Below are 72,089 nucleotides of genomic sequence, written 5' to 3' on the forward strand. Positions count from 1 at the left end.
AAATGAAATAATGAAAACCGAAACAGCCCTATCTGGTGCAAACACAAAGACAGGAACAATGCAACGACGAAACACAATATGGCTGCCTAAATATGGTTCCCAATCAGAGACAACGATAATCACCTGACTCTGATTGAGAACCGCCTCAGGCAGCCATAGACTACGTAGACACCCCACAAACCCCTAAGACAAAAACACACCACAATAACCCATGTCACACCCTGGCCTGACCAAACAAATAAAGAAAACACAAAATACTAAGACCAAGGCGTGACAGTTATGTCTTCCATTACTCTGAAACGGGAATAGTGTCTGGCCACTGCCTACTTATCTGGTGATCTGTCATCATTATTTTTTCCCTAGAAAATACACAATAATGTTGTTGTTTGTTGGCATTTTGGCGGAGTTAGCTGAAGCCCTCAAATGCTAGCTAGCTAGTTGCTTGATTATTTAGCAGGGATCTTACAGTAGCTAGCCAGAGTTGAAACATTATTGAAAGCCAGTTGGCAACATGCATCAAACGTGATTGATCATTAGCTAGCTAGCTAACAATAGCTTGCATGGATCAAACTTGTCTTCGGGTTCAACATTAGTTATGAAAATCTTCCTCTCACATTACACGTTAGGGAGACGCAATGAACTGTATTTAGCGAGTTACATCACAGTATAATAGCCCAGTATCCTAGCGACATAGCCTATCAAATCATGCCATGTAGCTAGCTTGTTAACGTTGCGAGCTAGGAATTAACAAATATTAGCTGCTTACCAACAAGACAAGACACAAGTCTCAGGTTTGACATTTGACAGCCCAAATAGATGATAGTCAGATATAATCCATATCCTGGTCATCTGCGCAAGATTGTTGAACAACTTTATGGAAGCCCATTATCACTAGAGTAGCTACTTCCCGAGCAAGGGCAAGTACTAACCACACTTGCCTTGTCTGGGGAAGAGGTGCCAGTGAGCAAGTTCATTTTTGGGTGACCTGGTTCCCCTTGGGTGGGCAGGGTTTGCCCATTTTTGACCAGTCCATTGGTCCTCCTAAGGAGAGGTGTCCCCCGCACGGGGCATCGGGCCATGCAAAGTGAACTTGCCCAGTCTTTGAAAGGAAAGCACGTTGCCATCACATGTTCATAGGCAAAAGGAGGCATGAATTGTTGACATAATTGTAATCCAAACCCAACTTTTATTTGCCCGCTGTGACGCACTTAGGTTCCAAACTCCATTTTGTATTAGACTGACTTTATAACCAAAATTATCCTATTTAGACTTTGTAGTCAATTTTAACATTAGTCGATTTTGACTCATATTGGTGCCACATGGGCCGTTTTCAAAGGGATTAGCTGGATTTTAGGATCAGTCGCCCTTTAATATCTGAATCCGTCTAATGATCTTTTGTCCAAGGTGGCGTGCTGTAAATGAAGCAAGAGACATCTTGTTTGGTTGTATGGTACATTTGGACCATCCACTCACCTAGCTTTAGTACTGGTATATTGCTGCAAGTTAGTTGTGATCTATCCATCAAATGGAGTTGCAGCTCGCCATATCAACCCAGCAGCTTGAGAAGGATCCTGGTTCGTATGACCAGAGGGCTTGAGACTTGAGAGCCCCCAGATGGACAACACATCTGCTGTGTCAAAGCATCGCCATAAGCTATGGTGGCTGAAGTAGAACAGCAGCTGCCATTATGCATCTGCCTGTGTGCCTGAGAGATAGACAATGAGCAGATGCCCCTTTCTCCCACTCTGAACCATGAAGAATCAGTATGCCTGGATATGTTCAACTTGCCCAGTCATGGCCTCTCCGACCACAAGAGGGCGTAGTAGCAGATGGAGCTTGACCACCAAGACCTGATGAGTTCTAGGATGTTTTTTTACAAGGTGCATTTAGTCTATGTGTGCATGTGAATGTCTCTCCCGCAGATAACACATCTGCTATGTGTCAGACTCTGGTGCCACACGCCTGAGTGCCTGCTATTTAGCTGTGCAGTTTTCATCAACACAGGGCTGCTACCCCAGCTTCCCAGCTGTTGGCTTCAGCTTTGACCGTGTGACAGCAGGGTCTCATTGCCTCTCTGGGCTCAGACACTTACAGCTACATACAGTACAGCAGGGCTTTTATGTTATTGTGGGCCCTTAAGGGCCAAAGGACCACTGTGTTTGTTTTATACCTGGTAATTGATCAGATGCTGTAATGTTATTGATTGGCCAGAGAGTCCCAGGTCTGAATCAGTTCCTGGTTATAAATAAATAATAACACAAGCAGCAATTACCGCCCTACAGGGTGGTAATTGAATAGCCCTGGGGTATACAGCAGCTGATGTAGAGGTTTGGAAAATTAGATTTTACCTTAACTCCCCCTGTGCATTGTGTTGTCTCCATATTGGCTTGGTGTGAGAACAGGATCCAGCTGGCTGCTGAGCAACAAGCTGTGTGTGTACATTGCCACCTGCTGGTCAAACTGTAAGTTATATTGCAACACCACAGCTACTTGCTGGTTTGCTTATACCCTCCTGCTGTGGTCCTGTCGAATTGGAAGAATTTACAAGTTTTCTCTCTGAAAAATGTAGTTAATTTACTCTGATTGTCATAAGGTTCCATGACTTTGTCCACACGGGGCATCTGAATACACAAAATACATTTAGATGATTTTCATAAAATGTTGTAAAGTGTTTTATTTAACTTTTGTACAGCTGTGGTGCTCCCAGTGAAAAAGGAGGAACTTTAGAAATGAATGGGTGAGACTACAATTAGTGTAGAAAATTGAGTTCAGACATATGCCCATTCATCAGATGGACACACTTCCTCTACCAGACCCCCACATGCATGTGTGTTTGAGCACACACACACACCTCACTCTCCTTCTTGGCTTCCATGGCAACCCCCACGGGAACATTTCCCCAATAGAATCTTTCCCCCACGGGAACCACACCTGTTGGCATTCTCACAAACAATCGCAACATTGTTTCAATAATATATAGAACTTTTCTCGCAGTTCTGGTATATGAAACCGTTTTGAGGCCTTGCTCACAATTCATTCTGCGGCAGCACAATGACCAAACGATATACTGTATGTGAGGATCTTGATCATATCTTTGGTCATGACATTGGAATGAATTAACATGAAACGAACACAACGGGAGGGTTCATAAATCAGGGTAAGACTGTGATATCTATTCTTGGTATACAGTCTGACACAACTTGGAAATGTTCTTTACAAGTGAGCATGTTGAATGAAATAACATTTCAACTAACTGTACCAGTTGTCTGCGCGGTTGGCCCTTAAGTGGGTCGAAATGTGTGACAAAATATCCACAGGAAAGTATTATTTATTTATTTTGAGAGCGCTGGTAGCCTACTGCCGTTTAAATTTCTATCACCTTACACATACGCAAAACCATGTAAGCACCTGCAGGACCGTTAGTATACATGCATCTTGTGCAAGTGCCTTAGATCACAAGAAATCAAATTGATTGCCACACACCTGTGGATATTTTGTCAAGAATGTTCACCCACTGAAGGACCAACCACATTGACAAATGGCAGAATAAGTTCAAATATCATTTTATTCAACATTGGCGACAGACAAGGGGAGACATGTAGGTTATATTTTATGTAAATGTGAGTGGCTATGCCTACACAATGGAAGGTATCGCCACAATCGGGACTACTGGCTGGTATGGCAGTGTCCCTTGACCGCCTTAGGTTCATCTATTTGAATTCAATCACTTTTTGACAGCATCTTTTGATTGAAACAAACTTTTTGTCCATGTTTTCTCATGGAAGAAGTGGGCAGAAAGTTTCATTTTGGACCTGAATGCCAAAACATTCAGGAGATAGAGGTGCTCAAAGTTGACCCATTTTGCATAACCCACCATAACATGAGGCATCCATGTCTTCATCATAGGAAAATATCAAATGTTGTGTTTCATAATGCAATTCTTTAAGAAAATATATATAAAAACGATTACATTTTTTAACCTTTAATGTATAACCTTTAATGTAAACTCATTTTTTCATATATATATATATATATATATATATATATATATATATATATATATATATATATATATATATATATATATATATATACACACTACCGTTCAAAAGTTTGCGGTCATTTAGAAATATCCTTGTTTTTGAAAGAAAAGCACATAATTTGTTCATTAAAATAACATAACATTTATCAGAAATACAGTTTAGACATTGTTAATGTTGCAAATGACTATTGTAGCTGGAAATGGCGGACTTTTATGGAATATCTACATAGCCGTACAGAGGCCCATTATCAGTAACCATCACTCCTGTGTTCAAATGGCACGTTGTGTTAGCTAATAAAAGTTTAGGGCTAAATGATCATTAGAAAATCATTTTGCAATTATGTTAGCACAGCTGAAAACTGTTGTTCTGATTAAAGAAGCAATAAAACTGGCCTTCTTTGGACTAGTTGAGTATCTGGAGGATAAGCATTTGTAGGTTCTATTACAGGCTCAAAATGGCCAGAAACAAATAACTTTATGACAATGAAAGAGCTTTTGCACAAAAGCTCTTACAGGTTATCTCATTCATCCTAAATGTTATACGAGAAGGGAGAGACTCTTCATCAAAGAACAGTAAGCATGGATGAAGTTCATTTCTTTTCTCCATCCACCATACAGGTCAATCGACATGCACCAACCACTCCATTGATGTCTTCAATTAATGTCCTCTGCCTTTATTTATTGCGCCACCCCAGAAATGACCCCCTTGATAGGCGCCCTGCTACAAAAATCCATGCATGAAACATTCCACTCCAATATCTTTTTTTGAGTCTTAAAACACACTTCTGCTCCGCATGCACAAAAAAAAATCTATTCTTATGACTCTAACTGACTCCACACTTTCCTCCAACACATTCTAGATTTTCCTGGATGGATTTCCCAAGTAGCATTGATCCAAAACCGAGTCTGGTGTTTTTCCTATTTTCAAACAGCTTTACTTCTGTTCTGTTCTTCCCTTTTTCTTCGCCACTCTGACCAATTCATTCTCACCTTCTGTACCATTAGCTGCACTTGACTCACTAGCAGTTTCCAAAAAGACCCCAGCCAACAACACCATGACATCGCCTACAAGTGTGATCACCTACCTTTGGTTCAATTATTTCAGTAACATTTCATTTGGGCTTTTTCTGTGAGCTCAGAGAGGCTTGGTGATTATCGAAGCCGGGAGAGTGTTGTAAAGATTTTTCAAATACTGTGAGGAACTATTATCATTCGCAATGGATGTAAAAAAAAAACTAGCTGAAATTTGCTGACTTGAGGTGTGAGGTGAATAAAGAAATGACTGAGAAACTCATCTTGTAAGTGTTGGAGGTGGTGGGTTAAGACAATCTGAAATCAGTCCTTTCTAAATGGGCACTTTCCTAATTTTGCATGCAGCAGGAAAGGTACTTCTATAATTGCTCAGGTGCGCGTGATCCCTCAACATTATCAGGACAGAGAAAGCAGACACATGCTAAATTGTTCACATGTGGAGCCCTCCAAACAAAAGTTAAAGAACAAAATGGACAAAACTCGCAAATGATGGTGATGAAATAAACAAAAACTTGCTTCTCACAAGTGCACAGGTTGTGTGACTCTGCACCTAACTTTTCCCCTCAGAGATGAGAACGGTAAATGACTGTAATTAATACAAGCATTACATTGTTATAACCAGGGTCACCTTCAATAATGCCTGATCCCCTGGCAGTTTTCCCACTCTTCGAGTGTGTCTTACACCTAACACGTGTACAGTGTTACCCACTTGTGCATACAGTGAAACCGGACTAAATATGCACCCCCTAATTATCATTATTATTATTATTATTATTAACATACAGTGTATTCGTAAAGTATTCAGACCCCTTGACTTTTTCCTAATTTTGTTACTTTACAGCCTTATTCTGAAATTAATTCAATTGTTATTTGCCCTCATAAATCTACACACAATACACCATAATGACAAAATATATATTTTTTCAAATCTTTATAAATTTTCTAATTATAAAAAACTGAAATATCACATTTACGTAAGTATTCAGACCCTTTACTCAATACTTTGTTGAAACACCTTTCATAGCGTTACAGACTTGAGTCCTCTTTAAGTATGATGCTACAAGCTTGGCACACCTGTATCTGGGGAGTTTCTCCCATTCTTTTCTGCAGATGCTCTCAATCTCTGTCAGGTTGGATGGGGAGTGTCTCTGCACAGCTATTTTCAGGTCTCTCCAGAGACGTTTAATCAGGTTCAAGTCTGGGTTCTAGCTGGGCCACTCAAGGACATTCAGAGATTTGTCCCGAAGTCACTTCTGCTCTCTTGGCTGTGTGCGTAGGGTCATTGTCCTGTTGGAAACTTTCGTCCCAGTCTGAGGTCCTTAGCTCTCTGGAACAGGTTTCATCAAGGATCTCTGTACTTTGCTCTGTTCATCTTTCACAGAATCCTGACTAGTCTCCCAGTCCCTGCCTCTGAAAAACATCCCACATCATGATGCTGTCTCCACCGTGCTTCACCGTAGAGATGGTGCCAGGATTCCTCCAGACGTGACGCTTGGTATTCAGGCCAAATAGTTATTTGGTTTCATCTTAGTTTCATTAGACCAGAGAATCTTGTTACTCATGGTCTGAGAGTCCTTTAGGTGTCTGTTGGCAAACTCCAAGCAGGCTGTCATGTGCCTTTTACTGAGGAGTGGCTTCCGTCTGGCCACTCTGCCATAAAGGCCTGATTGGTCAAGTGCTGCAGAGATGGTTGTGCTGGAAGGTTCTCCCATCTCCACAGAGGAACTCTGGAGCTCTGACAGAGTGGCTATCGAGGCCCTTCTCACCTCTGCATACACATCACAGACAAACAAACTGAAATGGTCCACTCACACAGACAGTGTGGTGAGGAAGGTGCAACAGCACCTCTTCAATCTCAGGAGGCTGAAGAAATTTGGCTTGTCACCTAAAACATTCACAAGCTTTTACAGATGCACAATCGAGAGCATCCTGTTGGTCTGTATCACAGCCTGGTACAGCAACTGCACCGCCCTCAACCGCAAGGCTCTCCAGAAGGTGGTGCGGTCTGCACAACGCATCACAGGGGGAAAACTACCTGCCCTCCATGACACCTACAGCACCCAATGTCACAGGAAGGCCAAAAAGATCATCAAGGACGTCAACCACCCGAGCCACTGCCTGTTCACACCGCTACCATCCAGAATGCGAGGTCAGTACAGGTGCATAAAGCTGGGACAGAGAGACTGAAAAACAGCTTCTATCTCAAGGCCATCAGACTGCTAAACAGCAATCACTAACTCAGAGAGGTTGCTGCCTACAATGAGACTCAATCACTGGCCACTTTAATAAATGGATCACTAGTCACTTTATAGAATGTACTCTAAATAATTTTACATATCTTATCTCATATCACTTATATTACTCAGCCCGACCTTCCCAAGTTCTCCCATGTCACCTGCTCCTCCGCAAGCTCCACTGGCTTCCAGTCGAAGCTCGCATCCACTGCAAGACCTTGGTACTTGACTACGGAGCAGCAAGAGGAACTGCCCATCCCTACCTTCAGGCTATGCTCAAACCCTACACTCCACCCCGCACACTCCATTCTGCCACCTCTCTTGGCCCTCCCAACCCTATGGGAGTGCAGCTCCCTTATGGCCCAGTCCATGCTTTTCTCTGTCCTGGCACCCCAATGGCTTCCCCCTGAAGGTAGGACAGCAGTGTCCCTGCTCATCTTCCGAAAACATCTGAAACCCTACCTCTTCATAGAGTATCTCAAATATTCCCACAGCACCCCCTGCTAGCTTTGACTTTGCTGATACTGTAGCTACTTCATTGAGGAAAAATGCACGTGCTATGACTGTGATACATGCATGTGGTTGTCTCACCTCGCTATCTTAAGCTGAATGCACTCAACTGTAAGTTGCTCTCGATGACTGGAATGTTTAAAAAATATGTTGGTATAAAATAATATTATTATCCATTTTTTTCTGAGTGTGGAATATATGTGTTTGTATTATATATATGATATATTGTATTATATATTTATACAGTCTTTTTTGCTAATCTTTATCAATAGTGCCAATAATGATGGACCTGACTCTATTTCATTTTTTTAAAAGTATAAGGCTCTCTCTCATGTTAGAGTTGACCGTTTTTATCAAAATGAATGGCACACCCAGCCAAATGCTGTTTCTCACTGTTTGTCATAATACCATCCTTAGCTGAACCAAGCCGAGGGGGAGAGGATGAGGTTGAGGAGAGAGAGGAACAAGCTGTCTGCTGCCAAGTGTCTCAACAGCAGGAGAAAACTGACTGACCAAGTACAAGGAGTAAGTATTCGGAGAATGACCACATCCAGTGGTCAGACCTTCAGTCAGACTTTTTATGTATAGGCCTATATACGTTAGGTTGCTGGCATGGTTATGAACTATTATGTTGCCTGTCCTATAAGGAGACTGAGCTGGAGAGAGAACAGGCGAACCTGCAGACCCAGGTCGAGAGGCTCCAGAAGGAGATAGAGAAGCTGGTCTCCCACACCCCTGTGTGTCTACTGGGCTGTGACGGCCAGCCTCAGGCCCAGCCACTGCCCCCTTTCGCCCTGACCATCCACCCCATGGACAACTCCACCATTGTCCATCCCCTAGAGGCCCCCCTCACGCGGTCAAACAGGAGCCCCAGGAGGAGATGCTTTTCTCCCTTCACTACCATTGATAATTCACCATCAGACCCACCTATCACCATGTTGAACAGTACTGTCCCAGTGTTGAGGCTCTTCCACAGACCTCCTCTCCAAGCATCTCCATGGTAGTGACATTACACTTGAGTTTGGACCATTGGGACCACTCTTTCCCCCCAGCTTGGTGACTCTGTAAGGCCATTCTTTACAGCAAAGTGGACACATTGAATGTACAGCACTATACTGTACCTTAATCACTATAGCAGACCAGATACTAATCTTTAAAATACTTGAACTGAAACTGGTTTGGTCTGCCTGGTACAATTGAACTAATGAAATAGTCCCAAAAGTACAAACTCCAAGCAAAATTAAGCACAGACTGGGCTATATTTTCTTGTCAAGTATTTGGAAAGTATTTGACACATGTTTTTCACCCAGCTCAGTAGAGTATTCTTCCCTTGTATTAGGAAGATAAAGAAATAGATCAACTGGATTTTACCTATTCACCAAAAATGAACAACACAGTTCCTTTCCAAGTTTGTCTCTTTCAATACAACAATCTTATCAATTTCTTTACTGACAGTCGATGACCGGTAGTTTGGTTTGCTAGACAGTAGATGGGGCTACAAGACATTGTATGCGCACTACTCTTTCATAAAGCACTACTGTTATTCAACGATCGCAAATACTTATTAACTATCAGTTCTGTATTTCATTATTACATTCCTGTGTCATTTATCAAAGGCATTTGATGTATTTTAAGTAAGGGGTTATCACTTGATTCATGGCGATGCTGACTATTTTTCTACGTTCCAATGCAATATGAAAACATTGCAACATTACTGACTATCCATCTGAGACAAGTGTAAAAGCAATACTGTCATCAACAATGATTTGCTATAATTTTGAGCAATATATTTATCTCATAATGTGTGTTATCAATTCTTGATTGTTTTCATTAGGTTGCAATTTAGTATTCGAGGCAATACAATATATTCATTGGAAGAGTATGTATTATTCAAGGCAATATAATATATTCATAGGAAGAGTATCTTGTAGTTTGCTGTGAGAAACAGATTTTGAAATATGAATTTATGAAATGTGATTTTGATAGTATGATCATGATATATAATGCTGTGTTACAATTCGGTGTGTAAGCAACCTGTTTTCATGGAATAAACTGAAATACCCTTGTTTGGCTGTGGGTGGTGCTTGATGCAAAATGTTACTGCACTATTAGTAGTCAGGTTCCCTGACTCCATGTCTCCACCACTAACGGCAGATTACTCTGTGAGAATACAAACTCTGGGGACAATCCTATACTTTCATTAACTTTTTCTGCACTGAACAAAAATAGAAACCTCGACATGTAAAGTGTTGGTTCAATGTTTTGTGAGCTGAAATAAAAAGATCCCAGAATTATCATACACACACAAAAAAAACATATTTCCCTCAAATGTTGTGCACACGTTTGTTTACATCCCTGTTAGTGAGCATTTCTCCTTTGCCAAGATAATCAATCCACCTGACAGGTGTGGCATGTCAAGAAGCTGATTAAACAGCATGATCATTACACAGGTGCATTTTGTGCTGGAGACAATAAAAGGACACTCTAAAATGTGCAGTTTTGTTACACAACACAATACCAAAGCTGTCTCAAGTTTCAGCAGAAACTGTCAGAAACCATCTCAGGGAAGCTCATCAGCGTGCTCTTCATCCTCACCAGGGTCTTGACCTGACTGAAGTTCAGCGTCATAACCAACTTTAGTGGGAAAATGCTCACCTTCGATGGCCACTGGCACGCTGAATCCCAGTTTCAACAGTACTGGGGAGATGGCAGATGTGTGTGTGAGCAGTGTGCTGATGTCAACGTTGTGAACAGAGTGCCTGCCCCATGGTGGCGTTAAGGTTATGGTATGGGCAAGCACAAGCTACAGACAACAAACACAATTGCATTTTATTGATGGCAATGTGAATGCACAGAGATACCTTGACAAAATCCTTAGGTCCATTGTCGTGTTATTCATCCGCCGCCAGCCCCTCGGCGTCCAGTTTGATAATCCACGGCCCCATGTTGCAAGGAGCTACAGCATACACAATTCCTGGAAGCTGACTCACCAGACATGTCACCCATTGAGCATGTTTGGGATGCTCTGGATCAACATGTACGACAGCGTGTCCCAGTTCCCGCCAATATCCAGCAACTTCGTACAGCCGTTGAAGAGGAGTGGGACTACATTCCACAAGGCCACAATCAAACAGCCTGATCAACTTTATGAAAAGGAGATGTGTCGCGCTGCATGAAGCAACTGGCGGTCACACCAGATACTGACTGGTTTTCCACAACCCTACTTTTTTAAGGTATCTGTGTGTTCTCAGTCATGTGAATTCCATATATTATGGCCTAATGAATTGATTGATTTCCGTATAGGAACTGTAACTCTGCAAAAAAAAATGTAACGTTGCATTTACGTTTTGTTCAGTGTACATACAGTGCATTCGGAAATAATTGTCCCACATTTTGTTATGTTACGGCCTTATTCTATAATGGATTAAATTGTTATTTTCCCTCATCAATCTACACACAGTACACCATAATGACAAAATAAAAAATTGTTTAAAGAAATCTTTGCAGATTTATTCAACATAAAAAACTGAAATATCACATTTACCTAAGTATTCAGACACTATACTCAATACTTTGTTGAAGCACCTTTGGCAGCATTTACAACCTCGAGTCCTCTTGGGTATGACACTAAAAGTCAACTACGAAGTCACAGTTGTAAATGAGAACTTGTTCTCAACTGGCCTACGTGGTTAAATAAAGGTGAAATATAAATAAAAAGAGTTTGGCACACCTTTATTTGGGGAGTTTCACCCATTCTTCCCTCCAGATACTCTCAAGCTGTCAGGTTGGATGGGGAGCATCGCTGCTCAGCTATTTTCAGGTCTCTCCAGAGATATTCGATCGGGTTCATGTCCGGGCTCTAGCTGGGCCACTCAAGGACATTCAGAGACTTGTTCCAAAGCCACTTCAGCATTGTCTTGGCTGTGTGCTTAGGATCGTTGTCCTATTGGAAGGTGAACCGTCACCCCAGTCTGAGGTCCTGGGCTCTCTGGAACAGGTTTTCATCAACGATCTCTCTGTGCTTTGCTCCGTTCATCTTTCCCTCAATCCTGACTAGTCTCCCAGTCCCTGTCCCTAAAAACATCCCACATCATGATGCTGCCACCACCATGCTTCACCGTAGGGATGGTGTCAGGTTTCCTCCAGACGTGACGCTTGGTACTCAGGCTAAGGAGTTCAATCTCAGTTTCATCAGACCAAATAATCTTGTTTCTCATGGTCTGAGAGTCCTTTATGGTCTGAGAGTCCTTTGCCTTTTGGCAAACTCCAAGCAGGCTGTCATATGCCTTTTACTGAGGAGTGGCTTCCTTCTGGCCACTCTAACATTTAGGGAGTGCTGCAGAGATGGTCGTCCTTCTGGAAGGTTCTCCCATCTCCACAAAGGAACTCTGGAGCTCTGTCAGAGTGACCATTGGATTCTTTGTCACCTCCCTGACCAATGCCCTTCTCCCCCAATTGCTTAGCTCTAGGAAGAATCTTGGTGGTTCCAAACTTCTTCCATTTAACAATGATGGAGGCAACTGTGTTGTTGTGGACCTTCAATGTTGCAGACATTTTTTGGTACCCTTCCACAGATATGTGCAATGACACAATCCTTTCTCTGAGCTCTACAGACAATTCCTCCAACCTCAAGGCTTGGTTTTTGCTCTGACATGCGCTGTCAACTGTGGGACCTTATATAGACAGGTGTGAACCTTTCAAATAATGTCCAATCAATTACATTTACCACAGGTGGACTCCAATCAAGTTGTAGAAACACCTCAAGGATGATCAATGGAAACAGAATGCACCTGAGCTCAGTTTCGAGTCTCATAGCAAAGGGTCTGAATAATTATGTAAATAAGCTATTTCTGTTTTTTATTAAATCAGAAGTTGTCAGTTCTAAGAATTCCATTTGAACTTTAGCCTGTAGTGTTGATCTCTAGCCCTGTGTACTGATGCAAATCAATATCACACATATCACTGTCTATAAATTATTGTGCGCCCTTCCCCTCTTCTTGGTGTCATGATATTCATCACATACTTTCAGTTTATCTTGCATTTCTCAGACACATTATAGCCATCTTTTATCAGCTTTGAGCTTTTTTCTCTCCACCCTTGCAAAGGTACAGTGTACCACTGTTGTTGCATAACATTTGATGAAAACTGATGAAATCAACCGTATTTCCTCAGCAATCTGTAGATCCCCTGAGCTGGTTACTAAGCAACAGAAGTGTGTTTCTGACTTTTCACCTCTTTACCTCTTCTTTACCTCCCATTTTCTCCTCTTTTCAGTCATCTCTCCTCATTTCTACATCTCTCCGCCCTAGTAACCCCTCCTTTCCTCACCTTTCCACCAATCTTCTCACCCTGAGATTCTGTGACACCACATTTCTGGGAGTTACTGAGACCAAAGTAATAACGCTGAAACTAGCCAGCTACTTCCAACCAGCCAAATGAAACTATGCCACTGTCTGGGACCCTCTGTCTCACCTTAGTGACAATATTATTTACCTGTAAGAGGTGGTGGAGATCAGACACATCACATTACAATCACTTGGGTTTTACTGTGTACTGTATAGGCCCTAATGGATACAGGATGCAAAAAGATGGACTATAGCTTAACGTGTTACATGTAGCATTAACTTGAAGTAGCATTAGCTCGAGATAGCATGAAGTGGGGATGGCATGAACTGGAGATAGCATTAACATGGAGAAAGCATTAACATGGAGATAGCATGAACTGGAGATCACATGAACTGGAATACCTGAAAAAGATTGAAAAACTACTCTTTCATGTGGATTCAGTGGATGTTTTGTCATTTACATATTGCATGTGAAATATGCTGATGATCATTTTCCTCACTAACCAGGTTTTCCACCCAACCTTTGTAATGCGACTAAAGTACATGTTAGATAAGAAATGTCATGACAGGCCTGATGAAAACAGAACATTTGTAGGTAGACTTTCCAAATGTCGACAAAACCAAAAATATTCCAGACGAGGTGTGATCTTTTTGTGGCAGTAAAATTAATCATGTGAGAAATGTCGGTGGAACAGTAGCGGTGCATGGGTACAATCACTGGGGAGCCCAGAAAAATCCATATTACAACCTATGTGTTGTGATAATTGTGTTTTTTGCTCTATAACTTGTTAGTTAATCTGCCTTACCACCATGAGACTGTATATAGACCTAAGGCCGAGACAATAACAAGACAGAGTGGCAGAATAAATTCAACCACACCTTTGTTTCATCGCAAAACCAGAGAACAACCTATGTCTGGTGAAGTCCACAAAGCATACTGCACGTACCGAACAGTTACATGACCTACAGCATGGTCAAGCAAGTTAATGTTTCTGACATTTTCCGACCACTTAACAACTATTGATTTAGAACCACAGAGAGTTACCATAAGTCGCAAAGAAAACAGGAGCTGCCTCCACTATTCCAGCACCATTTCAACTTCAGCATTTCAACAATATAAATCACATATGCTTATTATAATACAGTGACAACTGAAAGATACCAAAAACAATGTAGTCCAATCAACGTAAGCTAAATATGATGTGGCTGTCCATGGTTCTGTGTGAGTGCGCGTGCGCATTCATGCAAGTAGAAAAAACATGTTCACTTATCATACTCGTAGAGAAAGGCCAATTCCAATCCTTCTCCCTTTCGTGTTGATGAAATGGTCTCCCACTCTGTCATATATAATACGCTTTTTGTTGTCCTAGGCTACCTGGCTAACATGCTTGATCGCTAGCCTAACTTCCTTTCATGGGCAACATTAGCTAGTTAACATTAGCCTTCTACATCTAGCTACATATTGATCTGCTATCCTCTCAGGCCAGGGGCACAATGTTTGAATTAATGTTTGGATCAGAATCATCAATATAATCACTGGCCAGTATGGAGAATGTCCAAATCTCTATTTCCATCCATGGCTAATTTAGGAAAGGGACAATTTTAGCTAGCTAGCTAGCCACCGGAGGACAAAAACATTGATGCTTGGCTGCCATTTGACAAATAAAAATAATCTCACTCTTTTGTCCACAATAATCTCATCATGTAGGCTGTACCTCCACTGTATCTGTGAGCTGTTGGCTAGAGTGCACATGCCAATAACAGAGTGGGCACACTCCCTATATAACACACATTGTTTTGTGAGAAAACCATCAGTAGAGTTGAAACCTGATGGAAACCCATTTAACTTGTCATTTCTATTCGGTACATGGGAATTTACCCCCTTTCTTTCTCCCAATTTAAATGATGATCTTGTCTCATTGCTGCAACTCCCCAACTGACTCAGGAGAGGCAAAGGTCAAGTCATGCATCCTCCAAACCATAACCTGCCAAACCATGCTCCTTAACACCAGCCAACTTAACCCAGAAGCCAGCTGCACCAATGTGTCAGAGGAAACACAGTTCAGCTGCGGCAGGCACCTGGCCCGCAACAAGGAGTCGGCTAGAGCACAATGAGCCAAGTAAAGCCCCCCCCAGCCAAACGCTCCCCTAACCTGGATGATGCTGGGCCAATTGTGCACTGCCCTATGGGACTCCCGGTCACGGCCGGTTGTGACACAGCCTGGGATTAAATTCAGGTCTGTAGTGACATCTCAAGGACTGCGATGCAGTGCATTAGACCGCTGTGCCACTCCGGAGGCCTTCGCACAATGCCTTTTATGTGCATTATGTCATCAAGAACAGCCTTTCATCCGCAACAAGTCAATTTGATGGAAACGTATGTCTGGTGGGAAAATGCGCATTTTGTTTTATGCAGATTTTAAAATACTCACATGAAGATCTGTCTCCAATTGGATGGAAACCTAGCTACTGCTTGTAATTTGCAGATGCACAATTGTTACCACAGAAAATTATTATACCGGTTTACTGGGGCTATACAGTATGTACCACAATCAAGTTATATTTATTCTTCTTGACTCTAACTTGTATAAAAGATTAGGAAAAAAACCTTGTCAGTTCCTTCAGGTATCTCCCTCTTACATACTTACAGTAGATACCTCTGTTAGTTGGAAGCAGCATGATAAGTGAGCTCCTCTTTATGGAAGTGAGTTTCTGAGTTAGTCTGTGTACTCTGCTCCAGGCCGGATGGATGCTCTTGCTGTTGATTAGGTACCAAACAGAGCAGTCTATTGAGCTAATAGGCTCTCTGTCTGGAGCTCCAATACGCCACACGGCCACTGACGATTAAAACACCTCTCACATGGCATTCATGGGGCTGAACACCACAAAGGGCTCTTGTCTCCCACTCTCCCATCCTAAATGCTCCACAGTGCCTCTGAGGCTAAAGGGTAAAACTCTACCCAATCTCGGTGTCTCTGTTAATAAGAGGAAGAAAGCGAAACCCCACTTTGCTGTCGGAAAAGTTGATCAGTAGCTCAGCTGTACCACTGCGACATGCTTTTCACACGACTTAGCTGAGCCGAACTAAGCTGAGCCAAGGTAAGGTGAAAATCAAATATCCAAACCAGCGCAATGTGGTTCGGGTCGGCATGATAGTATGAAAATGATGACGGGCCACAGAGTGACGTGGACCCCAAGATATTCAGAACTCCATCTGTGATGTGAGTCAGATAAGAGCAGTTTGGCTTCAGGTAGAGAACAATGTAGGGGATTCTCACTGTTTGGGAGCTCCAGGGTGTATTCAACAGTACTGTTATACTTAATGTTGATGTCTCTTTCCTTCTCTGCTTTTCTCTCTCACTCACACTCACACAGACACACACACACACACACACTCCCTCTCTCTCTCTTTCACTGTTTTATTTCTCCCATCTCTCCCATTACCTTTTTTTTCTCAGGCTCTGTTTTCTGTGTGGAATAAAGATTCAGACAGAAGACTGACATGGTTTTAAATACTCATAACCTTTCATTAACATTTCTCTATTGTTGAATATTTGCTATCAAATATACTGAACAAAGAAATGAAACACTGGTAAAACATTGATTAGACGTCTCTCTCTGAGTACACAGCCTGTCATTAAATACCACCGCATCAATATTCATCAAAGCCTTTAGGCAGAGCAATCATATTTCAAGACAGCTTCTCCCTTGTTGTGGATACATTGATGCCCCCTTTACTCAGTAGTTATTTTGGTGAGCTTTCGTTCAGTAACAAAAAGAGAATGCATTACCTGCTGTGTGCCTTGTGTCCTCTGGTGATGATGTCAGACGGTTCCATACTGATGGACTATCAGGGGACCATCCTGCCAACTGTGCCAGGTGACAACACGAGAGGAAGAGGAATCAACATATCAACCAGAACTAGTATGAATTCCTTCCACTAATAAGTCAACGTATAGAAGAAGTCTTTATGATAAAGATAAAGGGAGTATGGGCCTGTGTGTCACTAAAGTCAAAAATGCCTTTACAAGTACATTGAACCTGTATTGAGTGTACGGAGTTGATAATGCTCCCTTTACATACTGTATACACTTGGCAAACAATATGTGTCATTGTTTTCTGTTTTGTTTACCAATATGGGTGGCATAGGTACAGAAGATACAGTCCACGGTGTGGTGATAATATTGATGGTTTGCAGTGATGGGAGGAAGTTAAATCACAGAAGACACGCGCACAGCATGCTGCTTTTTAATGAGGAGGAGAGTGTGTACTCTGGCTGTGCATCAGGGTCAACACAGCAACTGTCATAGTCATCTCCATACTGGACTGCTCCTACTCCTGGAAGCACATTTCTACCCCTTAAGCCAACATTTGTGTATGTTTTAAAAAACTTTTTTTCTAAATTCTACCTTTATTTAACTAGGCAAGTCAGTTAAGAACAAATTCTTATTTTCAATGACAGCCTAGGAACAGTGGGTTAATTGCCTGTTCAGGGGCAGAACAACAGATTTGTACCTTGTCAGCTCGGGGGTTTGAACTTGCAACCTTCCAGTTACTAGTCCAACGCTCTAACCACTAGGCTACCCTGCCACCTGTTTGTTCAGGTTTGGTGAACCTAACCATGTATACACCTATACACCTATACCTATACACCTATACTTACTATACTTACATGTATATTAATCAGATACGCTAGTGTAGTTTGCAGCCTTTTTTCTATCTATAAACACCCTCTTGTGGCGGGCACAGTAAGTATTTTAGACGGAGTCACTGTAGAACATGCTGGACTAGACTGGAGTTTCTAATGTCGGGTTATGAGTACATTGTCATTATTTCTGGAAGATATGTTCTTGCTCATAGGAATGGATGAGATTGGGCTAAAGACACCTGCATGTCCCGGATGTAGAATTGTCTCAGACACAGCCTTGTGATGTTTTTACCCTTCTCTCCTTCTCATCTCAGTGATCAGCTCCCTGTTTCGCAAGATCAAGTCAAACCTTCATCAACACGATGGGCTAGTGTCTGTAAATCAATCGGTTAGGTTTCTATGGACTGACAACAAGCCTCTCTGATCCTCGTCTGCCGTAGGTGGGTTAAGTGTGTGACACCACGCGCGGTAGAGTTAATGAGACCGTGAAGTGAAGTGAGTGGGACGCACCCTGTCCACCTCCTTATCGAATGGCAATCTGATGAGCCCTGTGGCCATCGCTCCTACAGTAACAGACTGAACTGGATTCATCTGACCGCAGTGACAGTCAATAGATTTTCTGCTGGGGAGAGACAGAGAGAGCGAGGGGGGGGTTGAGAAAGAGAAGGGCGAAGAGAGAGAGAAGATGAAGGGGGAGAGAGAGGGATCAGATGGCGGGAGTGCGGGAAGTAGAGATAAAGAGAGAACAGGAGGTAGAGGAGGTGACCGACATATTATAATCAAGAATTAACAATTATTTTTGTTTAATAGCCTGAGAGGTCATTATTACCAACCTTTTGAAAATGTAACGTACAGGATAAAGACTTTATTTTGTCAGCTTGGGTGACTTTACCATATTGCGTGTAATGACACACATACAGATTCTTCATGGGCAATTACCTATAAATCACATATGATATACAGTATAGTGTACTCTACTAAACATTACAGTCATAATGACTGTAATGAAAAAGTATGTGAACCACTTGGAATTAGCTGGATTTCTACATACATTGGTCATAAAATTTGAACTTCATCTAAGTCACAACAATAAACAAACAGTCTGCTTAATCTAATAACACACAAACAATTATACATTTTCATGTTCTTATTGAACACACTGTGTAAACATTCACAGTGTAGGGTGGGAAAAGTATGTGAAACCTTGGGTTTGATAACTGGTTGACCCTCCTTTGGCAGCTATAACCTTAACCAAACTTTTCCTGTAGTTGTGGATCAGACCTACACAACGGTCAGGGGGAATTGTGGACCATTCCTCTTAACAAAACTCAGTTCAGCAATATTCTTGGGATGTCTGGTGTGAACCGCTCTCGAGGTCATGCCACAGCATCTCAATTGGGTTGAGGTCAGGACTCTGACTGGGCCACTCCAGAAGGTGTATTTTCTTCTGTTGAAGCAAATCTCTTGTTGATTTACTACTGTGTTTCGGGTCGTTGTCCTGTTGCGTCACCCAACCTCTGTTGAGGATCAATTGGCGGACAGACAGCCTAACATTCTCCTGCAAAATGCCTTGATAAACTTGGGAATTCATTTTTCAGTCAATGATAGAGAGCTGTCCAGGTCCTGAGGCAGCAAAGCAGCTCCAAACCGTGATTCTCCCTCCACCATACTTTACAGTTGGAATGAGGTTTTGATGTTGGTGTGCTGTGCCTTTTTTTCTCCACACATATTGCTTTGTGTTCCTTCCAAACAACTCAAATTTAGTTTCATCTGTCCGTAGAATATTTTTCCAGTAGCGCTGTGGAACATCCAGGTGCTCTTTTGCGAACTTCAGCCATGCAGAAATGTTTTTTTTAGGACAGCAGTGCTTCTTCCGTGGTGTTCTCCCATGAACACCATTCTTGTTAGGTGTTTTACGTATCACAGACTCGTCAACAGAGATGTTAGCATGTTCCAGAGATTTCTGTAAGTCTTTAGCTGACACTTGGATTCTTCTTAACCTCAGAGAATTCTGCACTGTGCTCTTGCAGTCATCTTTACAGGACGGCCACACATAGGGAGAGTAGCAGCAGTGCTAAACTTTCTCCATTTATAGACAATTTGTCTTACTGATGAACATCAAGGCTTTTAAAGATACTTTTGGAACCATTTCCATTAATGCAAGTCAGCAATTCTTAATCTTAGGTCTTCTGAGATCTTTTTCGTTTGAGGCATGGTTCACATCAGGCAATGCTTCATGTGATAGCAAACTCACATTTTGTAAGTGTTTTTTTTTATATTGCAGGGCATCTTTAACCAACATCTCCAATCTCGTCTCATTGATTGGATGCCAGCTTAGCCAAAGGGTTCACATACTTTTTCCAACCTACACTGTGAATGTTCAAATTACGTATTCAATATAGACAAGAAAAATACAATAATTTGTGTGTTATTAGTTTAAGCACACTGGGTTTGTCTATTGTTGTGAAATATCAGATCACATTTTTTTGACCAATTTATGCAGAAATCCAGGTAATTCCAAACGGTTCACATAGTTGCCCTTTATAAACAAACACGGTGATTACTAAGAGAACACAAAATATCTGTCTACAAATATATATTTCCACCCATTTAAAAGAAAAATCCACACATATGAAGACACAGATATTTATATTTTCCTCTCTAGATTAACAGTCAATCAGACAATTACATCTAAACGATGAAAGACCCAGAGAACACACTGTACATAGCTTATGATATTAAGAAGTATGGTAGGGCCTCCTGAGTGGCGCAGTGGTCTAAGGCACTGCATCACGGTGCTAGCCGTGCCACTAGAGATCCTGGTTTGGGTCCAGGCTCTGTCGCAGTCGGCCATAACCGGGAGACCCATGGGGCTCCGCACAATTGGTACAGCGTTGTCCGGGTAAGGGGAGGGTTTGGCCGGCAGTAATGTTCTTGTCCCATCACGCTCTAGCGACTCCTGTGGCAGACCGGGCGCAATGAGTAGTGAGTGGACTTTTAAGTAGCACTTTATATTAACTCCACATAATAAAGCATTTATAATGGATCACTTTATAGTTTATTCATCACATATTAGTATAGGTCCTTCTAAACCAATCGTTAAGTCTTTTTCTTTGTGGCCTCATCTAAAGTTGTGATCTATTTATACTTTGTAAATACTTTATAAATGTTTTGAGTGACCGGTGCATTTCTCACAAAAAGATGGACATGCCATTGGACATGCCATTAGTACCTGCTGCTTCTCATTAAGGTCTCAAAATAGCCTAGAACGTATGAATGTTAAAATAGTAATCACACAACACAGGACATTAAAGGAAATGCAATGAACTTCCTGCTTTCTCTCTGTTACCGCACTGCAAGCTGTACCGGAGCGCCAAGATCTAGGTCCAAGGGGCTTCTAAACAGCTTCTAACCCCAAGCAATAGAACTCCGGAAACATCTAATCAAATGGCTGCCCAGACTATTTGCATTGCCCCCTTCTTTTACGCCTCAGTTACTCTCTGTTATTATCTATGCATAGTCACTTTAATAATTCTACCTACATGTACATATTACCTCAATTACCTCGACTAACCGGTGCCCCCCGCATGTTGATTCTGTACTGGTACCACCTGCATATAGTCTCGCTATTGTTATTTTACTGCTGCTTTTTAATTACATTTTACTTTCTTCGTATTTGTATTTTTTAAACTGCATTTCACTGTTGTATTTGGTGCATGTGAGGAAGGATTTGAGGAAGAGTTCAATTGTGAATGTTTTGCTAATGTTGTCAATCTCGTGAACTGATCATAAAATAGGGATATGTAGCCTACAGACAACAGCTGGCTGGACTGGACAGTTATTCTCTAGTGGATTTGAACTCCTTCCTTACTACTGATGACTAGGCTAGGTGAATGAAGTGGAAATCTTACATGTATGATTTGCAGTCAGAAATGTTATAAGCTTTAAATGCATCCATCGCTTCAGTCGTTTAACATCAGACTATTGGCTGAGAGTTTCCTTTTCCGAGGGTGGATAGTTCGCGAACCGGAACTCTGCTGCTCTAAGGAGTGACTGTAATCCACAATTTGATTTTGGAAAGTCACTGCCAAGAACGTCAGAGTTTTTGGACTAAAAACATTATTTTACTCAGCCTAGAGTGTGCCTGGAGTTACACATCACACAATTACAATGGTGTGACTGCTTTGGAATAAAATGTTCGATATATTTTCTTAAACAACCACTGTATTGTGCGCTTATCGTTTAACCATTGATATGTTCTAGGGGCAGTGGTGACCCGTCATTCAGGGCACCTGGGGCAGAGCCACCTGTTTTGAGCCCCACCTGTTTAGCTTGAAAAGATAAACACTCAACATCGGCCATGCTGTCAATCCCGCATGATTAATGCTGCGTTCAGAACAACTGGAAACTCAGAACTGGGAAATCTCAGACTTCAGTGAGTTCAACACAACTGGGAACTCTGAATAAACGAGCTCCGACTGGGAAAATACTTTTGGAACGGTCATCCAACTCGGAATTCCAAGTCGGGAACTCTGGCCTCATACTAGAGCTCCGACCTGAAAATCACTGATGTCATGATTTAACCTTGTTTTTTCCCGTGTTACCAGGCTTCTTGAAAGCACCATGAATCCAGAGAATGCCAGACTTTGACTGTAACGGCGTTCTTCGTTTGTAGAAAGAGAGTCGGACCGAAATGCAGCGTGGTGGTTACTCATGTCTTTAATGAAGAGAATGACGATACATGAAATAACTATACAAAATACAAAAACAACAAACGGAACGTGAAACCTAATTACAGCCTATCTGGTGAAACTACGCAGAGACAGGAACAATCACCCACAAAATATAAAGCGAAACCAGGCTACCTAAATACGGTTCCCAATCAGAGACAACGAGAATCACCTGACCCTGATTGAGAACCGCCTCAGGCGGCCAAGCCCATACAACACCCCTAGTCAGCCGCAATCCCAATAATACAAAAACCCCAATACGAAATACAACAACATAAACCCATGTCACACCCTGGCCTGACCAAATATATAACGAAAACACAAAATACAATGACCAAGGCGTGACATTGACAAAATGTGCACATTAAGGACCGCCGCGTCACCTTCCTGTTCAAGTGATCACAGCACAATAAGGTGAATCCAAAAATATATTGTATGCTGCTGCATAAATTATGTATTATGCCATGGAGATAGGTATACTGTAGCTAAGAAAGTACTACTAAGTGTATGTTGTGTAGTAAGCTGTTAGCTGTTGGTGGTTTTAGAGAAATGTCATCATTGAATATTGTAAGAGCATTTCATTGTATGCCCCCTTTATTTATCATATGGTTTTGACTTGGTGTACAGGGCGAATACTGTAAGAACGGCCATGTTCTGAATTCTGTCGCTATACAAATAGTTATATTGACTACGTCAGTCTTAGCTCATTAATGTATTAATCGAAATTACGGATTGCCTCTTATCCTCTCGGCGTCCCCTTATGCCATAGTTTGTACATCTCATTTGTCAGTAGAAACTACATTTGTTTAAGCAAGTTAGCCATATCAGCTATGTTTTTTTTAAAGGTAGTAAATTAGGCTGAATTAACTGTTTCTCTGCCAGACAAAGCTCCGCTGATAGCGAGGTCTAGCGGTGGTAAGGATTCACTCCATGGTGCTGAAAAGAAAGCTCTGCCGTTGGGACAGCGCTTATGTAGGCCCTAACAGTTTGTGGGCACCGTTTGTCACCGCTATAGTGCAATTAATGTATTGTTTAGTGTTGTGTTGTGTTGTGTAGTGTAGTGAAGTGTAGTGTAGTGCCATGTAATGGCTTTGCTGGCATGTATCTAAAAAAAAATGGGGAGTTTGACCCACCAAGATTTACATGCTAAAATCGCCTCTGTCTAGGGGCCGTTTTGAGCATCATAGACTGCTGGAATGTCTACCAAGGGCCATTCCATCTTTTTGTGAGAAATTACACTTGTCACTTTTATAAAGTATTTATGAAGTGTAAATAGCCAACACTTTAGATGAGACCACGGAAAAATACTTATTAACGTTTAGCAAATGGTTTATAAGGACCTATATTAAGCATCTTAAGAATGATCTTACTTTTACTGTCCTCTGTAGGCTTACTACAATCTCATTTAGTGAGCTTTATCATCTCTATCAATAAAGGAAAGACACTAAATGCCTATTTTCCCTTAAGAGACTCTGTTGGATCTTTCCCATTATGTCCCATTGTTTTTGTGCAGACGATCCAATTGAGATGAGCTGTTTAATTGGATCTGTTGCATAAAACAGAATAAACAATAAATGGGAGCCCGAAACCAGAGAGGATCTATCCATTTGTATTCAAATGAGATCAGCTGATACAAAATACTAAACAATTGCTTGTTTCCATTTATTTATTTTTCCTCTCATCTGTGTTGTTCATCAGACAGGTTCCCTGGGGTCTTTATTGGTGTGTGCAGTTCTCCATTAAAAGTGATGTGTGGCACCAGACTGGGACGAGTAATAAATCACAGCCCAGACTTAGAGACAGACAGTGAATAGAGAGAGAGAGAGAGAGAGAGAGAGAGAGAGAGAGAGAGAGAGAGAGAGAGAGAGCAGAGAGAGAGAGAGAGAGAGAGAGAGAGAGAGAGAGAGAGAGAGAGAGAGAGAGAGAGAGAGAGAGAGAGAGAGAGGGCAGAGAGAGAGAGAGAGAGAGAGAGAGAGAGAGCAGAGAGAAATGGGTTAGAGAGAGAGAGAACATTGAGGCAGGTCTAGACACAGAGAGAAAGAGAGAAATGGGTTATAGGGAGAGAACCTTGAGACAGATCGAGACACGTAGAGAAAGAGAGAAAGAGAGAGAGCAATAGTTAGAAAGATTGTGACAGACAGAGATAGATAGTGACCGAGGTTGTGAGGCGAGATGCTCCGATTGGGTGTGTTCCAAGTTCTTACGTGGCACTCTCAGTCTCAGTGGGTTGGGGGTGGCTGCTTGGTTGGCACCCCTGCAGGTTTTGATCAACTCCGTTTGACGACAGCATTTTATTTACTGGGACATATTGTGTTGCCTGGGAGAATGCTTCAGACTGCTTCAGTCTGCTATGCACTGTCTGACATTAAATCAGCGCGTGACAACTCTAAAACCTCCTCGCCCTTCAAATCTCAGACGACAGCGTGATTCATTAAGTCAGAGCAACTTTTTTTCATGTTAGACGTCATTAATTAGCCTTCAATTTCATATTCACATTTAGCTGATTTTGTACAAGTTAGAGTGCGGCACATGAGAGTGCAAGTATGCTGAGGGAGAGTGCTGCATTGAGATTTACAGCCCGGAACACCACTGTATTGGTACATTAGTTACTGTACACCGGGTCTGGGTTCAAAGGGTATTTATTTTCTCAAAAATACTGTGAGTGTTTGCTCAAGCCAGCCTGGAGTGCCAAAAAGGCTAGTTCTGCACCATTGTTCCATGGCCCAGGCAACCTGAATCAAGCACATACTGTATTTGACCCACCACCTGGATTCAGTCCTATGTAGCAAAATTTGTAACTGTGTTATTTACATTGGATAAAAGTAGAGACTCAGAGCTAGGAAATTGTATATCATACATTGAAGTTGAGGGACAATGGGAAATCATGGCTAGCGGGAAGGTTCCTGACTTCTTCCATGGCTAAACCAAATAGGCTTGTAATTTAACAATTGTATTCGTAGTTACAGGTGGAATACACGTTTGTTATTAAGGCAGATGAAGGTTCAATGTTCCAGAAGGCATTTCTGGCAACAACAAAAAAACACGCATTTTGATCAAAATAAAATAAAAATACTTTCAAATGCCTCTCCTGTGAAGGAGTGACGTGCCACATGCACCTAGCTTCCTGAAACGGCTCACATATTAAAAGTATTTGAAAGATTTCAAATGCTATTTGAACCCAGATTTGTATATGGTATTCGTGTATACTGTGTGGGCGTGTAATGTATATTAGACAAGAATACACAATGTGTGCACGGCTGCTGCTTTTGATGTTCTTGTTCATCAGTTTAATAAGCTTGGCAGGCCTCAGAGACATGACTGTAAGCCAATGCACACTCGGGTCACCTTATATAAATAGTTATAATGAAGTACAGCAGACCTTTGATGTAGTCCTACTTGTGTTATAGGAGACGGCGTGGGATAAGGCCATTGATTATCGGGTCTGACACTCGTGTGGAGACAGTAATGAAAAGGGGGTTTCATTGAGATAACCCTCGTGCCTTTGAGGGTTTTGTTCATGCAAAACCCTTCATGATAATCTTTACATTCATGTTGAGCCCTCTATTGGACTCGAAGTGAGCCAAGAGGATGTGCGTGGATCATCCTTTAATCTTTGGATATATGTACGGTATAAGATAACGAATGAAAAGCGTATCTGCTTTGCTTAAAAAAAACTTCAGAGACTAAGAAAACCTAGTAGGTAATTACTCAATAACAGCACACTGTTGCTGATCCGAGAGGAGAGGAAGGATATTAGAAGTGAAAGGTGTGTTCACACCGTCGGTTCCCATCGGTGTAGGGAGCATGATTGGTCTTGGCAGGGGATGCCATAGACCCTTACGCCTCTCTATCAACACAGAGCCGTATCCACCACCAGCCAGGTCAGATTGTTATTCATGAGATGTCCTTATTTCAATGTTTTTTTTATAAGAAGTGAAAATGTACACAGATTTATTCGCAAATCCAATTTTTGCAGAAAACCACTTCCATGATTACGTTCGCTTGGGAGTAACCAACCTGTCTTTGGTTGAGTGGTTTCATTCACAGAGGAATTTGTTAAATCCTTAGTTCTTTTGGGAATCTGAGACTCCTTTTTTATGTTAATTTCCTAATGATAGTCAATAGGGTAATAAGTGCACTAATAATTGATGTAGGCCAAGGAGACGTTTTCGCCTGCTTATGTGTCATTTAATGTGTTGTGTACAGTGTGCCTATCTAGGGATGGTTTAACTTATTTTTGCACACTAGAGGGCACTATATGTTGGGTCAATGGTCACTGGTCACATAAGTAGCACTGGTGACCAGTATTGATAGGAATTCCGAGTCTATTTGGCCCCATTGACATAGAAGAGTCAGCTCAGTTGGCTCTAAAACTCCTCTTCATTCAAAATGCTTAAAATCCGAGCTAGAACCATGGAAAAATGTCAAATCTCCAATGTAAAGCACAAGAGGTAGGCTACTATTATGTCAGATCGTGAAATGCGCATTCAAATAAATGTTTACCTGGTCAAATTATTAGATGGGCTACAAGCGAATTATGCTTTTTTCATGCACTGAAAAACTTTGCGTGGACCAGATTGAGTGCTCCCCCCACTATTTACTGTTTCTGCAGTGTGGATTCACCATCTTCAGATAATTATTTTGTAACTTATCTGAAGAAAAACTTTGTTTTGAGCTCAAAAGCAGTATGCAAATCAGGGAGCCAAACAAATGGCTCTTTCACCTATGCGAAAGCTGGAAAGCTTTTGGAAAGCTGATTCTTGTGGACGAGTCATGAACCGCTCTCAACCTGAGCCAGTGGCTTCTCAAAGGGATTCACCACTACACTTAAGGTGACCAGATATCCAGAAGGACTTAGATCCCTGTCAACACATTTTCTCTTGACCTGGAGAAGGGCTTTAACAAGCTAAGACGACTCCCTGTGCGGGTGCCTCTTGTGAGTTACTGTGCAGTATATGTGTTTCACTTCTAAGCCATCTGTGTCCAAGAGAGCAACTCTTCCCCTGGTGTCTGTGTCTGATCAGACACACACCAGGGTTGGGCTCAATTGAGAATGTGGGAATTGACTCCCATTCAACGTACGAGTTGAAATTCAAATTGAATTGGCCACACCCCACAGGATGAAGAATATACATTTGAGTTTGAGTTACAGAAAGTATAATTGAATTTAGTGCAATTCAAATAAATGCCACTCAGTCTTAGAACATGACAGTTTCATTGAATCTGAAATGTAGTATTTTCCCCATACTGAACAGAATTTAAGCAATTCATTAAATATAATAACTTAGAATATTTTCATTCGGGTTTTGTTTTCCTTTATCATTCATATGAAGTTTATCCTGAAAATCAATAGTTTCAACAATATTTTAGATGCATGTATATAAAGACATGTTTGACGTTTTATGTATATTTGTATAGACTACATCTAATATAGAATAGAAGAGGAATTTGAATTTCAATTATCTTTCCTTTAATTCAAATTCAAAATGCAATTCTGTATCCTGTTTACTACTTCAGTTCAAATTCAACACACAACACACACAGACACACACACATTACGAGAGGAAGCTCCTGTCCAAGATGTTCAGTTCAAGTTATTTGGTAGAGCAAAGGCTTTTTGCTTTGTTGACACTAAAGAAAAGATAAGGGTGAAATTGCGATGGGATTTCTGAAGTCAACTTTTATACTCAGCGAAATTCTGACATAATTAAAGAGCAAGTTAGAACCGACTCTTACAATCACATAGCCTCGGTAAACAGTAGAAAAACATTTGAAAATTACATTTGTGTGAGGATGTTTTATATGCAGTATTTCACTTGCCATACCAAAGGAAGGAGAAGTGAACACACTAAAATGGCAAAAAACTAGCTATTTAATAGCGATGATATGATGTATTTTACTTACTGCATCAAAAAAAAAAGTAAAAGTGAAGACACAAAGAAAGTGTCAGACTTATTGACTTCCCTTATTACACGGGAGAGTCCGGCTCCATCAGCGATTCTATTGACTGGTGGCCTTGGCGTATTTCCTCATACTCACACACATCATTGCTCCATCTCTCTGTATTGGTCCCACCATGGCATTCCATGTGTGTCTCTTGCGCAATAGGGTATAATTAGACCTAGCATGCAGCCGTAGATCATCAATGGTTGGCTTTTTATTTTTTTACCTTTATTGAACTAAGCAAGTCAGTTAAGAACAAATTCTTGTTTTCAATGACTGCCTAGGAACAGTGGGTTAACTGCCTGTTCAGGGGCAGAATGACAGATGTGTAACTTGTCAGCTCGGGGGGTTTGAACTTGCAATCTTCCGAGTTACTAGTCCAACGCTCTAACCACTAGGATACCCTGCCGCGGGAGGAGTTGTCCTTCCTCAAGGTGAACTGGGAAACGTTGGTAATAGTGTATTGGTCAATAGATTGGGAGGGGGGTTTGTCTTTGGCGTCGGTATTTATTGCATTTACAAAGGGTGTCCACTCCAAACAGTCATCCATAACCATGCATTGAATATCAATATTATTCCGGGGTTACATTTTTCTCAACTCTTTTATTATTTTGATTTATCATACTAACTACAATACATCTATGCCACCCTGTCTCTTCCATGACTAATCAACATCTCTGAAACACATCTCATACCCAAACAACCTCTCAACAACAGAGACATATACTGTACATCTCATTGTGTGATACTATCTCCCTGCATGCTGTGATTGTATCTGGGTTGGAGTTAGTGACTGTGGCGTTGCACAATGAGCTTTCTTCTCCCTTCCACTCAAGGCTACATCTGTAAACCTACCCGATGAGCCTCTTCGTGACGTTCTGGGAAACTAGACACTTCTTGACGCTCGGGAAAACTAGACCCACCATGCAGAAAGAACTTTGTTGGACATGCTGAAGGTTACTCTCACACTTCAGCTCCACTATACATGTCGCTTTGCCATCAGTGTCGTGTCAATGTGACATTCCAACTGCTACACAGAGCGTGCAGTTTGAGAGTGGAGAGGAGCAGAGGGGAAGAGCATCTGTATTCTATTTTACCCTAATGTACCATACCATGTAAGTACAATAGCCTTGGTCCAGTTTTTCGCAAGTGCTCATTAAATTATTGCTAGTGGTTGTACAGTTCACTAAGTATAGGTCATCCTCACACATGGCAGTGGACGTTCAACCTGAGCAGAAAATCTGAACCTGCCGAGTCCCTCGAAACACATACATAAGGCATGTCTACACATAACACTTTGATAAGACTTCTGCTTTCAGAATACGATGATGGCATTGAAAAGACAGCTCTCAAGAAAACAAAGATCAATTGAGAACTGGGATATTGCATCTTTCAACTGAAGTAGGTAGGTTCAATGTCATAGATGAAGAAGAGCGGCTATGTTCGGTCTGCGATTTAGGGGAGATGACGAATGAACTGCACTTTTTATTTTTTACTGTACGTTATATGATCGTTTAAGACTAACCTTGTTTGAAAAAATGCAACAACAGAATCCAGAACTATTCTGGATAGTGATGAAGAAAAACTATCACGGCTATTCAGGAAATAAGTGTTTCTGATTGTAAATGTTATTTCCAAAGCTTGGAAGACGCGACAAGATACTGTAAATTGGATAACTGAAAGGTGTTTTAGTTGTTTTAATTTCATTTGGAATGCAAATGTGTATGTACTGTACATATATATGTAGGTATGTACCCACAGGGTTGGGGGTAACAGATTACATGTAATCCGTTACATGTAAAGGATTACAAAAGAAATGGTGACTGTAGTCCGTTACTTTACCAGCAAACATATTGTAATCAGATTACAGATACTTTTGAAAAACAAGATCATTACTTCAAGGATTACTTTGACATTCAGAAAGGAGGTTGATGACATTCAGGTTGATGACATAATGACATTCAAATCAGCATTGAAAAAAGTTTAAGTTTGTTCCACCTGAGCGAGTCTGACCACAAGTCCTAAAGCACTATGATGACACATCAAAATGGGTTTGATGGATTCCAGGAAAAAAGCAGGAATAGGCTTTTGTAGGTTTACAGTCCAAGCTACGTCTTCCAATGGTGCGACTGCTGTCGGCATCCAAAGATTATCCAATTTGAATAAACGCTCGGAGGTTAGGATGACAGCAGTGGTGTAGTCTAAGGCGATACGGATATCACATATTATTGATATCTACTTGACGCATTGATGGGAATCACACTGCTGCTCTCTCATTAACTATTTGTGCCTTACGGATTGTGGTTGTTCCTCCTGACCGTTGTGCAGGTCTGATCTGCAACTACAGAAAATGTTTGGTTGAAGTTATTGCTGCCAAAAGAGGGTCAAACAGTTATCAAATCCAAGGGTTCACATACTTTTCCCACCCTACAATGTGATTTTTTTACACGGTGTGTTCAATTAAGAAAGGAAAATGTATAATGTTATTAGATTAAGCAGACTGTGTTTGTCTATTGTTGTGACTTAGATGAAGATAAGATCAAATTTTGTCACCAACTTATGCAGAAATCCAGGTAATTCCAAAGGGTTCAAATAGTTTTTCTTGCCACTGTACATGGACAGGACATGAGGACACCTGTAATTTACCATGAGTAGCTCTGATCTCAAACCTCGCCACAAGTTATTGTGTCTGTCACAGGGGAACGCCATGTCCTTGGAGACCACGCAAACAGGTATAAGGCCTACCATTTGTAGCTGTACATAAAGGAGACCTCACTTGAATCAGACTATATTCTCAAAGCTTGAGACAGCGGCATTAATATATTTGACAGCTGAGGTCCCCATAACATGTTCAAACAAGAGGTCTGAGAGGCTCCAGTCCAATAAAAAAAACAGCGGATGCTGAAAGAAAATCACATTTCAGCACAATTAAAGCCACAAGTATGGAAGTGGACATGTGGGACCTCGAAATGGCAAGGCCTCCTCATCCCATTTTCAACTGTTCAGCAAGACTCAGCAAACAGCTCCACTGGCTCGAGCTGTCCTTCCCCAGCGTCTGAGGCCAACTTAATCTGATGTATTCTGAATACCAAAACAACATTTTACTGCTAAAAAACTCTGAAACTGCAATGACTACACCCCAACTACACCACGGTGATCCCGAGATTTAAATAGACAACTGGGATCTCTATTATTCCCAAAAAACGTTAAAGGGAAGTTGCTAGGGAGCATGGGTCTTATCTCTAGTATCTTAATTATAACTTTGGGGATTGCCCGCTTTGGATGCCCAGAGGCAGTCTCTTAGTAGACCGTGTAATACAGTAGGTATGCCGTACCGGGTTTAAGGTGAAAGTTAGAGCCGGTATGGGGCGCTTCGAAGTGGCTGTATATCGTTTCACCCAGAATCATGGGCACAATGACTTGTAAAGGAGAAGAGTAAGTCATAACTGCATGTGGCCATGTGAGAAGCAATAAGGTTGCATGCACTGCTGTCATACAAAGCGGAATGCAGCTTTTCTGTATTGTACTGTAAATGAATATCTTAAACATTCTGTATACAGTGCCCGTTCAGTTACTGAAAGGGTGTTACTGGACAGAAGGTGTAGGGGGTCATCAATTTGAGCTACAAAAAGAAACACAGCAGACAAAGACTACAGTCGGGATGAAAAATTATCATAATTGCAGTCCTTTTTGGGCATTGCTGTCCTCTTCCCTCTTTCTGGAAATTTTAAGAATCTATCAACCAAAACAACCAACCCATTCCAATAGAAACCTTTACTACAGCAAGCATATATTCATTAACATCGCAACACTTCCTTTACATTTCCCCCCTATCAGATATTTTATTCCTCTGTCGTGTTCCAGTTTCAACGACAAGCCGGATTCTACATGTAAAACCTAATAGATGCTAATCTATTGCGCCCCGTCTTCTACTCTTGGCTAATGATGGTATTCATAGACTCCCTCCCACACAGCTGCCACAGTCTAATGACCAGCAAATTTATGCTACCAAAGATTAACTATGTTTACTGGGAACAGTTGCTGTTTCAAATGGGTTCTCCGGCTGTCCCCATAGGAGAAACCTTTTGGGTTCTAGGTAGAACCCTTATTGGTTCCAGGTAAAACTCTTTCAGATTCCATAGAACCCTATGTGTAAAGAGTTCTACATGGAACTCACATGTCTGACTCCTCACACACACACACACACACACACACACACACACACACACACACACACACACACACACACACACACACACACACACACACACACACACACACACACACAGGTTTTTCTGCCTGTAACCAAAAAGGATTCTTCAAAGGGTTCTGCTATGGGGAGAGCAGAAGAACCCTTTTAGGCTCTAGATAGCAAAACAAATTGTATGAGTGTATGATACAAATATCACAAAAAAAGTGAAAATAGTATACTGTAATAACAGATCAGACCACGTGTGAGTGGTACTTGCAATCTTGGCAGTATCTAGTGTATAAAGTTGTACAATAGCTAAAGGCAGTGGCACTCGATGGAGGCAGCAATTTATCTACTGTATCTATAAAGCCTCCTGTCCAGAATCAAACTGCACAACACATTAGGTATCTGACTGCAGGACATAGTTGGAATGCTTTTTAAGGTTCTGTGGCAAGTTTTTATCCTCAAGAGTAAATCGCCTTGACCTCAGGTGTGCCAGATGCTTTGGAACTCTGATGAAATATTGACGAGTTTAAAAGATTGTGTGTCAGTGCAATTGTTCTGGTACGTTAATGCACCGGAATTAACAAATCCCATGGCCAATTTCCCATGGGTCCGCGAGTGGATGCATTGTTATAATTTATCAGTAGAATATCATTACACAATATTACTAGTTTGCATTGGAATAGGAAATCAGCTGGAAGATCTGTACTGTTATTCATATTCCATAACATTTTCAGAAGAGGCGGAGTAGGCAAGTGGACATTAACGACGCAATGGCCAAGATGGAAGGTACAGTACTTTGTTCAAATGGCTAGACATAAAACTGTGAACACAGTGTTACAGCTCTCATCTGGGTGATTTCCCTGACTGGGAGTTATTTGGCAGACACATAAAGTGTTGGCTATTACACTACACTACGGAGTTCATTGCCTGTTTTAGGCAAAGCGTTCTATGAACTTGATGTTGGCGCCTCTCATCGCTTTGTCGTCATCAACTTCTTTCCCTTTAAGACATTGCATTTCCTTGTCCTGTACTCACAATGAGCTTTGAGTTATTCACAGGCCACGTGCTCTCATATGAGCAAGTATGGTAGCGACTTTAACCCAACACCTACGTCCGGACCTCTTGGCGTAATGGCTATGGTGTTGGCTTGACAGTCGCAGAGTTCCGGTCGGCGCTACCCCCCCCCCGAATTCACTACATTGGTGTCAAAAGTAGGGTGGCGCCTGTGTGGCCATCAAAAGAGGCGTGTACACGTGAGAGTCTTGGTACAGAGAAGCGTGGGGACACTCTCTCCCAGAGGAAGGAGACAATGCCGTGGCCTTAAACTAACACCTAGAAACCTCAGTAAGAGGTTCAGACCTGTTGGCTTGACAGTCACTGGACCCGGGTTTGAGTCCAGGTCAGGGGGCAAAGTATCATTTAGAATAAGATGAAGGATGTCACCCAGAGTGGGGATCCTGAAAATAGACCACAGACACAGTACATTAAACATTTACTAATCCATCAGACAATAATTTATCATACAACCTCCTGTGCATCTAACATAGGTACTCAGACGGTGCATGATTAATTGCTTCATGAAATACGGTGCTCTTTAAATATTGCAAGCAGACATGGTTTCTGAAGCACAAGCTCTTGTTGGATTTCAAAATGCACAGATAAATGTGCCAAGAGTAGGCGAGACAACTCAATTAGACTGTCATAACTACTCTCGAAAACACTGCATGATTAGCCGTTTGTGTTAATATCACTGTAGGCTATTAAAAATCTCCCCCTCTCACACACTCACACACAAACACACGGCTGTTGCGCTCTTTCCCTCTCTGTAAGGTTGTCGTATGTTCCAATACAATAGTCGCCTACTCGGCTACGCCACTTGCATACGCTATTAACGTTGGCTGGATCTGAGAATGTAGATGGGAAAAACATTCTAATTACATTTTGGAGAATACTAGGGCGACTCGACACTATTTCAAGATAGTCAACGGTGTACTGTTCTCACACGCGTAACACAATGGATCTCTCATTTATGGCTGCGCAGGTAAGTCTGTGACATTATTGGTATTGGTAATGAAGAAGTTATGTGTGGTTTCAATGCAATTATCGGCTAATAATTATTAGAACGAATAGGCCAAATGCGTTGTCAAAAGCTTGCTAATGTGCAAAAGGCAGTAAAGAGTAAACCAGTTCTATATGGCGTATGTATGGGTTATTTATTTCCTACGGACATACGCACGAAGTTTCTCTCTCGCCCGATGAACTTGATTTTGTCACCAACAAGCTAAAATAACCTTTCACGGATAAACAGGTGTAAACACGCATCCCACCTTAAATCTTGAGATCAATATCGTTTTTTAAACCGACTGTAATACAACTTGTTGATTTTTTTTCAAAATATAACATTTATAACAAAATATAACATCATTCAGGAAATGATACGATTTTTTGCACGAATTTGATTAGGCTAAAGTTAGTACATGTAATCATATACAGAACTTAACACACATGCATACATGTTTTCATCCATTTTCTATTATTTTGTCCACGCTGATGTTCCTCTGATCATCAATGCAGTTCTTATATTTGACTGAGATGTCAGACAACTTTGTAATCAACAGGATAATTAAAGTAATCAAATGTAATCAGCCCAGATGAGATATATGCAATTATAATAGACTTGGGAGTTGATCAATATCTATTAAGATAGGCTATTCTAGGTATTATATGGCAGGCTACCATGCCATAGTGCAAATATGTGATTTGCAATGCGAAATGTAATTATCTTGAACTTGTAACTCCGCATAACGACTCTAATAAATGAAACATGACAATAACACACCGGACCATGGACAATGTTTACGATTCACCATGATTTTCATTGCTAGCCTATTTACATTTCTCTGATTATGAGTGTCATGCCCTCAGGGCTGCACATGCATGCACATTTATATTTAGAAAACATGAGCGTCATTAGGGTGGGCAAGGGGAATCCCCCAAAAAAAAATGTTGTCTCAAACTTAGCTTAAATTTAAGAAAACGTAGGCAAACATTTTGTCAATTCAAAATGATGTGCTTGCTCAAGTTGTCTCATATGATCGTTCAACTATAAATTATTATTTGGGCATCTTAACTAAAAAAAGGCTGTGCAACTGGTTACAGACACACAGAGTGCTTTTAACATGCAATGTTTTTAACTTACATACAGTACGAGTGAAAACATTGGACACACCTACTCATTCAAGGCTTTTTCTATATGTTTACTAATAGTGAAGACATAAACACAATGAAATAACACATATGGAATCATGTAGTAACCAAAAAAGTGTTAAACAAATCATAATATATTTTTGCCAGTGTGCAAAGCTGTCATCAAGGCAAAGGGCGGCTACTTCGAAGAATCTCAAATATAAATATATATTTTGATATGTTTAACACTTTTTTTTTGCCTGCCTCACAATCCCATATGTGTTATTTCATAGTTTTGAGGTCTTCTTCACTATTATTCTACAATGTCGAAAATAATGAAAAATCCTTGAATGAGTAGGTGTGTTGAAATATTTGACTGGAAATGTATATTAGACATACATGTTTACATTGTGCATGTTCATTTATACAGTAGTTATTATTCAACATGTCCTCGTTTGGGATTTGAACTCTCAGCCTCTTGGTTCTTGGCATTCCAATCTTCCAGCTTTGCCACCATATCTGAGGCAAGTGTCAGTTTATCTAACTATTCTCTCACCATTGATATTATTGACTTATTTCAGCAATTGTAGGTTTTTCTGTGTAGTTGTCTGCTGTTGGTGGGGCATATTAATCTGTTTTAATGTTACTCCGTAATCACTATGATAAATACAATAGTTTTGCTTGAGTGTACCTGAGATTTACTGTGAAGAGCAAAGTGTAGCAATGCAGGTGAAATAAGTCATTGACATGAACATGGTTGTGGTAGCAAGAAGATTGGAAGAGGTTGAGAGTTCAAATCCCAGGTGAGGACATGGAATATGAATTACTGTCTACATGTCAAATATGAAAACATTGTACGTTAAAATAATAGTTGCCCCACAGGTAAGTCATATTTTTCAGTCAATTTTAACAAACACATCGTTTTAAGTTGACTGAATTTCTGCCCATGTTTTTTAAAAGTTGGAGCTAATTTTGCGCCAACTCTTTGTTTTTTAGTTCAGGTAACACTTGGGCTGAAAGAAGTGGAACCAGTTAATAATAATTTGTTGAAACCAAACATATTACAGTGTGTGGTGTCAGCCAGACGCCTGATAACTTGGAATGTAGAGCGGTATCAGCTGAATTCTCTTGTATTTAGAGACTTTCTGACAGGGATGACATTTTTTAAATCCTCAATAAAGCTGACTATAGTATCTCACAAAGCCCAGATTGAATGTGTTGGTCAACACATTATGTAATCAACATGCAGAACTTTCAGGTTACTGTAGGCAAATACAAAATAAAGACTGATATTACTGAATCATACGAGTATAACCATGAGCTAGGACGCCATCATATATCTTCATGTCACCACTCATTCCCCTCAACATCCATCCATACAGTACTCATCAAGGACACATCCTCAATCATCTGTCAACTACAAAACAGTATTAATCAAGGCTTTCTCTGTTGCTGTGGGTGTTCAGAGTCTGAGTCTAGGTCTGGGAGGTCATGTGTCAGGAAATATTCAGGTGGTTTTCCTCCACGGCTCTAGACAGCTGTGCGACGGTGCGAGGAAGAGATGGCTGTTGGGAGGACGGCATCGGTAAGATAGAGATGGTGACACAGCTCTTCCTGTCACGTTGAGAGAGATCTCCATTAGTCTCTGAGCTGGGCCCCAAGTTTCTCTGCCTGACTTCTCCACGACGCTCTCCGCTCTGCTCAGTGTCATCTCGCCCTCGATGCCCTGGCTGACAGGCCAGGAGCTAGTCACTTTCACATTAATGCTGGAGAGCACACTGAGATGCTCCATTGCCATATTGTTCCAACATGAGTCTGCTATGACAGAACTTGGTAACTATGCAGGCTTAAGCATAAGCACTAATTGCCTCAGTTTCTCACTTCCCACTCTTATTACGTTACTCCCATTCGTATTAAATTAATCACATTCTGATTACATTTCTCTCTTCTGTCTCATTATGCCTTCGTACACAAAAAAAATAGCTGGGTTTAAAACAACCCATCGCTGGGTGAATAGTGGACAGAACACACGTTGGGTTATTTTTGACCCAGCCAGTTGTGTCATTTAGTTGGGTTATTGAGCTATGATCCACCGTGTCAGATCAGAACACTGGAAGCACGTGGCTTAGTAGTCGCATGGCATTCGGGTCGTTATTTTTGGTCCCCGGTGAGAGCAAATGTCATTACGGTTGATCTGTTTTGTAGTATTGTCAGACGCATTAGGGGTGAGCACCGACACTTTTGTAGTTTATTGAAGCTTACACAAATTGAGTTCCTCAAGTGCCTATGCATATCCCAGTGTTGGGATAGTTACCAATTTGTTATGATATTTAAATAATGTTATTAATTGTATATTTAAACTATGTAATGTGCAAAAATATTGAAGGGAAATTTAAATGTGTACAAAATTGTACAAAAATAACATGATGAACAGGAATGACATTTACTCCCACAGGTTGCCAAAAATACTTATCGTCGCCAATAGGCCATTCTTCCTGCAAATAACCTCTATAGTTTAAGCCTGGGGGGGTTCTACTAAGCTAACATGTGGAATTGTTTTAAGATGGTCATATGAAGGATCATTTAGATATTTGTTTTGAAATTTTAGGATCCCTTTAGGTATAAAAACAAATATTTGATGAAACATTGAATTTGGCCTTACTGCTATTAACTATTAGCCCATAAACACATTGAATAACAGCATCATACATGGAAAAACAAAACTAAAGGAATTTTGTTTTTGAAGTGTCTGTCCTATATCTGAGGGATAGAAGAAAGATCAGGAAACTTCCATATATACTTCCATTCATTCATTTTACTGGTACCGGGCTACCTTCAGGCGAGTCTTGTGAGGCTTAGGGACATCCTAGAACAAAACAGTAATCACAATAGAGGAGTCATAATAGTTTGGCAACCCGGACAGGAAGATCACGTCAGTGACTCAACCCAATCAAGTGACGCACCCCTCCTAGGGACGGCATGAAAGGATGCAGTGGATTCAGATGCAGCCAGTGCAAAAAATATATATCCTAATACACTGCTCAAAAAAATAAAGGGAACACTAAAATAACACATCCTACATCTGAATGAATGAAATATTCTTATTAAATACTTTTTTCTTTACATAGTTGAATGTGCTGACAACCAAATTACACAAAAATTATCCATGGAAATCAAATTTATCAACCCATGGAGGTCTGGATTTGGAGTAACACTCAAAATTAAAGTGGAAAACCACACTACAGGCTGATCCAACTTTGATGTAATGTCCTTAAAACAAGTAAAAATTAGGCTCAGTAGTGTATGTGGTCTCCACGTGCCTGTATGACCTCCCTACAATGCCTGGGCATGCTCCTGATGAGGTGGCGGATGGTCTCCTGAGGGATCTCCTCCCAGACCTGGACTAAAGCATCCGCCAACTTCTGGACAGTCTGTGGTGCAAGGTGGCGTTGGTGGGTGGAGTGAGACATGATGTCCCAGATGTGCTCAATTGGATTCAGGTCTGGGGAACGGACGGGCCAGTCCATAGCATCAATGCCTTCCTCTTGCAGGAACTGCTGACACACTCCAGCCACATGAGGTCTAGCATTGTCTTGATTTAGGAGGAACCCAAGGCCAACCACACCAGCATATGGTCTCACAAGAGGTCTGAGGATCTCATCTCGGTACCTAATGGCAGTCAGGCTACCTCTGGCGAGCAAATGGAGGGCTGTGCGACCCCCCAAAGAAATGCCACCCCACACCATGACTGACACACCGCCAAACCGGTCATGCTGGAGGATGTTGCAGGCAGCAGAACGTTCTCCACGGCGTCTCCAGACTGTCACGTCTGTCACATGTGCTCAGTGTGAACCTGCTTTCACCTGTGAAGAGCACAGGGTGCCAGTGGCGAATTTGCCAATCTTGGTGTTCTCTGGCAAATGCCAAACGTGCTGTAAGCACAACCCCCACCTGTGGAAGTCGGGCCCTCATACCACCCTCAAGTCTGTTTCTGACTGTTTTAGCAGACACATTCACATTTGTGGCCTGCTGGAGGTCATTTTGCAGGGCTCTGGCAGTGCTGCTTCTGCTCCTCCTTGCGTCTCCTGATGTACTGGCCTGTCTCCTGGTAGCGCCTCCATGCTCTGGACACGCTGACAGACACAGCAAACCTTCTTGCCACATCTCGCATTGATGTGCCATCCTGGATGAGCTGCACTACCTGAGCCACTTGTGTGGAGTGTAGACTCCGTCTCATGCTACCACTAGAGTGAAAGCACCGCCAGCATTCAAAAGTGACCGAAACATCAGCCAGGAAGCATAGAAACAGAGAAGTGGTCTGTGGTCCCCACCTGCAGAACCACTCCTTTATTGGGGGTGTCTTGCTAAATGCCTATAATTTCCACCTGTCTTATTAAAGATACAAACCTGTCTGTGCTCAACATGTACTGACAATACAACAGAACAGATTAACTGGAATGACATTTACTCTCAAAGGTAGCCAAAATAACGATCTGAAAGTCACGCCCCTACTAAGCCACGCCTCCAGTATTCTGCTCTGACTGGGTGGATCGTAGCTCAATAACCCAGCATCAACAACCCAATTTATAGAAAAAATGAGTTGTTTGTGACCCAACTGGCTGGGTCACATTAACCCAACATGTGTTCTGTCCAATATTTAGCCGAATTGGGTTGTTTTTAAACCAGCATTTTTTAGAGTCTACCTGCCCATTGGAAACCAGTGCGAGAGGGAGCAATCATCTGGGTCGCACCTAAACTCATTACGCTGTTGGTGGTATAAACAGTCTTAACATTTACTGTGCTCTCTTTACACATTTTTCTCTCTATCTCTGCTAGCCTTAATCTGAAATAGGAGCCACCATGTAATGAGTACTAATGTTTTACCAAGTGACTTTACTCTTAATCATATCCTTCATTTTGTGCCCTTGATGCAAATTAACCGTGGGCTATATTCCTTTTAAGTTTTGACAGAGGATGAAGGATGCTTGAAGTTTGCCATTTTTTTTCATACAATGTCCATGATCGCAATCAAGATTTCCCATTATTCCTAATTAAGCCATTCCGTTTATCTCTTGCCACTGATACCGATACTTCTTTCAACTCTTATTGAATTTCTCCTTTCTGTTTGACCCCTGCTTATGACAATTTCATTTTTATACCCTCAACTACAAAGGAATACTGCTTGTGCAAGACTCATGCTGTGTCTGTTATATGTCACATACACTGATTTTACCATCAATCTACTACATTCCTTTTTTTCTATTTCATGCTCTCATACTATTCTATACATCCTTGGTTTTGATCATTAATGTTGTCTGTTACCAACTTAATTTACAGGACACATCAGCTGTCAGTGAGTGGGATGCTTGTTAGTGGCTTCCATAGATGTGTAGAGTGTGGGTAGGCTACAACAGGTACTGAAACAAAACCCAATCTGAAAGGAACTCATAGTGAGGATGGCTGTGGCTGCAGATCCCATGGATACATAGCTGATCAGCTAGCCAGTCAGCAAGACAACCAGCTAGTGATGTTTATAGTAGACATACTGTACGTGCTGCCTCTGCTGGATCTACACATGCTATATGCAGTGGTGAGAAAGGTGCCAAATTTTCATTCTTGAGTAAAAGTAAAGATACCTTAACAGAAAGTTCCACAAGTAAAAGTGAAAGTCACCCAGTAAAATACTACTTGAGTAAAAGTCTAAAAGTATTTGGTTTTAAATATACTTAAGTTTAACAAGTAAATGTAATTGCAAAAATATACTTAAGTATGAAAATTAAAAGTATAAATAATTTAAAATTCCTTATATTAAGCAAAGCAGACGGCACCATTTTCTTGTTTTTAAAAATAATGTATTGCCAGGGGCACACTCTTGTGTTTAGTGAGTCCGCCAGGCCAGAGGCTAAATTTGACACAAGTACTTTTGGTTTGGTCAGGGAAAATGTATGGAGTAAAAAGTTTTTAAAAATGTAGGAATGTAGTGAAGTAAAAGTAAAAGTTGTCGAAAACATATATAGTAAAGTAATGTACAGATTCTCCAAAAAATTACTTAAGTAGTACTTGAAAGTATTTTTACTTAAGTACTTTACACCACTAGCTATATGGGTGTGTGTACAGTAGGATCAGGGAGTGGTTTGTCACTTCTTGGCCCACTCGACTGGTCACCAGATAAAATTGCTTTCAGACCTTGACACCATCCTCCTTATCACACCAACCAAGTGCTTGTCTTTGGGTCTAAGCTACAGGCGGCAATACAATTTTCCTCAGCTTAGCCCAGGGGTGTGTCAGAGTGCATGTACTGTAATTAGCGGGGCGAGAATGATGGCGTCTGGCTCCCAGCTCTCCAGTAGTAATGTGCCATGCTCGAGCTAGCTGGCTCTCTCTGAATGGGTGAATTTCCAGACAAGGGGTGAAATATTGCAGGACGGCAACAGCTCCCAGGGTGGGGCACAAGCTCTCTGTGTGTGGACAGGAAGCACAGAAAAGATTAAGCAGTTGTGAGATCTTTCTTGGATTATGACTGTTTCTTCTCAGTAGACTGCTGACACGGTGCATGAAAGGATATCTGATCAAGACATAATGATCTGAATCAGAGTGACTGGAGCTATGGCAAAAAGAGATCAGCATACACGGTTAAACCAAGTGTTTAAGACACATACCTAAAAAATAATTCTGTAACACTTTTTAAATGCGTCAAGGCATTTAGAATATCAATTAAAACTCGTCACAGTATTTTGATTGTAAACACAAGAACATGCTTATTTGCTATTATACTTTTTAAACATATGAACATGTTTATTCAGGATAAGGCATTTAGGTTTTAAACACTAAACACTGGGGGTGTTATTTCAACACTGTAGGATGTAAAGCCATATTTTCATATTTCCATAAATGCCTTTTGAGTGAATGTAAGAGATACCCACCCATTACTGTGTTTCTTAGTAGTGATGGGGAAATGAAGCTTCCTAAAGCATTGAACTCTTTCCAGCCAATTGTGTCGAAAATAGGTTTATTAAGGCTTTGATCAACACAGTGTACACTAGTAGCACCTGCTGGTCAAAAGAATGTAGAGCATCCAAATGATTATAGATGACGTCCCACACTGTGTATTGTGCGCAGAGTAGACTTTTTGTCTTTCCCGAAACCAATTCCAAACCATTCAGGTGGTTGTTTGGCGAAATGAAGCTTCGGACGTCATTGATCATGTGCTTCTGATAAAGTGGTACAGGCATCGTTACACTGCTTTGAATTAAACTGCTTAGCAGTTTTGATGCATGCCTCAGTGCTCTGGTATCAAACTTAACATCACTATTTGTTAGTGACAGAGACATGGTTGTTGAGTTCAATAACTTATATTCCTTCTATTCCTATTCCATTCACCAAGTGACTGTCTAAGTGAATGTGTTGCAATTAAAAGTAAACCTGTTACAAAGACATACTTTTCATAAGGCCTTTAGTTATGGCCTAGCTATCCTCGACATTGTGGCCTAAAAATCCTATTGCAAACCAGCCAGAGGAAGGATATCCAAGAATTTGAATATTTTTTATCACACCTGCAATCAGAATGAGTGGAATGGAATAAGAATATATACATTTAAATATATGGATGAGCAATGACAGAGCAGCATAGGCAAGATGCAATAGATGGTATTACAATACAGTACATACAGTACATATGAGATGAGTAATGAAAGATATGTAAACATTGTTAAAGTGGGATTATTAAAGTGACTAGTGATCCATGTATTAAAGTGGACAATGATTTCATGTCTGTATGTACTGTAGGCAGCAACCTCTCTGTGTTAGTGATGGCAGTCTGATGGCAGTCCTAAAACTTATCTGAGTAAAAGGCATGGCAAGTCATACATTTCTAATGACTAAATATACTCTAAACAGGATGATGGGAAAGTAAACACTAGTGTTTAAAATCTGAACACTTGGGAGATATAGATGTTCTGGTTAGAAACTTACTGGAAAAAGCGGACTATCGTGTTTAATCTTGCATTCTAAACGCCTGTGTTTAAGATTAGAACAGTTATAGACGCTATATTTAGTCTCCAATGTTTACTGAAAACCTAAATAAAATTACACAATGAGCACTTGTTGTCTCTCAAATACATCGTTACAGTTGTTGGCTAGCTAGCTAGCAAATTATTCCTATATTAGCATTGATTTGGAATCAAAAACACCTCAAAGCAAGACATGGTATCAAGAGCAAGATGAAACAAGCTGAAACGAGCCGCTTACCATTGCCCACCCACATGGCAGTTTCTTGTCATTTTTGCTAGCAATCTGGCCATCCAGAATCACAACAACACAATGACTTCTGCCCCATGGAAGCGCGCACATCATTTTCTTGACGTTGTTAGCTAAGCCGTATAATGGAAAACCTAAATGCCTGAAGTTTTTAACACTGATGTTTATGTTATAAACGTGTCACATGTTTCATGGTTTTCCAGTGTGTTCTGTAGAGAGTGTGATTATGCTGATACCCAGGTCTCACGATGCCTCCGCGTGTAAATACATGAGGATGTACACCCATAACGCTCGTAGGTTGTTTACCCTGTAGAGAAAGGAAATTGGAGTGCTAATGAAAATGGCAGTGTGGGATGCCATAGAGTTAGTGAGCCATTACCTGTAACCAGAGGGGGCCTTTCTCTCCAAGCTGCCTTCGCAAGGAAGCATCCAAGGAAGGGTGCCCTATTTCCAAACTTAAATCGACATAAACATTTCTTAAAATGCATTTTGGCCCCTATTCCAGGCATGGTCAAGTTAATCAATAGGACTGTGGTCATACATTAGATCATCTTGTTTAGTCATCCATCATTCTTCTACTCGCTGTTAATAGCAATGCGCTGGGAATGAACAAGCATGTCCATGACTTACAATATTTAGCCTTACAAAGCAGAAGGAAATGCCCGTCTACCTTACTTGCACAGAAGTGCATCAGGCAGTAGTTCTATTTTACCCCCCATTAACATTACCAGATGTACATAAAGTAAAATGACTGATACTACAAAAAATTAAACAACCATTGCAAAACCATCCTAACAACCATATTTTGAGTTATTAATGGGCACTGATACATTTTCACGAGTCACGACTCGTATATACATTTGTAAAATTAAGAATTCTCCAGGGAGCGCACACAGGGAACATAATGATATGGATTTAGAGTCGGGGATGTACATTTTCTTCAAAGGATCTGCGATATCTGATGAGTGCAGTGATTTACTGCGTTTATAATCCATATACAGTATTATTGTGTTATCTTTTTCGACCTGATGAGTTAGTATGTAAATCTAAATGAAATGTTGCCAGTCCAATGTTCCCCAGAGGTGACGATTTGTCAACGTGATTTTTTGTAGTCTGTAGTTATTATTGAATGGAAAAATCCTTATTGATTGACTAAACTGTTTCACATCATAATTTATCATATTTAATGTATTCACAGATACTGAGACATTGTGTTTTTTACATTCGGGCCCAATGAAGTGGAAGAAAAGTTCATCTTTGTTTAAAGACAATATTCTTCATTTTTTAAATTCTGTTGTAACTACTGAACCTTTAAAGTATGCTCTTCTAAGGTTATATATTGCATCATAAAGGCTGTGTCTGACCTGGTGTCTTGCCAGAGTCAGAGGTCCCCATTCTACCCTGGTATAGTACAGTAGAATCCATGCAGTGACGCAACTGGTCTGGGGACAGTGCTTCCACATCCTGTGTAACTCATCATCACCACAGCAGGGGTTACTTCCAGTGCCTCAAACAAACATAGTTCAGGGTGTAGAGAACAAACCCATTGCCCCATACAGTAGTCCTGCTCCTGGTCTATACACTGGTCATAGAGTTCAACTCAGACTTACTATTGCATCATGAACAGTATGATAAAAGGGGGCCAAGCAGTACAGTAAGGAGAGTCCTCTGGATCACCCCTATAGCCCTCTGCACTGTGGAATGCTGGGAATTGCCATTGTAGCAGCAGTACCAGTTCACTCCTGTGTGTAATGTGTTGACTATAGTTGTTCTAGTTGAACTTGAGGTCTGTGGTGTCATGATTCAATGACTTTTCAAATGCAAAGCAGAAAACTACTCAAACGTGAACTGTGCTGGGTATGCTCCACATCTGAGGAATAAAAATCAGTTAAATATTTTCTCCCTATGTATCTCTCTATTAATACATACACAGTTTGTTACAGAAAGTCCTGGTAAATATGGTTATTTCCACAGGGGCTATGGTTGCTATCAAATTCCTTCAGTGCCACTTTACTGAAAACACTCCCTTCTCAGGGAAATTGGAAGCTATCGCTCGTTGGAAAAATGTGTTATCTAATGTTAGTCCAAAAGTATGGGTTTTCTCTCTCTCTCTCTCTCCCCATTCCTCTGACTGTTTTTTTCCAAGTCTTTTTGTGATTCAAAGGTGTTAATGCCCATTCTAGAATGCCCTTCTACCAAATCAGAAATTATTATTCAACATGTGGTAGTGATAAGGTGTGATATGTCAATGTCTATTTCAAGAAATTACATTTGAAGGGTTAATGTGTCAACATGTGTATGCTAAAATGTTATGTGGAATTGGAGGTACCAAACTATTTTAGGTGTTGCTCCCCTCAGAACCCAATTAGTTTTGCTATTGAGACTAGTGAATAGGTAACTTATTGTGACTTTTGTTGTCTAGAGGCTGTCTACACTCCATGACTACTCCGTAGGGCTGTTACGGTGACCATATTACCACCACACCGGCGTTCACGCAGTCAAATTCCAGTGACCATTTAATCACAGTAACTAGGCTTCTCCAAGCTCTGATGCTGCTGATGGACATTAGTGGCCTACCAAACTTGCTAACTGACTGGTACTCAGCACTCTATTGTCCCACATGAATGCAAATGTGATCGAAAATCTAATCAAACACATCATGAGAGCCCACAAGCTCCTGTTATGCAGCATTTCTATAGGCTGTGCAATTGAGTGAGAAAACCGTTTTGATGGCCTTTCTATAGGCTAAGCCTACTATATTTATTTCTCAACTTTCCTAATATTAAGCACATTGCTTCTTTTTGCAAGAGGAGTATAGCCTGCCTGGCTGGCATGAAAATGGGAAAAGCTTCCTCCATTTGTTTTTTAAGTGTGTAGATGACATGTATTTTTACCCCTGTTTCGTGTTTCAAATTTCACACATATATTATTTAGTATTTGTAAAGATACGATTAAGAAACAGAGCATGCATTTTTTGTGTGTGACTTTTTCAAGTCATAGTTGCACACCTCCTGTGGCCTAGCCCATAGGCCTACATGTTTTGATAAGGTTTGTATCACAACCACAGTGGCCAAATAACTTCTTAAAATGAAGCACATTAATCCACTTCACAACCAGTGTTGAGCCTATTTGGCATACATAGGCAGTGTGTGAGTTTGGGGAAGACACATTTCACCATAAAAATGCGCCTTTATAATGAGCATTACATGCAGAATCGCATTTGCGGTCACTTTTGAGAATTGTGTTTTCTCCGCTAATTGATTGCATTTTTGAACATCAACTATTCCAGACTATGTTTGGAATATATTTTTTTCAGGCAGAAGGACAAGTTGACCAATAAAATGGGTGAACTTTTGTACTATGGGGTATAGTAGATTGACATAGGCTAGTGATTGTGTTGTTTGTTAGGCCTACTCAAATGTGGACAGTTATTCCAACATCTTCAATATGCGACTCAGAATTCGATGAGGACGCAGACAGCTGCGTCCCTGTTGTGTCTGTCTTCACTTGTAGCCTGTATGAAAGCATAGCAGCACCCACCTGTAGCAAGCGCTCCAGCAGGTATATCTCTCTGGTCACCCCCAAAACCAATTCTTCCTTTGGCCGCCTCTCCTTCCAGTTCTCTGCTGCCAATGACTGGAACGAACTACAAAAATCTCTGAAACTGGAAACACTTATCTCCCTCACTAGCTTTAAGCACCAGCTGTCAGAGCATCTCACATATTACTGCACCTGTACATAACCCATCTATAATTTAGCCCAAACAACTACCTCTCCCCCTACTGTATTTATTTATTTTTCTCCTTTGCACCCCATTATTTCTATCTCTACATTGCACATTCTTCCACTGCAAATGTACCATTCCATTGTTTTACTTGCTATATTGTATTTACTTCGTCACCATGGCCTTTATTTTTTTGTTGCCTTTACCTCCCTTATCTCAGCTCATTTGCTCACATTGTATATATACTTATTTTTCTACTGTATTATTGACTGTATGTTTGTTTTACTCCATGTGTAACTCTGTGTGGTTGTATGTGTCGAACTGCTTTGCTTTATCTTGGCCAGGTCGCAATTGTAAATGAGAACTTGCCTACCTGGTTAAATAAAGGTGAAATAAAATAAATAAAAATGTAAATCCCGAGATGCTGTGAGAAGGACCAGATCACTTTACAGGCATTGTCTAATATAATAAGAATTGAGAACCTCTGAGAGAGCCTTGAGAGTGAGAGGTGCTTTGGAGCATGCAGCCGGGAGAAGGGAAATATAATTATTATATTCAGCCCAAGTGCACAACAGCTACTGGCCGCAAAAGTCATAGATTTTTTTTAGGGGGCATTACGGCCACACATAAGGGATGCCGCCGGGAAATTTGAGTCATTATAAAGTGCTTGTCCAGTTGTGAATGAGAGACTGAAACAATGCATATCATATCATTAGAGTCACATAATGCAGCCTTAGAATGTGTTGAAAATTAAAACACATAGCCCAACATTTGTATCACAACTAAAGTTACATAAATAAGTCTAAATGAAGCATGTAGGAGGACCTGTTTCTTTGTGAACCCCTCAACACAGAATAGAAGCATGTGCTCGCTCCCTCAAACCTTTTGGAGAAAATATCCTTTCTATTTTTATTCAACTATGTTCAATTGTATTCTTCTTCATGTTTCTTTAGACCTGTCTAATATAAATAATGGATATCTTTTGATGGTGTTGGCTATATTACATGGATTTATTACACTTTTAAAAGTAGACGTTCCAAAGCTCTGCATCAGTGTCTTGTGGACTATGGGTGGAAGCCAGAAGATGCTAATTGTGTTTCTGATAATTAACGGTCAATTACCGTGAAGCCAGCAGTTATTTGCTTGACAATCACCGGCTGACAAAATGTCACGATCGCCACAGCCGCCGGTGTGACATTGTTTATTTCTTCCCAAACACAACTCATATGTTGTAGTTTCTAGCGAGAGATTTCTTTGGAAGACATTTTCTCAGCAAGGTACATAAATGAAGCAAACACATTTTCATTAGCTTGTCGAGACTGTCGATGTACAGTCTTTATGTGATTATTATTCATAGAAAAACGGGCAGGTGCCGTTGTGTGTTGGGGTTTTGTTGCTCCCTTGTTTGATTGTGTGACCTAGGGAAGAATGGATAAATGACCTGTTTGTTTGTGTGTCTGTTTGCGTGTGTGCGTGTATGCGTGTGGGTGTGTGTAAGGGCATTTCGTTATTCCCTCCTGACATTGTGTGGCCTGTGGAGAAATGGATTAATGACCTGTGAATGTCCTCACACTAAGCAGCCTGTTTCCTGTAATGTAGCCCAGTGGATAGCTTTTACATCACATGAAGCCCAGCCCCCAGAGTGGCGCTAACGCTATCTCTGAGATCCCATGCCCCTCTATATGATTAACGCGTCACCTGGCTACACACTACAGTGAAGACTCACCCAGGCGGTGAGCCAGCAGGAGTGGACTAATCACAGCATGCGGAAAGTCCCATGTCCTTCTTGTCGTGGTTGAATGATGGGCGTCTTGTTCAGTTTGCTGGTTGGCCACCGCTGTTACAGGGATGTGATTAGCCCCACTCTGAGCCCAGACACACACTTTTAGGGGAAATTAGTAGTGGTGGGCACAAAATAATATTGATAATTCAATATGAAAATGGTACCGGGCATTTTTAACATTTTTATTTAACCTTTACTGGGCGATGTATCGTGATATATCGTGATAGCATGTCATATCGTGATAATATTGTGGCATATATAATGATATGTTTTTATTCTTCCTACTTGTCTACACTTTTCAAAAAAACTGTTCACGTTTTCTATTTTCCTTCATGCCCATATGACATTCTCATCCAGGGACAGATAGAAAGACGGCGAGGACGTCTAAAGAGATACCAGAGGGAATCATGGTAAAAAAAAGGGCCAGTGATTAGTACAGCCTTGTGTAATTCTTACAGAGCCAAGATATAATACACAGAGTACTGTTACAGATCTGAGCTGGGCCCAGGCAGGCACAGAGTACTGTTACAGATCTGAGCTGGGCCCAGGCAGGCACAGAGTACTGTTACAGATCTGAGCTGGGCCCAGGCAGGCACAGAGTACTGTTACAGATCTGAGCTGGGCCCAGGCAGGCACATAGTACTGTTACAGATATGAGTGATTTGGAACGAGAGAAAAAAAGCTGAAATAGCTGTCTGATTCTGTTTTGCCAAAGATTCTCCACTGTCAGTAGTGTGATGGCACTCAACCAGACAGGCTTGAGAAATGGTAACTCGCCAGATATGACTTTGTAATGTCAAATTGGTTGCATGTTCCAGCATTGCTTTCCATGCTATAATGACATGCCACACTCATTACGTTGAGGTAGGCTGGATATGACCTGAGGAAAATACGTTGTCTATGGATTGTGGAGACAGAAATCCAATAATTGCAACACATATTCCAAATGAAATGGTAGGTCGTGAACTATGCGAAATAGTGTAGTCCTTGTTACTGTACCTGAAGATGACAAAGTGTCCTTTGCTTGATTTGCATAGAATGTGTTACCGTAGTAACAGAGTTCACTGAGAGACATGGAATGAGTTTGTAGCCATAAATGTACATAGGTCAGGATATGGCAGGTTTAAATGTCTAGTCTGTAATAGCATACAGGATATCAAAGTCTACATGGGAAAATAGTGGTAAAGCTCAGAGTTCTATTGTGATGTGAAGCAGGGGTTTATAGGTATTGGACTCCATATTCAAGTCCGTAAAAAAGTCAGTGCGTATACGAGGGCCAAACTTGCTATACGTGTGCATCCATGAACCATCCAATGACCCTCTTTTTTTACTAGATTGAAGTGTTTCACTTTATGCTTTGTTAGAGAGGATATCATATTGGTTTCTCAAGTTTTAGACATTTGTATACCTTTTGATTGATGGGTCCTTTTTGTTTCGTGAGAGAATAAGAGGCAGCTATGAGAGAGGTAGTCGTGACTGATGCTGTGTGGACGTTTCAAATAGCATTATCTTACAGTATTTTACTTTTTTTTTCTGTAAACACATGGGGCATTTTCTGTAAATGTAACGGCTGTCTTGGGAAGAAGGTGAGGACCAAAGCGCAGCGTGGTAAGTGTTCATCTTATTTAATGAAAAAAACTGAACACTGAATAACAAACAACAAAGAAACAACCGAAACAGTTCTGTCTAGTGCAGACACACAAAGACTGAAAATAACCACCCACAAAACACAATGGAAAACAGGCTACCTAAATATGGTTCTCAATCAGGTACAACGATTGACAGCTGCCTCTGATTGAGAACCATACCATGCCAAACACAGAAATAGAAAATCCTAGACAAACTAACCCACCTAACTCACGCCCTGACCATACTAAAACAAAAGACAAAACAAAGGAACTAAGGTCAGAACGTGACAGTAAAACACATGCTTCCCTTTTCCCTTGTATGAATAAAAGCATGATAATGGCCTGGAACATTACCATAGGAGTGCACAGTAGCCTGTAGTTAATGGATGATGTTTGCTGTGTGTTTAGAAGAAGAGAGGAGAATGTCACTGTTGCTACCCATTGTCTCAGTAGTCCATTTGTACGAGAGATGGATTATTTTGGGATACCAGGGGAAATAAGAGAAAGTGCACTTCACAGGTGAATAATTTACAGTTGATGGAAATTCTCAGTGTCATTACTATGCTCTAAGTCCAAAGTGGGCATGTGAGTGCTCATTCAGTGGTTCTGCTAAGCAAGCTTTGGGATATTTAGTCTGTACTTGCAATAGAATACAAAATGTTACATCCTTTTTCATCATGCTGAAACCTCTGGCTATAGGACCGAAGATCATTTGGTAAACAGAGAGTGCCATGACTGACAACCGACTGGAGGCTTATTTGAGGAACTGACTGTAGAAACATAAAGACGTTGACTGCTTCTGACAGTTGCGTTGTAAAGGGGAATCCTAAAGTGCTCACTAACACATATGCTCCTGTTCAGGCTGTAGGGTTGGAGACAGCAACCTATATACAGGGACTATCCTGAGACTCATATGAGGATATGGTTTGTGCTCTGTTGATGTTCACTCCTATGGAAGCCCTTTTGAAATGCTTTACCCTGAATGGTGATTGGCTGACAGCCGTGGTATATCAGAACCTTTTCCACGAGTATGACAAAAATACATTTTTACTGTTCTAATTACTTTGGTAACCAGTTTATAATAGCAATAAGACACCTCAGGCGTTTGTGGTTTATGACCAAAATACCACGGGTAAGGGCTGTACCCAGGCACTCCACTTTACGTCGTGATTAATAACAACCCTTATCCGTGGTATATTGACTAAAAAAGCCAACTGTACTCTTGGAGATTTACATAGAAAGGGATTGTGACAATGACAAAGAGCAAATGAGTGCAGAAATCAACTGAATTTAGTTCATAAATCCAGGTAATCTAGCCAGGGCAGTACCGAGGCTCCAAACCTTCCTATCTTGTTGATCTCTTAATTATTGTCTCAGCTGTGATTTAGCACAGTCTACACTGGGAAACCAATATGCAAGATCCATTTGTTCTAGCTAGAAAGCGATTTCAAAAAGCCGTTATGGCGGTGACAGGCACCTCTATTACCCTGAACATAGCACTTTAATGGCTAGTTGGAGAAAAAAAAACGTGTGTAATCCGATGCATGGAACAAATGAGCAATGTGGGAGTGCCATCGCTCATTTGGACAGAGCGGTTTGTTTTCATAGGCACACTGACTTGTCCCTTTTGAGGAAAGGTGTTTGGGGCCGTCTGAGTTGTTGTGCGCCTAAGTGTTTTGTCAGCGTGCATGTGTGCACGTGTATGACAGTGATGTTTAGCAGAGGCAATAAGGAACAGTGATTAAAAACAACACTCTTATGTCTTAGTTACCTTGTAAGGTATTTATTAAATGGAAAGTATTGACAGCATTGAATAGCAATCGAGCAGTTCACCTCTGAGTGACACATTGGAATTGATGTCCAGTCCACAAATGGACAGTGTGTACTCCATTATCAGCGACAGTCAGCGACAGTCAGCTTTGCATTGGTAAACAGCTTTGAATGAAAAAAAAAACATGTTTGAGGAACAATTGTATACATTTGTTCACATTCCCCACTCCTGTTTCTAAATGGTTCAAATCTTCTCTGAACCACATAATGTACTGGGCTGATTCTATATACAAGTGAAAGACAAAAGGTAAGCTTCTTGAAGGCACAGTTTCTTCAATGAGATGAGCTCTCCTTTGTTTGAGGGAAAGTGTCTTTGAGAAGCTTTTGTGCATTTCAATGTGTAGAAGGAATTGTTTTACCCTACAAAGTCTATACGTTTGACATGCAGGTGAATTGTCTCTTAATTCCTCTCCTTACGTTATCTGTGAGGTGTGAATAGATGGCGCGGTCGTCAGGTGGAAACCTGAAAAACAGACACACCTACGGGACACGCATCACAGCCCTTTCCTTCATCAGTTCTCTATATGACATTGTCTGTCCCTTTATTGTACCCCTACTTCACAATACCCTCTCTTTTTCATTAGTTTGCTATGAACAAAACACCTCTCTATAGGAATCAAAGGAAATAAGGTACTCATAAAGGACTTATATACCTTTATTTAACTAGGCAAGTCAGGTAAGAACAAATTCTTATTTTCAATGACGGCCTAGGAACAGTGGGTTAACTGCCTTATTCAGGGACCTACGACAGATTTTTACCTTGGGGATTCGATTTTGCAACTTTTCGGTTCATAGTCCAACGCTCTAACCACTAGGTTACCCTGCCCTGGCGTACTCATACAGGATCTCAGACTGCATCCCCTCTTTGAGACAATGTTCACAAAATATTTTTTGTATACTGTATCTCTTAACCTCCATTGACTATTTACTTTATATGTGACAGACTAATCTCCACAGAAGGGTTTCAAAGACACTGGTAGCAGCCTCATCACATTAGAACACAGTCTTTCACCATTGTACTCTAATGAGAACGGACCTCGTGACAGATTGGTCATTTGCTGCAATTGGTGACGCTCTACTACGGACTGTGTTGTATAGGATACAACTGTGTGAAGGAGAACACCTTTCTTGTCCCCTCATATTTGTGGGGTTTGGCTACCTAAACACAGCTCATATATTATGTGTGTTATTTTCTGAGCATAGTTGCCATCCTCTTATAGATAGGTATTGCGATACTGCGTGTATGTTCTGAATGTGTATGCGTAAGCGTAGGTGTAGGAATATGTAGGTTCCATACCATCGCTGAAAAGCATTCCATTGGCAATCCAATAGCTTTACTGTAGATACAGTTCAGTGAAAGAGTTTTAAATGATTGCGATAATCTATAATGTGCTCCAATGGCCTATTGGACGAGCTTCACCTTCCAGATAAGGGTTCATCGTTCACAATGAATCAGAGCCATTGCAGAAATGTTTTCAGACTGTTTACTTAATATTGGAAAGGAGACAAATGAACTGAATGTTCAATTAATTTTCAAAGGGAGAAGAAGATTACGCCACTGGACTATATTGATAGGGGAGGAGTGTTTCGGGTTATACATAAAATGACGCTGTGCAAAGTTCAGATATTTTGCCCACTTTGAGTTTAATGGACTTCCTTTTCTCTTCCAGTCTGTCATGGCGGGGGCCTTCATGGACTCGTCACCCAACGATGACTACAGCACGGACCACTCCCTCTTCAACTCCTCAGCCAGCGTCCACGCGGCCTCCATGGCAGCCCATGACCAGCCGGAGAGGGAGCCCATGTCCCGCGACGCCATCTGGCTTTGGATTGCCATCACCGCCACCATTGGGAACATTGTGGTTGTGGGAGTGGTGTACGCCTTCACTTTCTGAGTGGTGGGAGCCATGATAAAGTGTTGCCAGCAGGAGGAAGTTGCTGCACAAGATATTTGAACATAAGCTCAGAAATTTGAGAGCGACATAATCTCAGAACTCCACAGCAGCCAATTACCACTCTGAAAGGCTACACTGATACAGAGGAGTGAATGATTATTGCAGTGACATCTTGTCCATGCTTTTGAAAGACAAGGGACAAATACAAATACAGAATTGAGTATGTGTAATATGTTGGTAATTTTACTGCAGCCAAAGGTTAAAAAAATGAAATATTTTGTACATAAGTTCTGTTGATTTTACGTAAAAATGTTAACATTTCTGATGAAGCTTTAAATATTGAACGAATTCTAGAAAATAGTATACAGTGTTGTATAGTCAACTCTGAATAACCTCTGAGCTAATTGGTCAATTCTGAAATCACCTAAAGGACGTACAATATTCCTACAAAACCTTTGTAACATGCCAATCGAAGCGTTTGGAGATCATTGTATGGAAAGTAACACTGATATGTTTTTATCTTCAAAGCATTATCTTCAAAGCATTACTCCACAGAGGTCACTGTATTCTAAAGACATCTGCCCAAAGTTAGGAGTTTATGACAAACATTCTAGAAACAGAATGCCTAATGATCTTAGATTTATTTACTTACCCCATGAAAATATAGTTCACCTGACACTATCGGCGTTGGATCAAGTAAATCTAGTTCTCCCATTTCCTTCCTAAGTGAGCCTTGAGTGCTGAATAGACAATCCTTTCCGAGCAAATTCATATCAAATAAAGTATGGGTACACTAAAACTATTTCCCTTAAACACCCCTATCAGACCTCAAATCCACATGAACGGGATGTACCATTTACAGAACTTGATGTTCACTGTGACCACGCTTGTTATGTTTGTTTCCATTCTGTATAGCAATCCACTTTTCACAGATATTTACATGTGGAAACCAGATTTATCACGCTTAGAACTCACTTGGATCCAAGCCTCTTGATGTGACTGCTGTAACCATTTACCATTTTTATGTCGGTTTGAATGTATATTTGGATATAAGATTATCTTTCTTCCTCTTTACAGTTGCTCAACACATTGTAACCCAAACTGCATTCCAAGCCAAATACTCAACAAAAGTATAAACGCAACATGTAAAGTGTTGGTCCCATGTTTCATTTGTTGAAATAAAAGATTCCAGAAATGTTCCATATACACAAAAAGCTTCTTCCTCTCCAATTTTGTGCACATTTTTCTTACATCCCTGCTCGTGAGCATTTCTCCTTTGCCAAGATAATCCATCCACCTGACAGGTGTTGCATATCAAGAAGCTAATTTAACAGCATGATAATTACACATGTGCACCTTGTGCTGGGGACAATAAAAGGCCACTCTAAAATGTGCAGTTTTGTCACACAACATAATGCAACAAATGCCTCAAGTTTTGAAGGAGTGTGCAATTGGCATGCTGACTGCAGGAATGTCCACCAGAGCTGTTGCCAAATAATTGAATGTTCCTTTCTCTACCATAAGCCGCCTCCAACATCGTTTTAGAAAATTCGGTAGTACGTCCAACCAGCCGCACAACAACAGACCGCGTGTAAACACACCAGCTCAGGACCTCCACATCTGGCTTCTTCACTTGGTGGATCATCTGACACCAGCCACCCGGACAGCTGATGAAAATTAGGAGTATTTCTGTCTGTAATAAAGCCCTTTTGTGGGGGAAAACTAATTCTGATTGGCTTAGCCTGGCTCCCCAGTTGTGCCCATCCATGTGAAATCCATAGATTAGGGCCTAATGAATTGATTTCAATTGACTGATTTCCTTATATGAACTGTAACTCAGTAAAATCTTTAAAATTGTTGCATGTTGCATTTATGTTTTTGTGCAGTATCGTTTTAATGAGCCCCGGATGAGACAAGAGACAGTTGCCATAGCGATGCATCTCTACTTCCCTCTCAAGGATGCAGTGTTTCTCGTTCCCAGTGCAGTACACCTTTTTATCTCTCCCTAAACTCCCCAGCAAAACTGGCTAACACACACACACAGCTTTCTCACAAAATGCTGGGTACATTTCCATGCACAGGCATCCACAATGTCCAAATGGATTATGCCCTTTATGTAGCCTCTTTACATGTGGACATCACACATTAGCCAATACTCTTGTATAAATAATTAAGAGATTTTATAAGTTGAATGATACTCTTCATCTATTAGCATTAGCCTGCTCTACTCCAGAGAGCAAGTATAGTCATCTTCTGCTTTTACTGTCTGTAAAAGGGCACAGGGTGAGACCCAGATGCAGACACGGGAGGCAGATGGTTTGAGTCTCTGATGTTAATTATAATCCAAGGGGCAGGCAAGGGTATGGTCGTGGATAGGCAAAATATCATAACACGGTCAGAGTCCAGGAGGTACAGGGTGGCAGGCAGGCAGGCTTGAGGTCAGGGCAGGCAGTATGGTCAGGCAGGCGGGTTCAGAGTCAAATCAGTCAAGTGTCAAAACCGGGAGGACGAGCAACAACAGAGAAAATGGAAAAAGCAGGAGCACAGAAATAACATGCTGGTTGACTTGACAAAACAAGATGAACTGGCAACAGACGAACAGGGAACACAGGATTAAGTACCTAGGGACTAATGAGGAAAACAGGTGACACCTGAAGGTGGGTGGTGACAATCACAAAACAGGTGAAACAGATCAGGGCATGACAGTCTACCCTTTGTGCACATTGATGTTAGCGGTGAGATTCGTAGCCCGTTACTCACCAGACAGGTGGCATGCAAATCTCCGAACCGCAAACTCACTCTCTAAATTAAAGCAGCCAGACAGTGAGCACCCCATTAGTTGTAACATGGAGGCTGGGAGGCTAATAAAATTTCAATAAATCTCTGATGCGTTCCTGCCTGCCACACCGTAGAGCAGGCCCAAGGATGTCAAACACACTGCATAAATAGAGTCACTGTTTGGGAACAGTCATCTGTGTCTCAAATGGCATCCTATTCTCCATACAGATGCCGGATCTTAATTTGACCCCTTTCATCTCAGGAGGATTTGAATGGATATTGAATATTTAGAATCACTACCAGAGGGCAGCTGGAATTGGTGTTTGTAGGCTATACAATAACTTAGGCTTCCTGTCCGCAAGGCGTCAGTTCAAGTAGCCTTCTACATGCAGGCTATAGAATTCCTATGTGGATTATAATAAATGAACATATTTGGAAGGGGTAGATGTATTTTTCATTGGGGGAAATCTGTTTTTTTAGATGAATTATTTGATTGTATGTTTAAGACAAGCAATTGGTTGACAAAAATTGTAGATACCTCAGTGCCCGTGTGGTCTAGTGGTTACAGCTGCTGACCCCAGCACACATATGCCAGTGTCAGCATGGGTTTGAATCTGGCTCCCTGCCTTTTGGAGGAACTCATACTTTTCTAGTTACTCTCTGTGAGTTGTACTTTCTGAAGGAATTCCATTGGCTTTCAAGGTTGTCCATCAAACCCAATCATTTCTATTTACACTAGATGGATGATAGGGGGCGCTGTGTTGAAGCCACCGCACCTCCATCTTGGCACTCCCCCACCATTAGAAAAAAAATATTTTGGAAGCTATAGAAATGCATTTATTATGGTCTACATTCATTTTTTTCACATTTATTCTGTTATAGACACCTTAATGTATACTTTTGAATTATATTATGTGAGCTAAACATAAACAATAGAAATAAAAACAAATATAACAATTTTCTTTGATTTTTTTTTTTTTTTTAGGTTTCCAATGTTACTGTCCCCACTACAAAAAGAAAATCTTAAATAAATGTAATTTTGTCTTTGAAACATTTATTTTAAATACTGCAGAATTCCATTAATTCCTATGGACTACTGACCGGTGACTTCAAAGACTCTCAATGGCCAATACATAGCATCAGCAATAAAGGATTGGTCAAACCCTGTATCTCCACCATGGATCTTGATGTGAAGCGCATGTCTTCACTCCTTTCCTTTTTGTTCCTTTTTTAACCTGTGAAATCTTTTTTTTTTTACATTTAGCTCATTAAATTACTTCACTAATCAGTGCAGATTGAGCAGGCAAGCTAGTTGTTTACATGCGTGATGGACAGAAAAGTGTATCCTATGGCGCAAGATTTGCCTGAATTAAAGCAGGTGGGGAGAGAGTGAGAGAGGGTTGAGAAGGAGGCTTGAATCACTGGGCATCTTGTTATGACATGCATTATGTCAATAAGTTCCACCAAATTATGCCTAGGAGGAGCGGCATCTATGGAGGAACTTTGAAAGTCCTTTGAGCTAGCTAGCTAACAGGCTTGTGTGTGCAGATTCGGTAGCAGAATTAAAAACACGTCTTACATTTTTGTAGTTTGTAGTGAAATGTGATAACTAGGCCTATAGTATCCTTAACTAGCACTGAAAACGTTCATCCACTCTTCCTAGTAAAATATCTCTCTCCCTATCTTCTGAATCACGCTGTAACTTCAGTACAGTAGCCTATGCTTGGAGGAGGGAGGGGCAGGTAGCCTAAATGTGCACACACACTGGCAAAGATTTTCACTGGAATACGTTTCTGAGTGACAGAGGGCTTTGCATAGAGGCTTTGTTGCGTAGTTTTATAGGACTAGACAAAAATGCCTGGGATGTAAAATAACGTTATTAACCGGTTCCCATGCTTTTAAAATAATTGTTCTGTTCCGGAACTGTATGGATCACTTTTGTTACAGGTTCTGGTTCTGTTCCTTGAAAAATGCCATTATTTTACGGCTTTCGGTTCTGAACCAATTCCTGCTCCTGAGGATATTTTTGTTCTGAGTCCAACGCGATCAGAGGTAAATTGCACATGAATAACCTTATGCCTTTGCAAAATTATATATTTCTGGAGTAAGATAAGTATTTCTCAGATATAATTCTGCTGTTGAAATTGTGTTTTGAGGGCAAGTACATGTAGCTGGTAGCTAAACGACAGAATTAGACAGATAAAGTTTTTAGCTCCCCATATGATCTCTGCTTGTTAGCTAACTAGCCACCTTGTCATGATTAGCATAAAGAGTGAACAGATTTATCAGATAATTGTGTCAATAACTAACTAGCTATAACATTAGGTTGCCACTGGATATGCTGGCGAAGCTAGCTAGCTAGTTGTAGTGTCAACCATGTAGCTCGCTAACATTAGCTAGGTCAACAGGTGAGTCCAGCACAACATCCTCCCATTCCTCTGCTCTCACTCTCACTGTGTTTGGGTGTGTGTGGTGGGTGTGTCTAAATGCCATTCTGATTTTATGACAAGACCTGACGCCTATAAGCACATCGGTCATACAGTCAATGTATCTCACTAAGCTTTTTGTGCCATATACTGGAAATAAAAAAAAAGGTTGTGTGTCTTAATTACAGCTTGTAGTGGTACAACTGAGTGGGAGGAGAATGTGCCAGCCAAGAAAATAAAAAGTGGAAATGAGAGGTTCTGAAGAGAAATTGAGGGTAAATCCTACCTTGGCAGGAAAAAGATGATTGAGTTGACTATGCCAATTAATATATGCACTTTGCTTATTGATTACGTACATTATTCTTACCTGAAAACTTTGATGTTTAATTCCATGCTGAAATGTGTCTGATTTACATACTAATGACATGATTGATAGTGAAATTTCTGATGTCCGGGAGGGCACTTGCCTGGGCTACGGCGGTGTGGGAGCAACAATCCACCATTTGCCTCAGTCTGGGGGAGTTTGTGGTGGGGGTAAGGAAGGTGTTCGATTCTCTATTGTCTGGGAGAGAGGCTGCTCGGAAGCTACTTCCGCTACGTCATGACTCCCGTAGTGTGGCAAACTACGTGGTATATTTTCGCACTTTGGCCACCGAGAGTGCCGGGAAACCAGAATTCCTGTTCGACATGTTCCTTTATGGATTATCAGAGGGGGTTAAAGACAAGTGTGGTGGACATTTTCTGTACTATCAAATGAGAGACACACTTATCACACAAGTCAGAGTTATACTTAAACTGAATCTTTATTAGTGAGAGCTTTGCAATAGCAATGGCTGGTTGACGAATCACCCTCCGATGATTCATTGAGAGCCACAACATAAAGGCTAATGAGATCTTTTATAGCATAGATCCAAACCCTAGTCTACATAACAAACCGGGTCACAAGGTGAGACTTTTTAAATGAGAAAGCAGTATGCTGTAGCCAGATAGCATTCGCCAGAAATTATCGTTCAGTTTGGCACCTAAGACGAGGTTCCGATCTCGTTCCTGATACTTCGTAGCACAAAAGCACCAACTCATCCAATGGCATAAATCAATTGTCAACTCCAGATACTCCCATCTCAAGTAAAACCCCTTCTTGACCACACACCTGGACAAGCTCACTGAGGGGAGTAAAGCCTCTAGGTCGTACACTATCCCAGGATAAGTGCAACATCAGAGCTGACATACAATGGTTCCAGACACAACCACACATATCTGTTGTCTCAAACCTTATCTCCCCCAACGCCAAAGGAGGGAGTGACTGGCATACAGACATTGTGGAGACAAGTAATTGGTTCCCCATTAACCTTTTTGGTATAGGTGGCAGCATTTTCACATTTGGATGAATAGCGTGCCCAGAATGAACTGCCTACTCTGTCCCAGATGCTAATATATGCATATTATTATTATTATTGGATAGAAAACACTCTGAAGATTCTAAAAATGATGTCTGTGAGTATAACAGAACTCATATGGCAGGCGAAAACCTGAGAAAAATTCAACCAGGAAGTGGGAAATCTGAGGTTTGTAGTTTTTCAACTCAGCCCCCATTGAAGATGCAGGATGATATTAGTTATCTTTAACTTCCCAAGGCTTCCACTAGATGTCAACAGCATTTAGAACCTGTTTTGAGGATTCTACTCTAAAGGAGGGGCTCATAAGGGCTCTTTGAGTGAGTGGTCTGGCATTGTGCCACAGCCTCGGTCTGGCGGTAGGTAGCTACGTTCCACTTCATTTGTACAGACAAAGAAATTGTCCGGTTGGAACATTAATTAAGTTTTATGTTAAAAACATCATAAAGATTGATTCCATACTTAGGTTGGCATGTTTCTACGGGCTGTAACAGAACTTTTTGAACTTTTCGTCCGATGTTCGGCGCGACCTGAACTTTGGATTTGTTTACCAAACGCCCCAACAAAAGAAGATATTTGGACATAACTGATGGACATTAACGAACAAATCAAAACATTTATGGTGGAACTGGGATTCCTGGGAGTGCATTCTGATGAAGATCATCAAAGGTAAGTGAATATTTAAAATGCTATTTCTGAGTAATGTTGACTACCCAATATGGTGAGTATCTTTTTGGCTGCTTTGTTGTCAAAAGGCTGTACTCAGATTATTGCAAGGTTTGCTTTCTCCGTAACGTTTTTTGAAATCTGACACAGCGGTTGCATTAAGGAGAAGTTTATTTAAAGTTCCATGTATAATAGTCATATCTTTAGCGATGTTTATTATGAGTATTTCTGTAAATTGATGTGGCTCTCTGCATATCACCGCATGTTTTAGTACTACTGAACGTAGCGCGCCAATGTAAACTCAGATTTTTTTTATATAAATATGAACTTTATCAAACAAAACATACATGTAACATGAAGTCCTATGTGTTTCATTTGATGAAGATCATCAAAGGTTAGTGAATCATTTTATCTCTATTTTTGCTTTTTGTGACTCCTCTCTTTGGCTGGAAAAAATGGCTGTATTTTTCTGTGGCTTGGAGGTGACCTAACATAATTGTTTGTTGTGCTTTCTCTGTAAATCCTTTTTGAAATCAGAAAAAAGGTAAAATACTTGTATGTTTGAGGAATTTTAATTATGAGATTTTTGTTGTTTTGAATTTGGCGCCCTGCACTTTCACTGGCTGTTGCGGGGGGTTCCGCTAGTGGGGGGGTTCCGCTAACCCTTCACATGGTTTAAGAATAGGTAAAAACACATTCATATATGAAGACAATGTTCCCTCCTGTCCTCTTCCCTTTCTGATATTCTGCATAGCACCAGGGGCATGTGAAAGACAAGTCTGGCCTATCCCCTCTCTGGGCCCCATGTGACTGAGCCCCGGCTGAGGGAAGAAGTGCAACTGCCAACATCAGTCCGAAGGGATACATTCTAATAACAAGTATATCATATAAGCACATTATGCAGATAAGACATCTTAATTATCTATGTTACCCAACTAATTGTGATACTTCCGCCACACAAGCTCGCAGCCCGGGAGCTTCCCATGGACCTCTACTCTCATAGCCTTGACCATACTGTTCGATGGAAGGCTACAGGAACGTAGGAGTGAGAGGAGGTCTGTTACCCAGTCACACTCGGTCGTCCACGGTTCCCACTTCGCCTCCGAGGAATCCCTGAAATCCAAGCGTCTAAATTACTGAGAGAATCCGATGTCACCCAAGTTCCCTCGGGAATCACAGAGGGCTGTCGACTCACCTCCTCCGGAGCCCATAAACTGGGCAGGGATAGATTGTCTCCTGCTTAACACTTACACAGACTGATCACCAAGAGCTGTCTGTGTTGTGGAACAACAGGACATTACATATCTAGCTGCCCATTAAAAGACCAGGCTCATCAGTAGGTATGAGTACGCTGGTGAGCCATATGGGGAGTTTCCAATCTCCCATTACAACTGCCCCTCTCCATGCCATCTTGCTGTGGGGTGACTGGTCCAGACTACGATTCCTATCAACCAGTGAGTGTCAGGCAATCACAGTGAGTCTATATAGTTCCTGTTCATCAAATCTCATCATGTACCCATACGGACTAGGGAGAGGCGATTGTCAAGAGCCATGCGTCCTCCGAAACACAACCCAACAGCTCCCATCTTAATCCATCCGGACTCGTCCCGTCAGTTTGTGGAAGTCGACACCTCGGACATCAGAGTTGGGGCTCTCCTGTTTTAGCGTTCTGCCCAGGACCAAAAGCTACATTCCTGCGTTTTCCTTTCCCATCTTCTTTACCCCTGCTGAGAGGAACTATGACATGGGAAATCGAGAACTAGTCGCGGTTAAGATGGAGTTGGAGGAGTGGAGGCACTGGTTAGAGGGGGTGGAACATCCATTCTTAGGGTTGACTGACCAAAACAAAATGGAATATTTCAGCACTGCCAAGTGCCTCAACTCATGGCAGGCTCGATGGGCTCTGTTATGCATTCGTTTTAATTGTATTATCTTCTACCGCCCTGGGTCCAAGAATGTGACACTGAGACCATCCTCTCTACCTCATGTCTAGCAGCAAACCGAATGTTTGTCCCAAAATCTTTCTGTTTCCCTGTCCTAGAATGGGCACATTCCTCTAGACTCACCTGACTTCCTGGAGTCAGTCAGACCCTGGCTTTTGTCCAACAATGTTTTTGGTGACCCACCAAGGTTCCTGAGTGATTTCTGCGTTTGTCGCTGCATACACTGTGTGTGCGCAGAATAAGACCGCTAAGGCAATTCTAGATTGCAGTCAGTAGCTGGACTCCGTCCCAACCACTCCCTGTTCCTCACCACCCTGGTCCCATATATCCCTGGACATCGTCACTGATCATTCAAATGGTGGTAGATAGGTTTTCCAAAAGCATCCATTTTATTCCCCTTCCCAAGTTACCCTCAGCCAAGGAGACGGCCCAGCTGACGTTTTGATGCAACACATCTTCCGGATCCATGGATTTCCAGTCGAGCATGGTCTCCGATCACAGTCCTCAGTTCTCGTTCCTGTTCTGGAAGGCACCAGTTCTGCACCCTCTTTGGGTGACAAGTGCCTGGCCAGCCTGTCCTCAGGTTTTCATCCCCAGTCTAATCACCAGTCGGAGCGAGCCATCGCGGCTACAACGTGTTTGTCATCTGGATGGCATGGAATCGAGATTGGAACAGAGGGAAGCTCCAGAGGAGACGGCTCTTTCTTGAGGAGCTGGGCAAGGCATTGGTAAGACCTCAAATCCAGAGGACGCAACATATCCCAAGGACCCCAGCATCTGCAGCCAACGTAAGGAGGATTCTGGAGGAGGATGCTGGTGCCCCATCCGCCCAACCCACAGAACCAACAACTCCAACACCGGTTTTGGAAGTAAGTGTGAGTGATGTTGTTGCATGTGTGTGTGTCTGACTCTCCTACCTTGGCCTGTTGTAACTATATATGTGAGTAAGTGAGTGAGATGTTAGTAAAAGTTCAAAGCAATCAACATCAATAGTGATGCAAACCTTGTTTCATTTATATTTGTTCAAGATAAACATGATTTATTTCACCCATGTCTTGATTTTAATTGATTGTTGTTTACAAAAATCACATTTTATAAAAAATAAAAAAATAGCGCTTTTATTGATAAATGTGATCTAGCAGAGGTAAATGGCATATATTAACCATGTATGCGGTATGTATTGCTGGTAATTGATATAAGTCAACATTAAGTATGAAGTATTTTTATGTAAATTGTTATGGCTGTATTGTTTTAAAAACCCAATAATGTTGTGTGCCCATCAGACCTAAGAACATTGGATGAAAACAAGATGACAAAATAACAAAAACATGAACACCACATAAGGGTTAAGTATAGATTTACAGTACTCTATCCACCTCCGCAAATTATGCATAGCCTAACTATAAAACGTGGGCGAGCATACACACTGGAGGAAAGTTTAGCATTCTTCAGTAGGCCTACATCAGTCAATCAACTGATAGACCAAATCAGGTCATCAACTCCGCCAGGGAAACACAAACAGTAACCTATTATCAGATTTCACACCTTTCATTATGTGACAATGGATAGGCTAACAGGTAGCCTACAAAATGTAACCTATTAGAATTTAATCAAATAACACGCAGCCTATTGTAACCATCACTAGATTATTGGCAGCTGATGTAGCGCTAAACCATCAATATGCACTAAATTCACCCACACAGCTGATCTCAATTGCAACCATTATTGGTCACTTCATTACAGCTCCCTAAACGATGACGTCAGTGTTGCTTTGGTCAGAGATCAGGGCTGCGCTCAGTACTTTTCTACGTTCTGGAATGTTCAATTGAACGGAAACGATGCTGTACTGAACGACCAGTTGAAAAACCGGGAGAGGTTGGGTAGTGGGTTGGTGAAAACTGTCAACATGGACACTGCCATGAAATATGTCACTCATTGCTTCAAGCTACATTTCGCCACACCCAACAAACGGGAACGTACCTCAAAGTCTGTTCAAGAACGTACAAGCCATTCCGCAACGTAGCAAATGTTCAACCAAAATTACAATTTATCTATTTGACAAGCTTTCTGTCCAAGTATTTTCTCATGTACCATGGAAAATCTACTGTGGCAATTTACCCGACACTGTATGAATGGAAGCTAATGTTGGTCTAGCTTACTGTTATTATTTTGTTTCCTATTTCTGTTATCAAAAAGTGTATGGAATGGGCATTTTTTATCAAGATCGGGGGTAAAATATCCCTGGATTGTTCATACTGTCTTTGAAATGTGTAACTAAATTAAGTCAATCTGGGGGATTTAGTTGAGTTCTTTGAGCAAGAAGGGCATGGGCCGGAATTGAACCCACGCCAACACAACAGGCCTATATGTGCGCCCTGAAAGCAGCAGCCCTAAATGCTAGACCAACCCAGGCAACAATTTAACAACATTTTGACAGTTCATTTGTAACTTTACGATACTTCACGCTTGTATGTCATAATCTAGTGGAGACCAATATCTATCTTTTGTTCTTGAGCTATATTATATAAAACAACAGTTGTATATAGCTGCATTTCAGATACATTTTTGTACATTTGAATGTAGCAGTAATAAGACCTAGGCGTAGCATTTGATTCAGCGAGAGATAACATTATTTTGACAGCAGCCCTGATCCCAATGACTCCACTGACCCCACATAGAGAGAAAGAGAACCGCACATTTTCAAGGAATTACAAGGCTCATTTGGATTTTGTGATACAGCAGGAAAATTCTCCCTGACAAAATAGTGATCAAGTTAAGAGCCAACATCTGTATAGTGAACTGTGAGCCCTGATCAAAAGTAATGCACTATGTACGGAATATGTGTCATTTGGGACACAGCCATTGATTTGGATGTGAAGACAGGGATGGTCACGGCATTATGTAGTCTTTGGATAGGGGATATAATGTCCTTTTGAGTATAATGGATGAAGCTGTCGATCCAAAAGGTTCGGTTTGATAAGTTGGTCCGTGATTAACCTTGATTAACCGATCGTTAACGGAGAGATAGATGACTTGTTGAAATGGTACAAATGAAATGCTGATTAAGGAATCTGTCTTTCTTTGAAAGAATGTTGATTTATAAAATCGGATTGAGCTCACGTTTCATCTTTTTGATAATTTAATATGGGCATAGAGGGATTTGAAATGAGAGTCAGGAAGCAGAATGTCACTACCCCCGCTCCCTCTCTCCGGCGCTCATCATCACCGGTTTACTATTCACTGTCTCTAATAACCATTATTACGCACACCTGGCACCATGGTCTCAGACAATCCCACAGGTGAAAAGACAGACGTGGAGATCCTGGGCTGGTATGTTACACGTGGTCTGCGAATGTGTGGCCGGTTGGACATAGTGCCAAATTCTCTAAAACAACTTTGGAGGCGGCTTGTGGTAGAGAACAGAACATGCCTGTCCTGATCCTGCCTAACGTCTTATACCTGCCTGACTCTGATTTGGATTCTAACCCTTTCCCTGCGTTGACTTAACTTTTGCCTATAATAAACTTGGATACTCGTACCAACTGCCTCCTGTGTCTGCATCTGGGTCTTAGCCTGAGCCTTGAGTAGACAGAGACAAGCTCCGCAATGTTGTCTCCTCCCAAGGAGCCACCATTGGAAGACGCAAGGAGTTACTTCAAAACCTTATGGAAGAACTCCAGAACTTGGCGAGAACACCACGACCACGCTTTCAATGCGTTGCTGGAGCAATTCTGCGGATATTCCACTAGGCAGCAAGCGTCTACGGTAACCCCTCAGACTCTTAGTAACCCAGCTAACAGCGCCACTTCTCCCCAGCTTTTCCCGGCTTCCCGAGAACCCTGCTTACCTTCTCCGGAGCGCTACGCAGGAGATCCGGGATCCTGCTGCGGGTTTCTCTCCCAGTGATCCCTCATCTTCGAGCTGCAGCCTTCTTCGTTCCCCTCGGACCGCTCGAAGATAGCGTATTTGATAAATCTGATGTCCGGGAGGGCACTCGCCTGGGCTACGGCGGTGTGGGAGCAACAGTCCAGTCTGGAAGAGTTTGTGGCAGAGGTACGTAATGTGTTCAGTTCTCCGAGGTCCGGGAGAGAGGCTGCTCATAAGCTGCTCCAACTACGGCAAGACTGATAGTGCCTAGAACCCGGAAGCCCTGTTTGACGCGTGGGGCGGGGGTACTGTCACTCTTGCTCCCGCTCTTTCACCCTGGCCCCAAGGCGCCAGGATCCCCAGCATTACACACTCCTGCCAACATCATTATGCACACCTGCCTTCTCTCATCACGCACATCAGTGAACTATTGGACTCACCTGGACTCAATCACCTGTTTATTGCCTTCCCTATATTTTTCAGTTCCCTAGCTCTGTTCCCCGCTGCTGCATTGATTGTCGTTTGTCATTGTGTATCCGTGTGCTCACGTAATTCCTGTCTTGTTCTATGTCTCTTACTCATTAAATGTTCTACTCCCCCAAACCTGCTTCTCGACTCCAGCGTCGGTCCTTACAGTGCATGTTTAACATTATAAAGTACTCTGCAGCCACTTAGAGTGGACACCAGGTGAAGTCACACACAGATTCCTGTTGAACACTCTCTTTAACTACCTTATTTTCTCAATAATAATTATTAATAATAATAATGGCTAACGTTTCCATCCCGCAACTAGCACCAACTAACCTGGGGCTAGCCCATGCTAGACCCATCTCCCGGCTCACTCCTGGGCTACAATATCCAGACCCCTTCTACTGCTGGTACGGGACACGGAACCCAGCCAATCCTCTACAACTGGAATACCGACATAATCTGCCCGAGGATTATACAACAGCCCCCTCAGGCACGACATGTGCTGAAGGCCCATTCTGCTAACCTGCTAGGCCTGCTAGCTACCTAGAGCTACTTGGAACCCTACTAATTCCACGACTAGTCTATCGACGTCACTGCACAAAGAGGCAAAAAGAGACCTACCCCCATGGCGACGTCCCCCATAGGCTAACTTTCTAGCCCAGGTCTGCTAACTGCTAGCTTGCCTGCCCCGGTCTGCTAATTGCTAGCTTGCCTGCCCCAGTCTGCTAACTGCTAGCCCCTACTAACTGCTTGCTTGCTAACCCAGTCTGAAAACTGCTAGCTTGTTTAGCCCCGGCCTACTAACTGTTCACCATGTCCCCAGTCAGCCCAACCACTGGACCCATATTTCAATATGCCCTGTCATTACTGTCCTGGTTAGTGATTACTGTCTTATTTCACTGTAGAGCCTCTATCCCTGCTCAATATACCTTAACCAACCATGTTGTTCCACCGCCTACATATGCGATGACATCACCTGGTTTAAACGTCTCTAGAGACTACATCTCTCTCATCATTACTCAATGCCTAGGTTTACCTCCAATGTACTCACATCCTACCTTGCCTTTGTCTGTACACTATGCCTTGAATCTATGCTATTATGCCCAGAAACCTGCTCCTTTTACTCTCTGTTCCGAACGTGCTAGACGGCCAATTCGTATATTATTTAGCAGTACCCTTATCCTACTTCTCCTCTGTTCCTCTGGTAATGTAGAGGTTAATCCAGGTCCTGCAGTGCCTAGCTCCACTCTCACTCCCCAGGTGCTCTCATTTGTTGACTTCTGTAACCGTAAAAGCCTTGGTTTCATGCATGTTAACATTTGAAGCCTACTCCCTAAGTTTGTTTTACTCACTGCTTTAGCACACTCTGTCAACCCGGATGTCTTAGCCATGTCTGAATCCTGGCTTAGGAAAACCAAAAACCCTGAAATCTCCATTGCTAACTATAACATTTTCAGCCAAGATAGAACTGCCAAAGGGGGCGGTGTTGCAATCTACTGCAAAGATAGCCTGCAGAGGTCTGTATTACTATCCAAGTCTGTACCCAAACAATTCGAGCTTCTACTTCTAAAATTTCACCTTTCCAGAATCAAGTCTCTCACTGTTGCCGCTTTCTATAGACCTCCCTCTGCCCCCAGCTGTGCCTCGATAGCATATGTGAATTGATTGCACCCCATCTATCTTTTGAGCTCGTGCTACTCGGTGACCTATACTGGGACATGCTTAACTGGGACATGCTTAACACCCCGGCCATCCTACAATCCAAGCATGATACCCTCAATCTCACACAAATTATCAATGAACCTACCAGGTACAACTCCAAATCCGTAAACACGGGCACCCTCATAGATGTCATCCTAACGAACTCGCCCTCCAAACACACCTCTGCTGTTTTCACTCAAGATCGCAGCGATCACTGCCTCATTGCCTGCATCCGTAATGGGTCTGCGACCAAACAACCACCCATCATCACTGTCAAACGCTCCCTAAAACACTTCTGCGAGCAGGCCTTTCTAATCGACCTGGCCGGGATATCATGGAATGACATTGACCTCATCCCATCAGTAGATGGTGCCTGGATATTCTTTAAAAGTGCCTTCCTCACCATCTTAAATAAAGCATGCCCCATTCAAAAGATTTAGAACTAGGAATAGATATAGTCCTTGGTTCAATCAAGACTTGTCTGCCCTTGACCAACACAAAAACATCCTGTGGCGTTTTGCATTAGCATCGAATAGCCCCTGTGATATGCAACTTTTCAGGGAAGTTAGGAACAAATATACACAGGCAGTTAGGAAAGCTAAGCCTAGCATTTTCAAACAGAAATTTGAATCCTGTAGTACTAACTCCAAAAAGTTCTGGGACACTGTAAAGTCCATGGAGAATAAGAGCACCTCCTCCCAGCTGCCCACGGCTCTGAGGCTAGAAAATACTGTCACCACCAATAAATCCACTATATTTGAGAATTTCAACAAGCATTTCTCTATGACTGGTTATGCTTTCCACCTGGCTACCCCTACCTCGGTCCACTGCCCGGCACCCTCCACAGCAATCCGCCAAAGCCCCCCCATTTCTTCTTCACCCAAATCCAGATAGCTGATGTTCTGAAAGAGCTGACAAATCTGGACCCCTACAAATCAGCCGGGCTAGACAATCTGGACCCTCTCTTTCTAAAATGATCTGCCAAAATTGTTGCCACCCCTGTTACTTGCCTGTTCAACCTCTCTTTCGTATCATCTGAGATTCCCAAAGATTGGAAAGCTTCCCTGGTCATCCTCCTCTTTTTAATGGGGGTGACACTCTAGACACAAACTGCTACAGACCTATATCTACCCTACCCTGTCTTTCTAAGGTCTTCGAAAGCCAAGTTAACAAACAGATTACCAACCATTTCGAATCCCACCGCACCTTCTCCGCTATGCAATCTGGTTTGGGTCCACCTCAGCCACGCTCATGGTTCTAAACGACATCATAACCGCCATCGACAAGAGACATTACTGTGCAGCCGTATTCATCGACCTGGCCAAGGCTTTCGACTCTGTCAATCTCCACATTCTTATTGGCAGACTCGACAGCCGTGGTTTCTCAAATGACTGCCTCTCCTGGTTCACCAACTACTTCTCAGACAGAGTTCAGTTGTCCAGACCTCAGTTCAGTCTCTATGGGGGTGCCACAGGGTTCAATTCCTGGGCAGACTTTCTTCTCTGTATACATCAATGATTTTGCTCTTGCTGCTGGTGATTCTCTGATACACCTCTACTCAGACGACACCATTCTGTATGCTTCCGGCCCCTCTTTGGACACTGTGTTAACTAACCTCCAGACGAGCTTCAACGCCATACAACTCTCCTTCCATGGCCTCCAACTGCTCTTAATTGCAAGTAAAACTAAATGCATGCTATTCAACCGATCACTGCCCGCACCTGCTCTCCCGTCCAGCATCACTACTCTGGATGGCTCTGACTTACAATACGTGGACAACTACAAATACCTAGGTGTCTGATTAGACTGTAAACTCTCCTTCCAGGCTCACATTAAGCATCTCCAATCCAAAATTAAAT

The 72,089-nt window shown here is 41.6% G+C and overlaps 1 protein-coding gene across 1 annotated transcript; it reads left to right on the forward strand.

The window, feature by feature from the left end:
- Positions 1–34,472: 34,472 nt before the first annotated feature.
- Positions 34,473–57,558, forward strand: LOC118398481 (uncharacterized protein C14orf132-like). The gene is made up of 2 exons (XM_035793860.2): positions 34,473–34,723; positions 54,760–57,558. Exons 1-2 carry the CDS (start codon positions 34,697–34,699, stop codon positions 54,982–54,984), a joined length of 252 nt encoding a protein of 83 aa, XP_035649753.1. The 5' UTR covers positions 34,473–34,696; the 3' UTR covers positions 54,985–57,558.
- Positions 57,559–72,089: the final 14,531 nt, after the last annotated feature.

The sequence above is a fragment of the Oncorhynchus keta genome, chromosome 19 (genome assembly GCF_023373465.1).
Source record: "Oncorhynchus keta strain PuntledgeMale-10-30-2019 chromosome 19, Oket_V2, whole genome shotgun sequence".
NCBI classification, from domain to species: domain Eukaryota; kingdom Metazoa; phylum Chordata; class Actinopteri; order Salmoniformes; family Salmonidae; genus Oncorhynchus; species Oncorhynchus keta.

What these genes read in the sequence shown, in the direction of transcription:
- LOC118398481 (XM_035793860.2), top strand. Translation starts at nt 34,697, where the DNA reads ATGGATCTCTCATTTATGGCTGCGCAG. An exon ending in TCTCATTTATGGCTGCGCAG is followed by an intron (nt 34,724 to 54,759) that starts GTAAGTCTGTGA and finishes TTTCTCTTCCAG; the next exon opens with TCTGTCATGGCGGGGGCCTT.